Source organism: Haemaphysalis longicornis, unplaced genomic scaffold (genome assembly GCF_048455015.1).
Source record: "Haemaphysalis longicornis isolate Haplotype H1 unplaced genomic scaffold, Haemaphysalis longicornis Haplotype H1 scaffold_11, whole genome shotgun sequence".
Lineage (NCBI taxonomy): Eukaryota > Metazoa > Arthropoda > Arachnida > Ixodida > Ixodidae > Haemaphysalis > Haemaphysalis longicornis.
The window spans coordinates 24,420,200-24,492,288 of NW_027526214.1; the positions used below are offsets into that span (position 1 = coordinate 24,420,200).

A 72,089-nucleotide genomic window follows, 5' to 3' on the forward strand; every position below is an offset into this window, starting at 1 on the left:
CATTGCCATTAGCGCGCTCCCTCACCAAAGAAGGATTGCCCAGCCTGGTGTAGTAACGGCCACAACCTCCCATGAATACGCCAATTAACCCACGGCCCTCGGTCTCCAATGGCTGCAAAGCAACTGACCACGGCGGCGGCCAGACCTGGGACGCAGCTGAGGGTGCTAAGTATCACTTGAACCCGGACAGGCAACCATATGAATCTGTGCCTGGCAATGTTTAACACGAGAAACTCATCTAGTGAAGCGAGTCTAGAGTCGTGGTTCGAGGAATTAAAGGGCAATAAATGGAATGTCCTGGGGCTTAGTCAGGTTAGGAGGACAGGTGAAGCCTTTACAGTGCTAAAAAATGGACCCATTTTATGTTACCGTGGTCTAGTGAACAGAAGAAAACTGGGTGTGGGATTTCTAGCCTAATAAAAGCATATCTGGCAACACAAAAGAATACCTATAGCATTAACAAAAGCGCAGCAGGTCATGTAATTAGGCTCATCAAGAGTTACAAGCTCAAGGTGGTGCAGGGCTATGCGACCACATCCAGCCACGACTACCAGGCAGTGGAAGACTTCTATGAAGATATGGAATCGGCAATGGCTAAAGTAAAAACACAGTATACCATAATTTTCGGGACTTCCATGATAAAGTAGGCAAGAATCAGGCTAGAGACAAGGCAGTCGGAAACAATGGTCTGGGGTGTCAAATAACAAGATAACCTACTGGTTGAGTTTGCAGAACGGAATCACCTACGAGTGATGAATACCTTCTTCTGTAAACGGCAGAGCCGGAAGTGGACGTGGAGGAGCCCGAATGCGACCATAAAAATGAAACAAACTTCATATTGTGTGATAACGATGGCGTCATGAATATTGTGGAAGCGCTCGGAAGGGTAAAGTGTAGTGACAACCGCACGGTAGATCTCGAATGAGCCTAGATCTTGGGAGGGACCGTAAGAAGCTAGTACGAACGAAGCCGAAAAATGAGCTAAGAGTAAAACGTGAAGTAGGAGACTTCCGGATCGCGCTGCAGAACCGATATTCAGCTCTTACCGGGGAAGCCGATGTTACGACAAGGGAAGCCAGCGACAACCTTACACGCATTTTAACGGAGTGGGCAGTAGAAGTCGGAGTCACGATGGCTACACAGGATACTGGTAACCTTTCCCAGGAGACGAAAGATCTTATTAGGAAATGGCAAACCATGACAATCTCCCCACTAGCTGACAAAATAGAACTAGCAGAGTTTCTGAAGTTAATGAATAAGCGTAAGACAGATGAAATACGGTAGTATATTATGGAGAAGGTCGAACACGCTGTAAGGAACGGAGGCGGCCTGAAAGCAGTGAAGAGGCGTCTTGGCGTGGAGAAATTTCAGATGTATTCACCTAAATATAAGCAAGGCAATGTCATCACAAATAAGAATAAAATAGTCACCGTGGCCGAGAAGTTTTACAGGGCTCTGTGCAGTAGCCGGGACATCCAGGATAATGCCGAAGGAGAATGTAGTTCAGTGGAGATAGACATCCCACCAGTAACAACCGAAGAAGTAATGAAGGGTTTGAAAGAAATGAAAGGGGGCAAAGCACCTGGTGATGATATGATAACAGCAGACCTTTTGAAATATGGTGAAGAAATTGTACTTGAAAAACTGGCAAACCTGTCTACGCAATGCCTAATGACCGCAAGTGTACCGAAATATTGGAGGAACGTGAACATCATCCTAATCCATCAGAAAGGTGGCATGAAGGACTTGAAAAAAAACAGGCCGATCAACTTACTGTCAGTCGTCTGCAAGGTACTTACCAAGGGAATCGCTAACATAATTTCTGCAACCTTAGATTTTAGTCAACCTAACGAACAAGCAGGGTACCGAAAAAGTTACTCAACAATGGATCATATTCACGCGATAAATCAGGTGATAGAGAAGTGCGAAGTATACTTAACCACTATACCGGGTGTCCCAGCTATCATGCACCAAGATTTAAAAATCGCAATGGGGTTCAAGAAGATAACCTAGTGTTTATTGTTTGCAGTATTGTGGGGAAGCGGACAGTAATTGTTTGTTAATGATACTTCCATAATTATTTTATTAATTATCTAACTCGAGAAAACTGTCCTAATCAGAGAAGTGTCAATGAGGCACTTGTAGGCATTCACCAGGGGCATCTAACTGTGGTATTTTCGGCGTCGAACAATATGCGTACTCGTTTATTGTGGCTGATAAATAAAACCCGTGAAATATAAAAAATACCACGTGATGGCGCTTCTGCGCGCATTGTACTGCAGCGTCCCCAAATAAGCTGATTGAAAGCAACTGCTTCGCCTGTCACGCGCCCGAAGAGACAGCGCATCACCTTGATAATGGCATGCATTGAAGGAGCACCAACAGCAAGATTCTCAGGGCGCGTGTACAGATAAGGCACAAACTCGGTCACTCTTTTATTTTTCGTTTGTTTATCTCATTCTGGCTAATTAAGAGGCAACCTGTTGGAGGGCATTTCTTTACGACGCGCGCTAATGTGCGTGGACGCACCGTCACGTGGTATTTTTTATATTTCGCGGGTTTTCTTCCTCCGTCAGAATAAATGAGTACGCAGTTAGTTTGTCGCTGAAAATAAAGCAGTTGGATGCCCCTCGGGGGTACCTACAAGTGCCTTATTAACACTTCAGTGATTAGGATAGTACTTCTCGAGTTAGATATTTATTTACAATATAATTAGTTGCCTCATTCATGAAAAAGTGCTGCGCGCTTCTCCACAGTACTGCAAACATTGTGCATTATGTTTTCTTCGAGTTGCGCCATTACGCTTTTTTAAAATCTTGGTGCATGATAGCTGGGACTCCCTGTATATAGCATTCATGAATTATGAGAATGCATTTGACTCGGCCGAAACATAAGCACTCATTCAGGCAATATGGAACCAGGGGGTAAATGAGCTATATGAAAGAATACTTTAGGATATCTACAACGGGTACACAGCTGCCATCATCCTTCATAAGCAGAGCAGTAAAATATCTATAAGAAATGGCGTGAGACCAGATACCCAATTTCTTCAAAGTTATTAACAGCATGTTTACAAGAAGTATCCAGAAAATTAGATTGCTAACAGTGGGGAGCATGGGTTAATGAAGAATACCACAGTGACATCAGAATTGCTGATGACGCGGTCTTGCTAAGTAACTCGAGGGACGAATTGCAAAGCATGCTTTTACCACTGGATAAACACAGTAGAACCGTGCGCCCGAAAAATATTATGCATTAAACAAAAGTAAGGATGATTAACCTCGGAACAGCACAGAGGTTTGAGATAGGTGGTGATGAAGTGGAAGTGGTAAGCGAATATATCTACAAGCCAATATGTGATCCCGGATCCCCACCATGAGGCAGAGATAATGAGAAGGATAAGACTGGGTTAGAGTGCATACGGCAGGCATTCTTATATAATAAAACGCAGCATAGCATTGTCCCTGAAGAAGAAAGTGTATGACAGCTGCATCTTACCGGTACTCACCTGCGGGGCAGAAACTTGGAGGCTCACTACGAGAGTTCAACTTAACCTGAGAATGACTCAGCGGGCAATGAAGCGAAAAATGATAGGTACCTTTAAGTTACAAGGAGTGATTGGAGTGGGCCAGGGAACAAACGCGTGTTAAGGACATATTAGTAGAAATTAAGAAGAAATGGACGTGGGCAGGGCAGATAATGCGAAGGCAAGATGACCGTTGGTAATTAAGGGTAACAGAGTGGATCCCTAGAGAATGCAAGCGTTGCAAGGGGCGGCACAAAGTTAGGTGGGCAGATGAGATTAAGAAGTTTTCGGGGATAAATTGGTCATAGTTGGCACAGGACCGAGGTAATTGGAGAATAATGGGAGAGGCCTTTGCCCTGCAGTGGGCGTAGATATGCTGATGATGATGATGCTCGTCAAGAAATTCTAAAAATGTTGTCATAACACCCGAAGGATGCCAGTAGATAACCCCGATCACTGAGCTGGCGGTACTTATTACAGCGACCTGTAGTCGCAGTTTAGAACTGAATATTCTCGAACTACGCAAACCCTTATACGGTGTCGGAGATATGCTGCCACGCACACTCCCTGTTTGCTGCTACTGACAACAGACGCGCACCTGTACCCTAGAAATTGCCCAACGTCCGAATCCTTCGCAAACCACGTCTCGGAGAAGACGAGTATAATAAATTTAGGGTGTAATGCATTGACATATTAAGTCTGAAAAATGCACAAACACAAAAATATATTGTAACACACTTTTCTTCGGTTCATTACCCATAGAAATAAACGCAAAAAAGTACAATAGCAAAAAAGTAAGAGAAAGTAGAAGAATTTGATGGTACCCATTTGGGTATTCTGAAATTCAGTGGTTGTGCACTGCATGGACAATTGTTTTTTTTTCAAAAATGCAAAACGCTTTTTATTAGGTTCATTATCCATAAAATGAACTACAAATTACAATAGCAAACAAGCAAAGGAAAGTAATAAAATTTGATGGTACCCATTTGGGTACTGTGGGTTTTAATTAACCTTTGGACGCATTAGGGGTTCGGGCGATGAATCTTGAACGTCATTTTTTGCCGCCTGGCTCTTTAGAAATGCCTGTTCACATTGCGCCACATGGGAGGGCTTCGTGAAAGCAACGCCTGCTTTTTGCGAGGAAACAATTTTTGACGCGCGAATTTAGAATGGGGGAAAGCTTTTGCCTCAATAGTTTGGCGCCCATTTAGGTACCTCGGGACTGAGGAGGGTAAGGAACACTTCCACAGAATCCTTTTTGTTGTTGAGGCTCTGCGCATTTAGGTGGAGTAAAGAAGTGTGTTTAATATCGCGAAATGCTGTACTTATGTTTATGCAGTGCGTGAAAGAATCACAGTCGTAGTAAGTGTGCGGTGTGGGGCCACTTATCATTGCGAATATGTTTAGCAGTAGAACCACCGAAATGTGGTCGCTTCAAGTTATCATTTTATGCGGTCTAAGTGATTGATGGTGCTTATGGGGATCACCTTGTCGCGAGGGCTTCTAGAAATGAAAAGTCTGCCCATTTTGTTGCCAAATGAACTGATCTTCCTTCTTTGCTTTAGTCCCCAATCGCCGAAATGAGGCCTTATTCTGGGCTGTTAGGTGATTGTTGGAAAAAAAATTGCTCTTTGCCTGTTTCGGTTTCCGTTTCTTTTCAATCCATGCTTCTTTTGTTACCCGGAATGAAAAGCGTTCAGGGATTGGGGCAGCCTTAACTGCTCCGCTTTCTTTTAGTTTACACAGAAGCGGATGTACTGCTTCATTATACTTCTTGCGAAGCTGTGGAAGGTCGAGTTGTGTGGCCAATACATTTATATTGTCGAGCAGGTTTTTGTCAGTGTGCTGGGCCAACCCATGAATTTCAAAGTTCATCCGTGGTCTATACTGCTCCAAATCATTGACTTGTTTGCTTAGCCGTTCTACTTCCTGTTCTTTGACTTTTTCCTCGAGTCTTTCTATGCGGTTTCGTAAGCCGTGTATGTGAGGATGTTGAAGCTTCATCTGAGCGATCACTTCGTAATACGTTTTGACATTTCCTGCAATAAGCTAATAATGGCATGAACTGTCGCCTCGATAATTTTCAAAGAATCAACCTTCTATTTCATTTTTACGAGCTTCCAAAGTTAGCGATGAATTTCGGAGAGTTCATTCAGGATGCTTATTTCCGGTTCATCGCCTGATCTGATACCCACCGGGTTCAGTGCGTTTTGTGTACAGGCGTCGCATTAGCATGATTTTTTAGCAGCAACGTTTTTTGTAGCCTTTTTTCTTTACCTCTGAATATGTTTCAATTTGATAGTGTGAGTTACCGACAGTACATGTTACGTATGCAGCAGACTACGTGTTGCTCGCAAGCACGACATTTATCTGGCATTATAAAAAACACAATAATGCGCTCAGCAGCAGTGGCATCAAATTTAGCTCGATACAATTCGTTTAAAGTAGGGAACCAACCTGCAAGAGCAAAATTGCGATGTTCAGTTGTCTTCTCTGGAACCTAGCGGTGCCACTGCTACTCGGCGTGTGTCAGGCTGCCGCCGATGGTGCAGGCTTTTATGAGCAATCCTGGGTGTGACATAGGTGCCCACGTGGCTCGGACTGTCAGTCTTCGCCTCCCTGGCTCCCAGATACATTGCAGCGTGACATCCACTCCTCCAACAGCAAAAGGGCGTTGTTCAGTTGTTTTTTATGGAACCTAGTTGTTTCACTGCTTCTAGGCATGTGTCCAAGACTTTTTTGGTTGTGTTTTAATGTAACCTCGGCCAAGTAGTTCCTGCAGAAGATATATAATTGAAACTGCTCAGGTGAGTGTTTCAGTTTCGGCAGTGTCAATTGTATGGGGTGTATCAAGTTGCAGATGGAGTCCTCATTTTTTTAAAGAGTCTAAAAGGCGGTGTTGTCTTTATCGCGGGTAGACAGAGCCTCATGGGAATTAATTGCTACCTGCACTTAGTTTGTTCTACTCTATCTGTGAGCCAATTCAGTGGGGTATTGGGTCGGCTAAACTAGTTTTATTGCGAATATATACTAGTCTCGATTGCGAAAATGTTGGTAAGAACCTTCATAAGGATTCTCTTAGTATTGTCGACATCTATCCCTAATGGTGACTTATATAGAGGCAGCACGGTCTTTCCATTACCCGCGTGGAAAGAGGGGTTAAGCAATGTCCTTGTCGAAGAAAATGGGAGTTTAAGATTACTACATCGATATCAGAGCCTTGAAAATAAGAATTCAATTTAATGTGTTTCAAGTTGTTGCTCCATGTTGCGCTTCGCAGCATGCGCAAAATACTTTTTGGTGCCATATCTCGCGACTACTAGGATGTTCAATAAAAAAGATAAAAATTGCAGGCAAACAGACGTTGACACTACACCTAACAAACGTAAATGTCACCAAAAACACTAGTTATTTTTGTTAAAAAATACAAATTGTAGACGCAACAATTAGGTAAACAATAGCTTGTTGCAGTTTTGACAGCAGTACAGAATGGCAATTGTATATTTACTATCACGTCGTAATTACCGCAGTCGTATCACGTCACTCAGCTTACAATGAATACACCATGTCAAAGCAGAACACTTCCTTATATTGCAATGTTTTTAACATTGTAAACTCAGTGTCATCATCCCCTTAATGCGGGCTTAGGCATTTGAGGATGTGCCATTACTATATGCAAAACACGTTTAGCATAACGTTGTTCTTTTGCGGACAGGTTAAAGTTTCGAAAAATGTTTTACGTCTTGAGCCTGTAAGTGGTATTAGGTGTAGACACATCAAAACTGAGGTTATTTCTTATTACGTTGTCGATGCATTCAGCAGTATTTTTTCTCATGAAGTAGATCAAATGGTAACACGAGTAGTTCAGTAAACAGCGCCTTGCTTTGCCAAGTGTAGCTAAATGGTGTAGTTATTCTAAGAGCTTGTTGTTGAGCTCGTTTTTGCCGCTCCAGGTAAAATGATACGTCCAACTTCATTACTCTAAGCAATACGTGAGTTGAACGTCCACTAACGTGAAGTATAGGAGCCAGAGAAGATTGGTGTCAAAATATTCACGTATCTGAAGGGTAGTAGAGCAACTAGACGCGATCTTCGAGCAAACCTCGCTGACGTAGTGTTCCCAGTGTATGTTTTGTATCAAGTTGGTTAAGAAGTTGTTGGACTTAAGCTGTGCCTGGCTAATAGTGAATCTTGTATTACCAAACTGGGAGTTGTGTGGTGAATGGAAACGTACATACTTAGATTTTTTTGTATTGAGTGCCGCCTTCTTCATGAGATATCAGTCTGGTATTTTTCATCTGTGCGTTTGCGATGCTTTCAAGTTTGCTAGTATGAAAGGCAGATTTTAATGACCGTGTTTTGCTGTACATAAGAGAACTGGCGGAGGTTACCATCTTAGGTAAGTTGTTCACGTAAAGTGCAAAAAATAAAGGCCCAAGCACCAACACCTACTTTACTCCAGTTTGCAAATACTGTACGGATTACGCCAAATTCTTATAGACACATTGTTGACGATGTATAAGAGAGCAAGCAATTCAAGCACTCACTCACGACACACGTATAACCCTAATTCGCTAAGAAATATGTCATGGTTAACCGTACCAAAGACCTTTTGTATGACTAGAAAAAAAAGAGCAGCTATTTTGGTGTCTAGCGGAATGTTTATAGACTGGGTTAGAGTAATAATGGCAGAGCTAGAAAAAAGCTTCATACGAAATTGATGTGGCTGTGGGCACACAATGCTAAACTTCTCTAGGAGCTTGAGAATTCTTTTAGAAAGGAGTGTTTCAAACAGGTAATAATGCTTACAAAATAGTCAGTCTGCAAGTGGAAGCGTAAGATGTATCGCCATTCCTAAATACCAAATAACTCGGGCTACCTTTGAGGCCCTCCGCTCGGGGCACCTTAAGAAATCTTGGTGACGGTATTGGCGACACCATGGACCCCGAGCTCCCATAGATTAGTTGTGATCAACCACGATGATGTGCGGGGTAGCGACCTCAAACGGTGGCGGTCAAATCCCAGTTCAAGCTTCAGCTGATGGGCTCCCTGTCTGTTTACCCGGCAGGGAGCTCCGGGACGTCTTCAGCTGTTATAGTGAGGCTAGAAAGTAAGTACTCCCGTCTCCGTGCATTTATACTATGCAATATGGTATTATCTAACCCCAGCCCAAGCGTGATCGGCCCTCGAAAAGGGGCTGCACCAAAGTTTCTTTTCCACATCTTTCTAACGTGTGTTTTCTGTAACCAAACAACTACTATTGCTTCTTAGTGATAGAATCAGCTGACGCGTAGAGCCCTCTTGCGTCAAAGTCAGTTTTTCTCGTCTACAAATTTCTTGAAGGTGTCATCAGCGAATCATATAAAGCCAAAAACAAAAACTGGGGAAGTCTTTGTTGAAGTCAGTAGCCAGGATAATGCTGATGAACACCTTGAACAAATCCGCATTGCCGATCTCGCCATCCGAGTCACGCCCCTCCGCAGCCTAAACAGCTCCCAGGGCGTGATCTCCTAATATGACGTGTTGAATTAAACGGAAGCTAACCTGCTGGAGGGCCTTTGTGATCAGGGCGTAACTCGTGCCAGGCGTATAACCATAGGTAGAGATTACAAGCAACTTCCAATGAAGCACCTCATCTTAACCTTCCACAAGTCAACCCTCCATGAATATGTCAACGCAGGCTTTATCCGATACCCAGTCCGGCCTTGCATCCCGAACCCGGGCGCTGTTTCGAGTGCCACCGGTTAGGTCGCGGCCAAACTCCTGCTGTGGCAGAATTTCCTGTGAAAAATTTGCCAAGCACAACCCTTCATCAGAGAACTTCACCTGCGCACACTTCCAGGGTCCCCACGCTGCATACTCGCAGAAAGGGTAGTAAAAATAAACAAGAAAAGCAAACCATCAATGTGAAGGTCACAGGAAACATTACCTCCCCACAGCGCGAAAGGGGTTTCCCTCTTTCCCCATGGGGCGGTACACCGACGCACCTCGCCGGAGGAGGGGGGGTGCAGCGTATGGTTTCCGCAGGAAACAAGTTAAGCGAGTTGGACCTGATCCCTCCCCCGACCCCGCTGGCTTGCTTCAGGCACCAACCCCGTCACCACACCGCATGCTGAGGCAGCAACGGCTGGGGTGGCAACCACTTCAATTGGGACCGGTGCTGCTACCGCCCCTAACTTCCCGTCCTCCAGTGCGTTGGAGTGTGCCGAGGGGATGGACACCGGGGGCCCTGCATCGGCTGTCACCGCACCGCCCGTGCCACTTAAGGCGCCTGTGATGTCCTCGGTGCTGGCGGCTCAAACAAAGGGCACCCAAAGGGTGGCCAACTCCGGGGGGCTGGTCTGTTAGGCACCCCCTTGACATCTGACGACGAGATGGACGTCCGGCCGTTCCTGCCTGCAACGCCTCGCCAGGAGCGGCCTCTGATGTCCAATCTTACAGAGAGGCCCAGAAAGCCAAATCTTAGAGTAACAGCCCTGAAAGACACATCAACACACGTATGCGCAGACTTTAGTCGCTCATAAGCCTCCATAATGGGAAGAGACAACATCATTGAATTGGAACTTTAAAGGCCTCCTTAAAATATTTCAAAATGTCTATGAGATATTGCATTTGAACCAGCCAAGTGTGATGTGAATTCTAATCATACGAATTTGTTCAAGAGTTTTATGGTATAAAGAAAGGACAGGGATGGTTGCACACATTCTTATCGTGGTGTGGCTATAATCGCCTGCAAATCGTTAGCATCATTAGCACGACACCTGTCACTTTGAACACTGTCCTAGAGGCTGTAGCAATTCGTGCAATATTATTTAATAAGTGGTAATGGTATACTCTATTTACATTCCACCTGATCTTGCACTTTCAAATTCTGACTTCGAGACGCTCGTTGACCAGCTTCCCGAACCATACATCCTCACAGGCGACCTTAAAGCGCGACACATTTTTTTGCACCTCCTCCACAACGGATGCCCAAGCTCGCCTGGTAGAGAAATTTCTAACCTCCTCGGGAGCATGCCTTTTCTACTAAAAACAGCTTACATACCATGCCCTATAACATAATACGTACTGACACCTTGACGTGGCTATAGGTTGTGCAATTCTCTTTCCATGTCTTTATTGGTGTGTGGGTAAGGGCCCGTATGGTAGTGACCACTTCCCTAAAGATATAACATATATCGGTAAAGGCCCACGTATTCCGTCCTCCCACAACAGGTTTAATGAATAAAAAAACTCGAGTACATTCACTGAAACATCTAAACTACACATCTCCACCGTAAAACAGCTACAAGTGGAGGAAGAAGACCAACTCATCACGGCGCGCATAATCGACGTCACCGAAAAGTCCATTCCCCATACCTTCGTTGCCCCTGGATACCAGAGAAGGCCGTGGTGGAAGGAGAATGAGGCGGGCGCATGAGGCCCAGAAACAGCCGCGGGGATTCCTCTGTCAGTTCCACACGTCACCGAACCTCACCTCCTTTAAACGGGCAAAGGCCTTTATAAAGCGTGTTTGCCGTGAGGCGAAAATGGTCAGTTGGCGCGCAATCCTCACGTCCATAAACTCATACAGAAAAAAACACAAGGTATGTACACAAATACGTAGACCTATTGGCTAACAGCGACATAACCTGCCCCTTGTCAGAACGATATTGATAAAAAACGTATTGCCTTGTTAGCATTTTCTTAAGTAACAACAGACGCATGGGTGGAAAGTTTTGTAAGCAAACGTTCCTACCTGTTCCAGCCAATGGGTCTTTCCCGGTGTGCGCGAGAATACAATCTCAAAGCAGTGGAGGCGGCGGCCAGAATGAAGAGGCGGGTATTACTCACGGCGCACACTGTAGATGACACGGCAAATTTACCCAGCGTTCGTCGCGCAGAAGTGCCTGCTCACGGGCGGCGGCGCCGGCTGTAGAGTTTTGTCGTCTGGCTTAGCGATGGTTGTTTTGCGCCTGTTTGGCGCAGATTCGCGTTAATTGTGCGCCGCTTTCGCACTGCTTGGGTAATTTGCTCGGCAGCACCTCCAGGGTAACCTGCATCCCACACAACTAAGTGGTCGGGCAGCAAAGATACGTTATTTAATGGTTTGCAGCGCGGGAAAACAAACTGTAAAATGGGCGCACTAGAAACGCTCTTTTGGGCACTGCCTCCCACGAATGGGACTCCGTTTTTTAAATGGGTGAATACCAAATTGGTTTTGTTTTAAGAGGTATTTCAAAAGGCGAAACGATGAACTGGTTCTGAAAAATAGGGATTATAAAAGTTCCCTCAACTTGCTTAACTAAGAATTTTACATCGCTATAGATGGGAATCACTGCGCTCACATGCAGAATGGTTTCGGTGTCTGCGCTAGTGTCGCCCGGTGATGTAGCCCCAATTTAGCACATCAGGTTGGCTAGGTAACACTTACTGCAATACAAAATATGAGCACAATATTGGGTAAATACTTATTGATACTTGTACAAATACAATTTCGTACATACGGAAGAAATAAAGTAAATCATTCGACTCAACTACTTGTGTCAAAAAGATAGAAATAAAGATATATACACTTACATCCACGTACACACATACATATACATATGCATATATAACCAAGACGGTAAATTACATTTTTACATTAGATTTTTACCTTCAATCAGAGGTTTGGTTTTTTCTTGAATATGTTTTCAGATAGAAAATCTCATCAGGAAAGGGGAATTTGGTTAAGGCGTTGGGTACTTGACAAGTCAGTTTTTTGTTAACCATAATTGGTTCGCGTTCGCGGTACTCTTAGTTTTACCACTCGAAGACTGTGAGCAATGTTGCGATAAGGAATGAAGTACAAGCGATTATGGTGATTGTATTGAAGAAGCCGCAGAAATACTCTGGCTCGGCTTTTAATATGGAGTGTTTAACAAACAATGGTTGTGTTCCTAAGTTTTGCGGTGCACCATATTATCCCTAAATAGCCCGCAAGGATCTTTCTTGCAGGACCAGTTTTTTGGTAATTGGAAGACGTGGTCATTCCCCAAACAAGATTACAATAAGAAAGTCTTGAAAAAAAACAGGGCAGTATACATAGACACTTTTAATCAAACAGACAGCTTATTTGAAATCCCATAAAATAGGCAAATAATTTTACTTCGTTCCGAAGAAAGTTTGGAAATATGAAGAGGCCACGAAAGATTTTTATTAAACCACACACCTTGAAATTTTAGGTAGGAAACCTGATTGATTGTTATCCTGTCATAATGAATATGTATTCAACTATTTTGCACGGTGTTGATGGGCTTAAAAATATTATATTTCTTTTTACTTATACTTAAACTAAGCCATATTTTGAAGCGCCGGTGCTGAACAGGAAGAGAAGAACAAATTAGTGTCATCAGCGTACATTACCAGATCGGGAGAGTTGTGTATGTCTGCTAGGTCATTGATATATGTAATGAATAATAACGGCCCTAGTACTGATCCCTGTGGGACACCACGCTTAACCGCCAATATATCACAGGATATGGTATTCGTTGGAACATATTGGGACCTATTACTCAGATAACTCAGCAATGGGTTCAAGGCAATACCTCGAACCCCATAGTTACAAAGTTTCTTAAGGGTCTTACTCTGTACGCAATGAAATGGGTCGCGAAAGTCTAAAAATAGGCAACGGTATATTTTTTTCAATATTATCTATTTTTTTGTCTTTAATAACTAACACTGCTTGCTCTGTGGTCTTATTTTTCATGAACCCATATTCTAACTCAACAATCACATTGTATTTGTACAGAAAATCTGGTATCCTAGAATTGATAATACCTTCAAAAATTCTACACAACACAGGCAGAACAGAAATTGGTCGGTAATTTGACAGTTCATTTATATTGCCACCTTTATGTACTGGAAAGACTCGGGCCAATTTGAGATTCCCAGAAAAAACACCAGTTGACAGCATTAGATTGGCAATGTGTGAAAAGACATCGCATATAACGGCACAGACATGCTTTAACGAAATCACTTTTGTATTATTGTACCCCAAAATACGTCATTTTTAAAGAAAGGATGAATGTAGCTACTTCTTGAGGAGTTGTGGGCGGGAGTACTATAGAATTTAGTAAGGGAGGGGTGAGGCTCAGTTTGCTATTTGCAGGAGTTTGCGTGACCGAATTTGGAGAAGTGACAATAATAAAGAAGTCATTCAGGGCATTTGACAGCTCGTGACCAGTTAATTTACCATTTGCTGTGAATATTTTGTCAAGTGGCCTACGTTTGGTTTTATTGATCAAGTTGCTGACCTCTCGCCCAAGTTTATGGCTATCATTTTGAAAGCTCGAGAAATTTCTTACATAGTAGCCAGATTAGGCCTTTTTTAGATCTTTCTTGAGTTTATTTTGATATTTTTTATACTCAACAAGTAGAGTTAGACTTCTGCTGTTGAGAACATCGTGATACATGTTATTTTTCTTCCTTATTCTTGAGTAAAGTGATTGGCTCATCCAACGCTGCTTAAACTTGCAGGAATAAATTTTCTTTGTATTTGTGGGAAGACTTAAGAACATAACTATGAAAGCAGAATATGCTGCATTGACTTCCGTCATCTTGTATATAGACTCCCAATTTGTATCTTCAATTTGTTTGTAAAAGCCGTTGAGCGCAAGATCATTGAAATGTCTGATCATATGGGTAACACTGTGTGTTATGTCATTTTTTTAGATGTATGAAGCAAAATATCGGCAAATGGTCACTAATATCGGAAGATACTAAGCCAGACTCAGTGTGTGGAAGCTGTACAATGGATATACAAACGTCTACTAATGTGGCCGTGTTTCAAGTTATTCTAGTAGGTAAAGTGATATAATTCTTACATGCATACGAGGAAAGGCGACAGCAATTCCCTTGCATGAGCGGCGTCCAATAATTGGTAAATGTTTAGGTCACCCATTAAAATGATGCTTAGCTTAGTGGAGTCGAGGAAAGAGAAGAGGCTTTCCAAGAAATCGAAGAATTGTGATTTGTTACCATGAGGGGCTCTGTGCATACCAACAACAATTGTATGCTTGAGAAATATAGCTAAACATTCAAGAATGGGATTTGTCATTGTAACATCGTCAATCACAGAATGTGAGTGACATTTTTAACATATACAGAAAGCCCACCCCCTCTATCATGGGGCCAGGAATAAACCATTGTAAACATAGTTATCGAAGGAGCACACATTGCTATCAGTGCCAAATTATGTTTCTGAGAAAAGCCTAACGTCGAACTCAACCAACAGTGACCCAAGTAATAAATCATCTTCGTATCCCTTGTTTTTCATGCTACGTATATTAAATGGCAGGCTGAAAACAATTTTTTGTTGACACTGCTAAAAGCTAGAATGAAAGTGATCAGTTTTGTATCTAATACAGGCAGGTGGGAAATGCATGGTGCCCATTCAGGGGTTACGAGTATGATGCATAGGTCACATTTCTATTTCGTCATCTTGGTCAGATCAGGCAAGTCCTGTTTCCTCACAGCGTCTATATGTTCGTCTTTCCGCGCAAAAACCTTTCCTCCGCTCTTCCAGACACATTTATGTGCCACTACCTTTTTGCGGGCATTAGCGGCACCAAGCAGCTGTTTGTTGGCCTCAGTAAGATGCTCGTTGACGTATACTGTGTTGGCCTGAGATAAGCCGAGGTGCTTAGTTGTGATCTTCTGCTTCCTAGCCTTAGCAAGAAGCGCGTGGCGCTTATCTCTCTGGACGAAGCGAACCACGATATATGTCTCGCCTGGCTTCCGCGTGGGAATTCAGTGACACGTGTCGATGTCATGGCTAGAAACGGGCTATTTGAAAACGTCGCCGATTTTTTTGTCAACGTCAACAGGATTCTCGTCTGAGCTGATGCCCTTTATTTCCAAGTTATTTACTCTTGTGTACTGCTCCAGTTCGTCAACGCTCCGCGTTAAGCGATTTTTTTCGTTGTGAAGGGCTTCATTAGCTTCGAGCAGATCAGCTATTTTCTGTTGAAGTGCCTTCAGGTCGGCACGGATAGCTTTTGTTTGGTTACATGTACCACTACAAAACTTAAGACTGTATTTCTTTCTCCACAGCTCGGTTCTCATTTCTCGTTTGAAGTCTTCAAGAGCCTTCATAATCTCCTTAGCATTGCCAGCCATGCTCGAAGGTTACATGCACAGTCACAGTCAAAGTTAAAGGTTGGCAGCAGAAAGTAGCAATTTATTAGGGGATACTGTTTCAACAATGCCAACGTCTTACTTGCACAAAACAAGTAGGTTAGCGATCTTGGAGATTGCTTTTGCACCTTTACCAAACTGAGCAGCCACCCATGATGCCGTCCCTCACAAAGGTTACTCATGGTAGCCTCCTACACTGATTGGTAGGCGTTGCGGCGATGCTAAAAGTAGCGTTGGAAGCCACGCCGTTGAATCAACAATCTCGGATCCAGCCGGATGAGTGAGTGGCTGCTCTTCCAAAGGGCGCTGTCACTGCACTACACCCGAGAAGAACACGGGAGTGATCCAACCTACTGGCGCACGCTGCACCACTCTTACGAAGTGAACTAGCTGCGATGCCCAGTTGTCATTGCCAGGCATTGCGCTGCTCGTTCAAGGCACACAAACCACACCTTCACTTCAGGGTTGCAAACCTAATTGTCAAAGGAGCCAGGAGCAAGGGTAGTTGTTTTTCCAGCAGATTTCAATAGTTTCGGGGGCTCCTGAGGAATAATGTTGTTTTGTCCAGGGTCCAGGATGCTTCATGAGTTTCTGGCTGGCCTTTTCAGTCGCTGTACTACTTGAATTCTTTTGAAAAATGTGTTTTTGGTCGGAGCCCATGTGCCTGGCTTGGCTCATGTCACATGAGCCAAGCTTCAACTTCTTGACATGAATCCTGTGACATCTCATTTTCAATTGTTGTGGGTGTCTTTGCAAGTTCTGCTTACAAACCACCTTCACAGCGTTGATTGGAGCCAGTTTTTTTTTTCGTAACGTCGTTAGAATTTTCCCACAATTCCTAAGGTCTCCTTGGGGCCTCTTGAAAGGGGCGAGTAAAATATTCGTTTTTCTTTGTGCCCTGTAAAACAACTTAATTTTTCCGCAAGCATTAAAACTGATATAGGTAATATTCGTTTCCCTTTGAAGTAGCATTTTATGATACAAATATTCGTTTGTCTTAGAGTGTTTAAAATTTCTTGTCTCATCCAGAGACTGTTTGGGTTACAAAGTTGCGAAGATAATACATTTTGGATTCTGCAATTGATAAGCTCATTTGGTGTGCCAATCAGGTTCGAGAACTCTTTATTTCAACCTCATGATACGCGTGATAAGCACCAAATAAGAAGAGCTTGTAACAAAATATAATATAATTTGCATTGGTTCTGTGTTTCGGCAGGAGACATTTTACCGTAGGAGGTGGGTTAACCTGTACGATGTTGAAGTGGTATCCGAAACCGGTGTTTCGTAGACACCTGCTTTGATACCTTTGATACCTGTGTGTTAGTGTATGGTAGATTGATGCTGCTGACCACATGATTATACATGTATGTGTGGTGATCAGGTTGCAAAAGTTGTATAAGTGAAAGTGTCTGTAATGCATGATATAGCTGAAAGCTATATCAATATTTACATCTCCGATGATTATGGCACGAGTTTTGTTGTTCTTAGTTAAAGAAGACATGACTATTTCGTTCATTGATATAATCGAAAAGGCTCAAGTTCGGAGATCGGTACTCAATGCCCCCTACGATCCCTCTTTCATGTATGAAATGTAATCTTTTATGTGCCCGTGATCAACAAGAAAGTGATGATGAGATCATATATTGTAGTTAATCTCTAAACCGAAAATACCACACCAACACCATGAAACCGCGAGAACCCTGGCTGCTGTATTTTTATGTAAACAAGAATGGGTATATTTGTGAGTCATGCTTCAGTCGCTTTGATTTCAGGGTCTCGTCTTGTTTGACGAAAAATGAAAGTAGGGAGTTAAGGTTTTTTTGGTGCAAACGTACTGTGAATAACAGATATGGTTTTTTTTAGAGGAATCATTGGCTATAGTTAGTGTGGCTTAGGCCATGTAGGGCACGTAGACTACTGCCGATTTTTTCGCTTTACTCATCAGTATCTTTCGATTGGAGGCGCAGGATCTCTTTCAGTGTTTACAGCGCTTGGTTGCGATTGCCTTTCCCAGTACAATTTTATTTTCCCACATAGATTTTTATTGAAAAAGATGGCAAAGTCCCATTGAAATCCAAGAATCGATGCGTTCAGACGTGTTTTCTGTGCTGGGAACCTAAATCCATCTCGAGTACTTCGGAAGTCTATCTCTTGTAGGCTATAGAGGCAATGCCATCGGTTGTAAAAAAATGCTGTTTCACGCCAAAGTCCAAGCGTTCTTGCCGTCACAATATTCCCTCCTCCCCGAACGTGAATTAGTGTGTTCACAAAACGATAACAGTCTTTTAATTCTCTGAACAAACTTTATAGCAAGTTCAGATGTGGACCAGTGTGAACACTTCCGCCTTTTGTTAAGAAAACAACTGGGTAAGCTCACTTCTTTGTGATGCAAAACACTATGACCAACCGAGCTGTGTTTGCCGCATTTCTCGTTTACAACACCAGGTGTCAGCATAACCATTGGCAAGATCTTGCTCGGAATAATATTTCATCTTTTGTTTCAAAGGAATTTTATTTCAGGCTGTGTTGATTCTTTCCCAGGTGTTTTTTTTCATTTACAATTCAAGATTTTAAGGAAAAGGTTTCATTTTATGGTGATTTCTGGCAGACACGCTGAGAGCAATGTGACTGTTGAAACAACTATTACTCTACAGATGTGTGCACCATTTGGACTGTGTAATTACAGGAAACGTCGAAAAACTTGTCGACATATCTGGGTGACACAGAAGTTATCTTGGCCATAAAAAACGTGGCCTTAATATTGTTACGTGGCGGTAGGACGGATGACATGAACCATGGACGATGCTGAAGTGATCTATTTACAGAAAGAGATGCAAGCTATTTACAATTAGGCCATCACAGCATGAGCAATAACCCCACGCCAACCGTCTTCGTCGGTGTAAGATGCCCGTCGCGCTAAGCTGCACAGTCCACTTTCTTGTCTTCTCGGTATTTATCCCCCCGCCATCCAAAACGACCGTGCCAGTCGAGGTCACAGTCAATGAACCCGTGTGGTGAAGATGAAATGAATATAAACAGTGAAGTCCTTGCCGCCACTGCAGACGCTGATCGGTTCATGAAGATGGGCCCCAGAACAGCGATGCCGCCGACGCCACGAAGAAACCTCAAGGTCTTGGAATCAAGCCGAAGAACTGGGCAGGGGAATGTCTTCGGCTTCTGGTCTGGTCGCGGCTAGTCAGGTCGGCTGGTCTCGTCGGATCACGGGCAGGGGACACCGGGCTGGGGAATGGGCAGGCCAATGGTTCACCGGGGCTGGGGCGGACTGACGCGATCCTTGATCCTTGAGGTGGTCGCTTCAGAAACCGAGACGGGCGTAGCTGGAGGTCTACGAAGGGGATCATAACCGCAACCTCCACCAAAACATGTTACGTGGCGGTAGGACGGATGACATGAACCATGGACGATGCTGAAGTGATCTATTTACAGAAAGAGATGCAAGCTATTTACAGCAGGATGGAAAGTTGGGCGAGTTGGTGTTGCGACATGGTGACTAAACAGCGCAGAAGACGAAACACAGAGAAGAGCAAAAACAGGACGAGCGCTGACTATCAACTGGGGTTTATTGGAAAAGAAACATATTTATATACAAGGTCACAAGTAAAAAGCGCGTGCACTCCGTTGGTATCACCTCAGACAATCAGAAAAAGAGTGAACAAGCAGAATCAAAAACCTTTATCGGCAATCAAGAAAAGCTACTTCTTTCTCTTGCAAACATACTGAGGCATGACTAATGCAGGCGTCACCGAGCTTTGTTATGTGTGAAGCCTCTATTATTTCACGTTTACGCTGATTAGAATGATTAAAAAGAATGACAGTTTTATCAAGTATGGGCTCGCATGAAGGCGTGGAGCATGACCGACAGTGTTCTGACATGTGGGACGTCGGCGTTCCCTTCAACGAATTGAAGTGTTCTCTTAAACGTACATTAATACAACGCCCCGTCTGGCCGACGTATACCCGTCCACATGATAACGGTATTTGGTAAACAACACAAATACAACAAGTGACATACTTATTATTGTGTTTAACCGAGCAATCTTTGTAGTTATTGGCGCCGGAACCTTGCTTCTTTCGGTTAACTAAAGCACACACTCTACCGAGTTTATTTGGGGCAGATATGGCAACCTGCACCCCATATCTAGACGCTATCTTCTTCAACCTATGGGTGGTCCGGTGAATATACGGAACAACAGCATACTTTTTTCGTTGATCTGGTTCCCTCTGAGTGGCGGGCTTTTCACACCCTTTTACTACTTTGACCAGTTTATTACACGCTGAGGCCAAGGCACAGTTTGGAAAACCCGCCTCCGTAAGTTTTTTTACCTGTTCCTTAAAACTGGCGCCCATTGAGTGCACACAAGATTTAAACAGGGCAGAACGTAGGCTAGAGAACGCTATAGAGTTTTTCACAAGTTTACTATGGCCTGACTTATAGTTTAACAAGGGCTTAACTGATCTGGGGGCGAATTTCCAGCAAACATGTTCTTCGCCGAATTTTAGAGAGAGGTCAAGAAATTGAATGCAATTTTCTTTCATTACTTCAAATGTGTACTTAAATCCCATACCATTTTCTTTAAATACTTTCAGTATATCCGCAATACTGCGGAGAATGGAACACTTATCAACAAACACAATATATTCGTCGACATACCTGTACACTTTTTTAACCATGCCCGACAAATCTCTCTCTAAGGCACGATCAACCTTACACAGAAAAATGTCACTTAATAATGGAGCCACCTTCGAGCCAATGCACACACCCGACTTCTGTAGAAAAATACCATCATTGAAACCAACAAACGTAGAATTCAAATAAAAAGAGAGCAGTTCCAGAAAGGATTCCACACTTATTCCACTACAGTTTCTGAAGGCCAATTCGTCATTATCGACCTTAATACATTCTTCCACTGCAACCAAAAGGGGGTTCTGAGGCAACGAGTAGTACATGTCTTCAACGTCGATGCTAAAGGCTCCGATATTAGCAAGATGTTCATTTTCTAAATACTCTATTATCGTTTCTGAGTTCTTGACGAGAAAAGGCTGGGCAAGATTCAGAGACATAAGACATTTTTGCAAGTACGCGGACACGTGAATCTGCCAAGTGGCCCTCTCAGACACGACGGCGCGGAAAGGAATGTCGGTTTTATGGGTTTTGGCGGTAAAGAAGACCTCTAGATTTAATTTCGGGGCTTTTTTAACATATTGGGCTACACTCTCGAGGTTCAGATCCTCAAGTAGGGACAAGGCTTGCTGTTTCTTTTCCGCCAGGTTAACGCTCATCTTCTTAAAGTTCTTATCCACGGCAGACATGGCCTTCTCTTGATACTTTCCTTCAGGTAAAACAAAGAAAAAGCCTTCCTTATCAGATACAAGGGCGCGAAGATCGTGAGAAACCAAGTACTCTGCTAACGGTTTTACAGGGTTGCGCTTCCGAGGTTCTCCCGACGAGCGGGCAAAGGCTTCCACACACTCATTTACACACCTGCTTCGTTCATCCTCATCGGCGTGTCTGCTGATTCCTCTGGCCAAGACGACTTTGTCGACGGGCTGAAGCCGAGGTTCAAAGCAGAACTTGGGGCCCAACTCCAGCTCTCGGCGATGGCGGTCGGGCAGTTCAACTTCACCGAGAGTGAGTAGGCGGCCTTGCGTGGGATGCGCTTTTTCCTTTTTCGGTAGGGAGGGACGCACCGCTTGCCACAGGAACTCGGTTGTCTGGTCGATCGTTGTGCACCAACCCCTATATTCACGGTCACGGGATCGCCCGCCGCAGTGAGTCCTAAGGCAATCCCGAAAGAATCGGGCTTGCCTACGCCACTCCTCCGAGAACATTCTGCAGTAACGCCTGGAGCGAGCAGGAGTGGGTTGCAGCCATCCGCACACTCGCTGGACGTCTTCTGGACAGGACCCGATCCTTAAATGCCAAGAGGCGATGCGCGCTTTTACATTGCACGCGGCAATGAGCGAAGCTAGGTTCGCAGGATTAGAGAACGATCGACCAGACAACCGAGTTCCTGTGGCAAGCGGTGCGTCCCTCCCTACCGAAAAAGGAAAAAGCGCATCCCACGCAAGGCCGCCTACTCACTCTCGGTGAAGTTGAACTGCCCAACCGCCATCGCCGAGAGCTGGAGTTGGGCCCCAAGTTCTGCTTTGAACCTCGGCTTCAGCCCGTCGACAAAGTCGTCTTGGCCAGAGGAATCAGCAGACACGCCGATGAGGATGAACGAAGCAGGTGTGTAAATGAGTGTGTGGAAGCCTTTGCCCGCTCGTCGGGAGAACCTCGGAAGCGCAACCCTGTAAAACCGTTAGCAGAGTACTTGGATTCTCACGATCTTCGCGCCCTTGTATCTGATAAGGAAGGCTTTTTCTTTGTTTTACCTGAAGGAAAGTATCAAGAGAAGGCCATGTCTGCCGTGGATAAGAACTTTAAGAAGATGAGCGTTAACCTGGCGGAAAAGAAACAGCAAGCCTTGTCCCTACTTGAGGATCTGAACCTCGAGAGTGTAGCCCAATATGTTAAAAAAGCCCCGAAATTAAATATAGAGGTCTTCTTTACCGCCAAAACCCATAAAACCGACATTCCTTTCCGCGCCGTCGTGTCTGAGAGGGCCACTTGGCAGATTCACGTGTCCGCGTTCTTGCAAAAATGTCTTATGTCTCTGAATCTTGCCCAGCCTTTTCTCGTCAAGAACTCAGAAACGATAATAGAGTATTTAGAAAATGAACATCTTGCTAATATCGGAGCCTTTAGCATCGACGTTGAAGACATGTACTACTCGTTGCCTCAGAACCCCCTTTTGGTTGCAGTGGAAGAATGTATTAAGGTCGATAATGACGAATTGGCCTTCAGAAACTGTAGTGGAATAAGTGTGGAATCCTTTCTGGAACTGCTCTCTTTTTATTTGAATTCTACGTTTGTTGGTTTCAATGATGGTATTTTTCTACAGAAGTCGGGTGTGTGCATTGGCTCGAAGGTGGCTCCATTATTAAGTGACATTTTTCTGTGTAAGGTTGATCGTGCCTTAGAGAGAGATTTGTCGGGCATGGTTAAAAAAGTGTACAGGTATGTCGACGATTATATTGTGTTTGTTGATAAGTGTTCCATTCTCCGCAGTATTGCGGATATACTGAAAGTATTTAAAGAAAATGGTATGGGACTTAAGTACACATTTGAAGTAATGAAAGAAAATTGCATTCAATTTCTTGACCTCTCTCTAAAATTCGGCGAAGAACATGTTTGCTGGAAATTCGCCCCCAGATCAGTTAAGCCCTTGTTAAACTATAAGTCAGGCCATAGTAAACTTGTGAAAAACTCTATAGCGTTCTCTAGCCTACGTTCTGCCCTGTTTAAATCTTGTGTGCACTCAATGGGCGCCAGTTTTAAGGAACAGGTAAAAAAACTTACGGAGGCGGGTTTTCCAAACTGTGCCTTGGCCTCAGCGTGTAATAAACTGGTCAAAGTAGTAAAAGGGTGTGAAAAGCCCGCCACTCAGAGGGAACCAGATCAACGAAAAAAGTATGCTGTTGTTCCGTATATTCACCGGACCACCCATAGGTTGAAGAAGATAGCGTCTAGATATGGGGTGCAGGTTGCCATATCTGCCCCAAATAAACTCGGTAGAGTGTGTGCTTTAGTTAACCGAAAGAAGCAAGGTTCCGGCGCCAATAACTACAAAGATTGCTCGGTTAAACACAATAATAAGTATGTCACTTGTTGTATTTGTGTTGTTTACCAAATACCGTTATCATGTGGACGGGTATACGTCGGCCAGACGGGGCGTTGTATTAATGTACGTTTAAGAGAACACTTCAATTCGTTGAAGGGAACGCCGACGTCCCACATGTCAGAACACTGTCGGTCATGCTCCACGCCTTCATGCGAGCCCATACTTTATAAAACTGTCATTCTTTTTAATCATTCTAATCAGCGTAAACGTGAAATAATAGAGGCTTCACACATAACAAAGCTCGGTGACGCCTGCATTAGTCATGCCTCAGTATGTTTGCAAGAGAAAGAAGTAGCTTTTCTTGATTGCCGATAAAGGTTTTTGATTCTGCTTGTTCACTCTTTTTCTGATTGTCTGAGGTGATACCAACGGAGTGCACGCGCTTTTTACTTGTGACCTTGTATATAAATATGTTTCTTTTCCAATAAACCCCAGTTGATAGTCAGCGCTCGTCCTGTTTTTGCTCTTCTCTGTGTTTCGTCTTCTGCGCTGTTTAGTCACCATGAAGCTATTTACAATTCGGCCATCACAGCATGAGCGATAACCCCACGCCAACCGCCTTCGTCTTCGTCGGTGTAAGATGCCCATCGCGCTAGGCTGCACAGTCCACTTTCTTGTCTTCTCGTTACAATATTTGTATTTGTTAGAGGTTAATATGAAGGCCACAGTTCTCGATATGGTAATGGTGGAGCTTCGTTTTGGTCAGGGTGTGGCCTGTTTTTTATCCCAGATCTTGTCTTCTTGCACTGTGTATCCAAAAAAATATATATAAAAATAAGTTTGTCATAATCATTATATAATATTATACAATGTACAAAAACCGCAGTTAACTACGAGGAAAAAAAGTGGGTAATGACCGAGCATTCGAAAACCGTGCCATGCCCGGATTTCGGGCGTCGGTGCCGGTGGAGGCACAGGCATGCTTTCGAAGCCTTGGGAAGGGTATGGTAAATCTGCAGCCGTTGACGTGGAGGGCACCGCCAGGTAGATGAAGGGGCCATGCCCTGCTGAAAACGTTGAGGGAATGCGGCCTTAAAAAATTCCCCCGCATTTCCCCGAGGGGGAGAATGTGAAAGTGCGAATGCACGGTTGTCGGCCCGCTTGCGGCGCTTGCGCTCGGCCCCCGCAGCCCACCGCCTCGCCGCCTTCTCTTCCATCTCTTCCATCGGGTTTGTAGTATCACGTGTACACCACGCAGTTATCAAGCCGCTATAACGCCGCTGAGTCGCCAACGCACGCCGCTGACGACGTAGTTTGAATGCGTTAAAAATATAAGACGCGTCACTAACACTGATATCACCGTCGCGTCCGTGGCTTGGTCGGTAGAGCGTCGCGCTGCGGCCGCAAAGTCCTCGGATCGAAACCTGGCGCCGGATGCTGTTTTTTTGTAAATATAGAGGAGCACTGCGGACGCCGACGCCGCCGCCGCCGCCGCCGCCGCCGCCGACGCCGGCGGTGCATGGTTTGGGGTCGCTTATAAAGTGCATTCGCACTTAAAAGCTAGAAGGTTACAATCGTCATCACCACCAACAGCGTAATTATGTCAACTGCAGGGCGAATGCTTGTCCTGTTGACCTGCACCAGTCCTGCAGTGCCGGAGTCCGTTCTTTAACTATTAAAGGTGTTTATTTTGTCCCTTCATGAAGTTAATGGCTTCAAGCTTCTTTCATTATCGTCCATCGGCATGTATTCAGTAACCCTTATTATCAGCAATTGTCACTTACTTTTTCTCACTGCATGGCCAGCCGAAGTCCCATTCTTTCTAACTTGAACGCGGATATCTTCTACTCGATTTTGCGCCCTGATCCATTATGCTGGTTTCCTGTCCTTAAGTGTCGCTGCTGCCATTGTTTTCATCGTGGCTCGTTGTGCCGACCTAAGTTTGACCACTAGGCCGCATTGGTTAAATGCTTTTAATTTTAGTGATAAATATAGTAAATTGTCCATAATTTGTGAGGGCTTGCCAAGTGTGCCACAATAATTTTCTATTCGGCGCATGATTTCTTTCTTGCGGTTGAGATCAGCAGACACCAGCGGTTCAATCTAGTTATACTCTTCTACGTCTTGCAGTATTAAATCCCCTATGCTTAAAAGCGTCATTTCAGCATTCCCATTTTTAACCCAACTGCAAAGCTTTCTGATGGGAGATAGGCAATACTTTTTTTGAAAATATTCAGCCTAATTACTGAGCAGGACTGTGTTATATTCTTACCCTAAATAACTCACGCATTCCCCATTTGCACAAAAATCTTGGGTTATCCAAGTCAGGCTTCCTGATTACCCCATTTAGACATGGTGTGAAAATTTCCGATGCGTGTTCTTTCTAGGCCGAGGTGTGTTTTATATCGCGACATTTTTGGTTTGCATCGAGAGTTCTATGCATTCCGTCAGTCCATACAGTTCTCATATATGCCGTACAGGTGTCTGATATAAACTCATGGTTCTTTTCACTTCCAACACTGCTACGAGGTGTAATAAATCAAGCGCCTATTTGTGAAGTGTAAAGGTTACGTAAACCGGTATTCTATACTACACAGATTTTCTAGTAACAATTATTCCTACAATAAACTACATGTGGCCAGACACTTCTACAGGCATGTATTCCTAGCGGTGTATTATGAAACGCCCACTCACAACATGACGCTGTCGCTGAACCTGGCCCAATTTCGGCATTGTCAACTGCTCTTCCAATTGACTTTCGATCTTTTTAACGAAGAACATAGATGTCTGAGTAATTAAAGTTTTTATGTTCCCATACAGGCAAATTTTGCTATTCGCGATAGTTATTTCTAATGTTGCCGAATTGGCGCCCATAGTGACTGAAAAAAAAGTTCAAAAACAGTGAGTGAGCGAGGGTAAGAAACAAGCATCTATAGTACCAATTCACAAATCAGGGTGACGAAGCGTGGTCTTTAATAGGCGGCCACATTCGTTGACGAGTGTCTGTTGTGGATTTATTGAGCATGTTCTGCACACAGCAATATTTAAACGTATGAATGACCATTCCAGTTGAACCCGCACGATTAACGATTCCGCAAAGGCATCTGAATGGTTACGCAGTTTCATTGAGATAGAAAGTGGACAAGAAGTAGTCTGGGTATCTTTTTGGACTAATTGGGTTATTCACGAGCATACAACCTATTCCAGGTGACCGGGAGATGAGGCATTAAAGTGGATAGGTCCGAACAAATGGGAGAGAAAGAGAAGAAAATCAAAGAGATAAGGAGCGTGAAAGGCTGGTCGGCAGGCATTTGGCTGAGGTTGTGCGGTTGGATAAGGTTTGTCTCCTAGAGGAGGGCCAAGACTATTCCGAATGCTTTCCGCCGGATTGAGTGTGGTGGAGGCGGGAAACGCAGCTCCATCAGCGTGTGGCTGCGCAGCCCGCGACGCTGTAGTGCAGGCTGCCCAGCAACTCCCTGAAACGAAGGCACTAGTTATTCTAACAGTTGTTGAATTTATCTTGTTTTGTTAAAAAAGCCTTTGATTTGGTCTAGCAGTATTTATACCTACAAAAACAGTTTATTTATAAATGCGAAATTAAAATCATCTACTGTGTTTCTAGGTACTTAAAGTCCTAACGACCGGTTGTTCTTATGAACGGTAAAGAGTCGTGCTTTGTAGAGGTGACGTCGTTGCTTTGTCAGGTGTCCGTATAGGAGCCATTGAATTTTCCGGTATTTAAACGACATCAACGAAGGTGTTCTTTTTCCTGTGAGAACGACAATTCATTCGTTTTTAATATATAGAGATATCACCGGAGAAAATTATGCCCTTCAAATTCACGGTGATTTACAGAAAATTCAGGCATGGTTCAAAATGTCGGAGACGAAGGGGAAACTGACCATAACTGTTTGCATGGTGTTTGCTTGAAAAAAAAAATACGTTACCGTTATACTACCAATGACACTACCCTTTCACTAGTTACACGGTTCAAGTACTTAGGATTTTACTGCAGACAATTTTTGTTTGGTAATCGGCCGGAGAGCTATGCTAGCGATATGTAATCGAGCTTTAGGATACCTGCGTCCAAATACGTGTGATTTTTCCATTGATGGTTCAAGGGCTGATCTATAAATCAAATGGGCACTCTGCATTTACACATATAAATATATTGTAACGAAGAGCATGAGCGGACGCCTCAGAGCAAGTCGAACTAACGCAGCGCTATCCGCCTATGCGGATATGTGGTGCATCAGTGTAAGAAGGTGAAAAACCAGAAGAATGCTCGGCGTCTGGTCTCGAGGAACCCTGCTCTAGTCTCTTGCGTGTGCACGTCTCGACCGTGAAGAAACCCCTCACTAAGCGGTTACCACGGCGTCGGCTGTCTCTTTAACACGTGGTGGGGAGCCGGGGTATCGATACAGTCCTAGAACTCCGGAGCGGCAAACTCCCCGCAGTCATGAACACCGAAGTCTGCTAGAGCGCTACGCCCTCGCCGCCGACTGTGATGTCCTCCGGTGGCATACGTGAGCGAGATCCACCGGGCTTCAATGGCGCCGATGAAAATGACGCGGAAGATTCCTGAAAACACCAATTAAAGGCGGCGTAGAGAATGTCAGGGCACTTTACAAGTTCAGAGAAGTCACAGAAGAGCGCACGTGCCAATAACGCAACCAATGATTTAGCCAGGTAGGAAGTAACTAGGTGTGTCCTGCGTGGAAGCAACTATTGAATCGGTAGCCAGTAAGGGTCAACAAGTTTATGTCTATACAATAAAAGCATGTCACAGCATGACGGAGGCATGCAAAGAAGTGAGTAATGATTGACAGTCCAAGAAGCGGAGGGGTGGGGGAACCGCGCAACATCGAAGAAGGTGGTGAGTGACCGCGCGGACGGTGCGTTCGCGATAACAAATTTAAACCCATAAAGGGGGCTGCCAACCGCGGGAGTGGAGGCGTACTGGGAATGCAGCTACTATTCCACGAAAAAAAAGGGAAGACAGACAAGGGTGGGCATGGGGGGGGGGAACGTGTGGTGGCTGACAGTGTTCGGTAGGGCGAATGAAACAAAAAAAAGAAACGATGAAAATGGCTTAGGTAACCACCAAAGACGATAATTTCCCCAAACTCTCATTATTGCCTGAAAATACGGATTTGAACTTGTAAATGAGATACGATTCGCGGATTAGTCGATCATGGTGAGAGCGATACCCAGATTCTAATATCGTGGCTCTGAGGTGGTCAAAAGAGTGCCCAGGAAGCTTAATGTGTTTTGACAACGGGAGAGATGGCAGAGTTTTGGGATGTGACTTGTGATTATTAAACCTAGATCTGAACGACGTTTGTGTTTGCCCGATGTATTGTAGGTGGCACACCGTACACTCGAGCATACCCTTGCGTCACTCATCCTTGCGTCACTCATATCATAGGCTTGCTTTTTTCCCTTGCGCTGCTTTTATTAGTTATTTTTACTTTTTGCTTGCAATGTTAATGTGTATCAGAATATTGTATCTCTACCCCACTCCTGCTTGGGCCTCAAAAAGGCCTGCAGTAAGTTGTAAATAAAAAAAAATACAACTATCACAGTTCTGGTTTCTTTTGATATTTAGACGAAAGTCAGAGGCTGAACTGACCACGGTATTCGTTGTGGACATGTGCCTGCATATTTGACATCGAGGCTTCCTGCAAGGACTGCATCCGCCGGTCGTTTGAGTCCTTATTTTGGATGAGGTCAGGACATCCCTAATGTTTTTGTTTCTCCTGTACACAACCCGTGGGGGTTCGGGAAAAATATGTTTTAGGCGCTCACTTTGGGTAAGAATGTTATAGTGCTTTTTTAGTATAGATGAGACTTTGGGAACAGATGCGGAATGTGTTAAGACCAAGTTCGTTTGCGGTTTGTCGTGGGAGGTCTTGGTGCCTCTGAGAATGTCTGAGCGATTCACGTTTCGTGCTCTGTCTATAGAGTGGTCAATTATTTCAACGGGATATTTTTGTTTCAAAGGTGCACTGCGTAGCTCCTTACAATTATCATTGAAGTCCTCTTCCTTTGAGCAAATTCGACGGAAACGATGAGCTTGGCTATAGGGAATTCCGGTTTTGCAATGTTTGAGGTGAATGCTTTGAAAATGTAGGTACTGTTGCTTGTCGGTCGGTTTTCGGTACAGTTTAGTGAACAGTTTGCCCTCTGAGACGGTGACGTTTACGTCAAGAAAATTAACTGTAGACGGGGAGTATTGGTAAGAAAAAGAAATGGAGGAATGCGCAGAGTTGAACGCGTGTATGAAGGTTATCGGGTTCGTCTGCCCGTGGGTCCAAATCAGGAATACATCATCAATGAAACCCTTTTAATAGAGTGGCTTTAGGCTCTGGCTATTCAGAAATTCACCCTCTAGGACGGCCATAAAAATATTGGCATTGTTTGGCCCTACGCGTGTTCCCATAGATGTGCCACTTATTTGGACGTAGTGTTTTCCATCGAACTCAAAATTGTTAAGCTCTAGAATTAGCCGAAGAAGAGTGCTTAGTATAGACCCATCAACAAGCTTGTCAAAGGTTGCTTCTCTGTAAGCGTGAGTTACTGCTCAAATCCCATCGTCGTGCGGAATATTTGTGTAGAGTGACGCAACATCTATTGTATCCAGGAGGGAATTGCTGGGAATATCCAAATCTAAAACGTCCTAAAATATGCACGCACATGTCCACAACGGATACCGCGGTCAGTTCAGCCTCTGACTTTCGTCTAACAATCAAAGGAAACCTGAACTGTGATAGTTCCAATGTGGTATATTTGCTCGAGTGTACGGTGTGCCACCTATAATACATCGGGCAAACACAAAAGTCGTTCAGATGTTGGTTTAATAATCACAAGTCACATTCCAAAACTCTGCCATCTCTCCCGTTGTCAAAACACGTTAAGCTTCCTGGGCACTCTTTTGACCACCTCAGAGCCACGATATTAGAATCTGGGTTTCGCTCTCACCATGATCGACCAATCTGCGAATCGTATCTGATTTACGAGTTCAAATCCGCATCTTCAGGCATTAATGAGAGTTTGGGGAAATTATAGTCTCTGGTGGGTACCTAATCCATTTTCACCGTTTCTTTTTTTGTTTGTTTGTTTCATTCGCCCTACCGAACACTGTCAGCCACCACACGTTCCCCCCCCCATCCCCACCTTGTCTGTCTCCCCTTTTTTTTCGTGGTATAGTAGCTGCATTCCCAGTACGCCTCCGCTCTCGCGGTTGGCAGCCCCCTTTGTGGGGTTAAATTTGTTATCGCGAACGCGCAGTCCTCGCGGTCACTCACCATCTTCTTCGATGTTGCGCGGTTCCCCACCCCCTCCGCTTCTTGGACTGTCAATCATTACTCACTTCTTTGCATGCCTCCATCATGCTGTACACATGCTTTTATTGTATACACAGAAACTCGTTGACCCTTACTGGCTACCGATTCAATAGTTCCTTCCACGCAGGACACACCTAGTTACTTCCTACCTGGGTAAATATTTGGTTGCGTTGCTGGCACGTGCGCTCTTCTGTGGCTTCTGTAAACTTGTAAAGTGCCCTGACATTCCCTACGCCACATGTAATTGGTGTTTTAAGGAATGGATGCGTCACCGGCGGCTTCTGTTCTGTATTTATTTGTTGTTCGTGTACTTTGCATTTCGTGCGTCAAGAAGTTCCCTGTACCGTCCATTTATTCGTGTATTTCGTATGAAAAGTGTATTTGAACAGCTCCCTACCCTGTTTTTTTAATGGATGAAGTTGAATATTGCTGGGCTTTTTAGAAAAGAGTTTGTCATCATGTATAGTGCCACATGTATAATGCCCTCCCTTCCCTGTACCGTCGCCCCAATCCCGCCAATGTTGTTAAAAAAAAGGGTACACTGCAGCACATCCTCGGCACCTATAAAGGCGTGCGTGCTACAACGTTGTATGTTACTCAAGATGAAGACTGGTCCCGCAGTCGAAACGTCAGTAAACCACTGTTTTTGTTTTTAATCTTGCGTCTACCATTTTCTCAAGTACATATATATATATATATATATATATATATATATATATATATATATACAGAAAGATAGGGCAGCAGTCTACAACGCCAAAGGGGGCATAGGGGTCTGGTTAGGCTCTTTTCTTTTTCACTGCGGTTAATGAAGTAAACATTTTTTTATTATTATAATTTTTTTAATATACAGAAGAAAGAAAGAAAGAAAAACACGCGCCCAGAGTGGGGACCGAACCCACGCCTTTCGATTACATGTCGAATGCCTTACCAATTCGGCTATCTGGGCGACTGTGTTCTCCTTCACTTTCTGGGCTATTTATTTTTACTAGAAGTGTATCTGACGCTTGAGGGTGGTAGCCAGCGCCACTCTGACTACACGGGGAGAAGGGGACCTTTTTTTCAAATCCCGGGGCGTGACTCGAGCGTCTACAGCCTGTCATGAGCGGGTAACTGGCGGGAAGCCCTCTTATGCTACCTAGGCATCAAGGCTGCCAGAACCGAGACATTCGCTAGGCTTTCGCAAAATAATATAGTAAGGAAATGAGGGGCTCGTTGAGGAAAATACAGAACGATAGGGCAGCAGTCTACAACGCCAAAGGGGGCGTAGGGGTGTGGTTAGACTCTTTTCTTTTTCACTACGGTTAATGAAGTAAACATTTTTTTATTATTATTATTTTTTTTAATATACAGAAGAAAGAAAGAAAGAAAAACACGCGCCCAGAGTGGGGACCGAACCCACGCCTTTCGATTACATGTCGAATGCCTTACCAATTCGGCTATCTGGGCGACTGTGTTCTCCTTCACTTTCTGGGCTATTTATATTTACTAGAAGTGTATCTGACGCTTGAGGGTGGTAGCCAGCGCCACTCTGACTACACGGGGAGAAGGGGACCTTCTTTTCAACCCCCGGGGCGTGACTCGAGCGTCTACAGCCTGTCATGAGCGGGTAACTGGCGGGAAGCCCTTTTATGCTACCTAGGCATCAAGGCTGCCAGAACCGAGACCCTGGCTAGGCTTTCGCAGAATAATATAGTAAGGAAATGAGGAGCTCGTTGAGGAAAATACAGAAAGATAGGGCAGCAGTCTACAACGCCAAAGGGGGCATAGGGGTGTGGTTAGGCTCTTTTCTTTTTCACTACGGTAATGAAGTAAACATTTTTTTTTATTATTTTTTTTTATATATACAGAAGAAAGAAAGAAAGAAAAACACGCGCACAGAGTGGGGACCGAACCCACGCCTTTCGATTACATGTCGAATGCCCTACCAATTCGGCTATCTGGGCGCCTGTGTTCTCCTTCACTTTCTGGGCTATTTATATTTACTAGAAGTGTATCTGACGCTTGAGGGTGGTAGCCAGTGCCTCTCTGACTACACGGGGAGAAGGGGACCTTCTTTTCAAACCCGGGGCGTGACTCGAGCGTCTACAGCCTGTCAGAGTGGCGCTGGCTACCACCCTCAAGCGTCAGATACACTTCTAGTAAATATAAATAGCCCAGAAAGTGAAGGAGAACACAGTCGCCCAGATAGCCGAATTGGTAAGGCATTCGACATGTAATCGAAAGGCGTGGGTTCGGTCCCCACTCTGGGCGCGTGTTTTTCTTTCTTTCTTTCTTCTGTATATTAAAAAAATAATAATAATAAAAAAATGTTTACTTCATTAACCGTAGTGAAAAAGAAAAGAGCCTAACCACACCCCTATGCCCCCTTTGGCGTTGTAGACTGCTGCCCTATCTTTCTGTATTTTCCTCAACGAGCCCCTCATTTCCTTACTATATTATTCTGCGAAAGCCTAGCGAGGGTCTCGGTTTCTGGCAGCCTTGATGCCTAGGTAGCATAAGAGGGCTTCCCGCCAGTTACCCGCCCTGACAGGCTGTAGACGCTCGAGTCACGCCCCGGGGGTTGAAAAGAAGGTCCCCTTCTCCCCGTGTAGTCAGAGTGGCGCTGGCTACCACCCTCAAGCGTCAGATACACTTCTAGTTAATATAAATAGCCCAGAAAGTGAAGGAGAACACAGTCGCCCAGATAGCCGAATTGGTAAGGCATTCGACATGTAATCGAAAGGCGTGGGTTCGGTCCCCACTCTGGGCGCGTGTTTTTCTTTCTTTCTTTCTTCTGTATATTAAAAAAATAATAATAATAAAAAAATGTTTACTTCATTAACCGTAGTGAAAAAGAAAAGAGCCTAACCACACCCCTATGCCCCCTTTGGCGTTGTAGACTGCTGCCCTATCTTTCTGTATTTTCCTCAACGAGCCCCTCATTTCCTTACTATATTATTCTGCGAAAGCCTAGCGAGGGTCTCAGTTCTGGCAGGCTTGATGCCTAGGTAGCATAAGAGGGCTTCCCGCCAGTTACCCGCTCATGACAGGCTGTAGACGCTCGAGTCACGCCCCGGGGGTTGAAAAGAAGGTCCCCTTCTCCCCGTGTAGTCAGAGTGGCGCTGGCTACCACCCTCAAGCGTAAGATACACTTCTAGTAAATATAAATAGCCCAGAAAGTGAAGGAGAACACAGTCGCCCAGATAGCCGAATTGGTAAGGCATTCGACATGTAATCGAAAGGCGTGGGTTCGGTCCCCACTCTGGGCGCGTGTTTTTCTTTCTTTCTTTCTTCTGTATATTAAAAAAATAATAATAATAAAAAAATGTTTACTTCATTAACCGTAGTGAAAAAGAAAAGAGCCTAACCACACCCCTATGCCCCCTTTGGCGTTGTAGACTGCTGCCCTATCTTTCTGTATTTTCCTCAACGAGCCCCTCATTTCCTTACTATATTATTCTGCGAAAGCCTAGCGAGGGTCTCGGTTCTGGCAGCCTTGATGCCTAGGTAGCATAAGAGGGCTTCCCGCCAGTTACCCGCTCATGACAGGCTGTAGACGCTCGAGTCACGCCCCGGGGGTTGAAAAGAAGGTCCCCTTCTCCCCGTGTAGTCAGAGTGGCGCTGGCTACCACCCTCAAGCGTCAGATACACTTCTAGTAAATATAAATAGCCCAGAAAGTGAAGGAAAACACAGTCGCCCAGATAGCCGAATTGGTAAGGCATTCGACATGTAATCGAAAGGCGTGGGTTCGGTCCCCACTCTGGGCGCGTGTTTTTCTTTCTTTCTTCTGTATATTAAAAATAATAATAATAAAAAAAATGTTTACTTCATTAACCGTAGTGAAAAAGAAAAGAGCCTAACCACACCCCTATGCCCCCTTTGGCGTTGTAGACTGCTGCCCTATCTTTCTGTATTTTCCTCAACGAGCCCCTCATTTCCTTACTATATTATTCTGCGAAAGCCTAGCGAGGGTCTCGGTTCTGGCAGCCTTGATGCCTAGGTAGCATAAGAGGGCTTCCTGCCAGTTACCCGCTCATGACAGGCTGTAGACGCTCGAGTCGCGCCCCGGGGGTTGAAAAGAAGGTCCCCTTCTCCCCGTGTAGTCAGAGTGGCGCTGGCTACCACCCTCAAGCGTCAGATACACTTCTAGTAAATATAAATAGCCCAGAAATTGAAGGAGAACACAGTCGCCCAGATAGCCGAATTGGTAAGGCATTCGACATGTAATCGAAAGGCGTGGGTTCGGTCCCCACTCTGGGCGCGTGTTTTTCTTTCTTTCTTTCTTCTGTATATTTAAAAAAATAATAATAATAAAAAAATGTTCACTTCATTAACCGTAGTGAAAAAGAAAAGAGCCTAACCACACCCCTATGCCCCCTTTGGCGTTGTAGACTGCTGCCCTATCTTTCTGTATTTTCCTCAACGAGCCCCTCATTTCCTTACTATATTATTCTGCGAAAGCCTAGCGAGGGTCTCGGTTCTGGCAGCCTTGATGCCTAAGTAGCATAAGAGGGCTTCCCGCCAGTTACCCGCTCATGACAGGCTGTAGACGCTCGAGTCACGCCCCGGGGGTTGAAAAGAAGGTCCCCTTCTCCCCGTGTAGTCAGAGTGGCGCTGGCTACCACCCTCAAGCGTCAGATACACTTCTAGTAAATATAAATAGCCCAGAAAGTGAAGGAGAACACAGTCGCCCAGATAGCCGAATTGGTAAGGCATTCGACATGTAATCGAAAGGCGTGGGTTCGGTCCCCACTCTGGGCGCGTGTTTTTCTTTCTTTCTTTCTTCTGTATATTAAAAAAAATAATAATAATAAAAAAATGTTTACTTCATTAACAGTAGTGAAAAAGAAAAGAGCCTAACCACACCCCTATGCCCCCTTTGGCGTTGTAGACTGCTGCCCTATCTTTCTGTATTTTCCTCAACGAGCCCCTCATTTCCTTACTATATTATTCTGCGAAAGCCTAGCGAGGGTCTCGGTTCTGGCAGCCTTGATGCCTAGGTAGCATAAGAGGGCTTCCCGCCAGTTACCCGCTCATGACAGGTGTAGACGCTCGAGTCACGCCCCGGGGGTTGAAAAGAAGGTCCCCTTCTCCCCGTGTAGTCAGAGTGGCGCTGGCTACCACCCTCAAGCGTCAGATACACTTCTAGTAAATATAAATAGCCCAGAAAGTGAAGGAGAACACAGTCGCCCAGATAGCCGAATTGGTAAGGCATTCGACAAGTAATCGAAAGGCGTGGGTTCGGTCCCCACTCTGGGCGCGTGTTTTTCTTTCTTTCTTTCTTCTGTATATTAAAAAAAATAATAATAATAAAAAAATGTTTACTTCATTAACCGTAGTGAAAAAGAAAAGAGCCTAACCACACCCCTATGCCCCCTTTGGCGTTGTAGACTGCTGCCCTATCTTTCTGTATTTTCCTCAACGAGCCCCTCATTTCCTTACTATATTATTCTGCGAAAGCCTAGCGAGGGTCTCGGTTCTGGAAGCCTTGATGCCTAGGTAGCATAAGAGGGCTTCCCGCCAGTTACCCGCTCATGACAGGCTGTAGACGCTCGAGTCACGCCCCGGGGGTTGAAAAGAAGGTCCCCTTCTCCCCGTGTAGTCAGAGTGGCGCTGGCTACCACCCTCAAGCGTCAGATACACTTCTAGTAAATATAAATAGCCCAGAAAGTGAAGGAGAACACAGTCGCCCAGATAGCTGAATTGGTAAGGCATTCGTCATGTAATCGAAAGGCGTGGGTTCGGTCCCCACTCTGGGCGCGTGTTTTTCTTTCTTTCTTTCTTCTGTATATTAAAAAAAATAATAATAATAAAAAAATGTTTACTTCATTAACCGTAGTGAAAAAGAAAAGAGCCTAACCACACCCCTATGCCCCCTTTGGCGTTGTAGACTGCTGCCCTATCTTTCTGTATTTTCCTCAACGAGCCCCTCATTTCCTTACTATATTATTCTGCGAAAGCCTAGCGAGGGTCTCGGTTCTGGCAGCCTTGATGCCTAGGTAGCATAAGAGGGCTTCCCGCCAGTTACCCGCTCATGACAGGCTGTAGACGCTCGAGTCACGCCCCGGGGGTTGAAAAGAAGGTTCCCTTCTCCCCGTGTAGTCAGAGTGGCGCTGGCTACCACCCTCAAGCGTCAGATACACTTCTAGTAAATATAAATAGCCCAGAACGTGAAGGAGAACACAGTCGCCCAGATAGCCGAATTGGTAAGGCATTCGACATGTAATCGAAAGGCGTGGGTTCGGTCCCCACTCTGGGCGCGTGTTTTTCTTTCTTTCTTTCTTCTGTATATTAAAAAAAATAATAATAACAAAAAAATGTTTACTTCATTAACCGTAGTGAAAAAGAAAAGAGCCTAACCATACCCCTATGCCCCCTTTGGCGTTGTAGACTGCTGCCCTATCTTTCTGTATTTTCCTCAACGAGCCCCTCATTTCCTTACTATATTATTCTGCGAAAGCCTAGCGAGGGTCTCGGTTCTGGCAGCCTTGATGCCTAGGTAGCATAAGAGGGCTTCCCGCCAGTTACCCGCTCATGACAGGCTGTAGACGCTCGAGTCACGCCCCGGGGGTTGAAAAGAAGGTCCCCTTCTCCCCGTGTAGTCAGAGTGGCGCTGGCTACCACCCTCAAGCGTCAGATACACTTCTAGTAAATATAAATAGCCCAGAAAGTGAAGAGAGAACACAGTCGCCCAGATAGCCGAATTGGTAAGGCATTCGACATGTAATCGAAAGGCGTGGGTTCGGTCCCCACTCTGGGCGCGTGTTTTTCTTTCTTTCTTCTGTATATTAAAAAAATAATAATAATAAAAAAATGTTTACTTCATTAACCGTAGTGAAAAAGAAAAGAGCCTAACCACACCCCTATGCCCCCTTTGGCGTTGTAGACTGCTGCCCTATCTTTCTGTATTTTCCTCAACGAGCCCCTCATTTCCTTACTATATTATTCTGCGAAAGCCTAGCGAGGGTCTCGGTTCTGGCAGCCTTGATGCCTAGGTAGCATAAGAGGGCTTCCCGCCAGTTACCCGCTCATGACAGGCTGTAGACGCTCGAGTCACGCCCCGGGGGTTGAAAAGAAGGTCCTTTTTTCCTTTCCTTCCTAAAAGAAGCCCCTCATTTCCTTACTATATATATATATATATATATATATATATATATATATATATATATATATATATATATATATATATATATATATATATATATATTGTAAGATGGGTTTATTTGCGAAGGCAAGTCAGCAGGACGCTCAGCGAAGGCAGTCCGAAGCAAGCGGGGCTGACGGCTGGCTCTCACGCGCTCTCCTCGCGGTCCAGGCTGATGATGATACCTGTCCGGCTCACTGGTTCTTCATCTTCCTTGAAGCTGTATTATCATGGCCAATCTCCTTGAAAGGGTAGGAGATACTTGTATCTCTTCCGCACTACAATCATCCCCCCGCGGCGAAGGGAGCCACCCTGGCGACTTAGGGGCACGCTACGACAACAGGATCGTAATAACGCTTGAGGCGTTGCACGTGGACTGTCTCGCGGCCTCGGCGACGAAGGTCTGAGGACGGGGTTAGCGGCTCCACGACGTAATTAACAGGTGACGCGCGTTCGACAACGCGGTATGGGCCGTGGTACTTGCATAGCAGCTTGCTGGAGAGACCGGGAGTAGTAGTCGGTATCCAAAGCCATACCAGCGAGCCGGGAGAAAAAGTCGCTTCTGGGCGGTCACCATCACGACGATGTTTTTGGTGCGACTGGTCTTCAGAAGTTAAATAGTGGGCAATCTGGCGGCATTCTTCGGCGTAGCTGCAGAGTCGAGAAATGGTCGTGTGCTCAGAAACATCAGGTCGATAGGGGAGAATGGTGTCGAGAGTGCAGGATGGTTCACGACCGTAAAGAAGGAAAAAAGAGGAGAATCCCGTGGTAGACTGCATCGCGGTGTTATAGGCATACGTCACAAAGGGAAGAATCGTGTCCCAGTTGGAGTGGTCGGAAGAGATGTACTTCGCGAGCATATCGCCAAGAGTGCGGTTAAACCTCTCCGTCATCCCATTCGTCTGCGGGTGGTAGGCAGTAGTGGTGCGGTGAGTCACGTTGCATTTTTCCAGGAGAGCTGCTATCACTTCCGACAAGAAGACACGCCCTCTATCACTTAGAAGTTCACGTGGTGCTCCGTGACGGAGGATGAAACGCTGTAGAAGGAAAGTAGCAACTTCGCTCGCCGTGGCAGCCGGTAGGGCAGCGGTCTCAGCGTAGCGCGTAAGGTGGTCGATAGCAACCACGACCCAACGGTTTCCGGCAGAAGTAGCTGGCAGCGGCCCGTATAAGTCAATACCGACCCGATCGAAAGGTCGCGCTGGACAGGGTAAAGGCTGCAAAGGACCGGTTTGTTGCTGAGGCGGAGACTTCCGACGCTGGCAGTCTTCGCATGCCCGAATAAACTTCATCACGAAGGTGTACATGCCTCTCCAAAAATAGCGCTGTCGCAGTCGTTCGTACGTCTTCAGCACGCCTGCATGGGCACAATGCACATCCGCATGGAAGCTTTCACAAATGGCAGTCCGCAGGTGACGAGGGATCACGAGCAACCATTTGCGTCCTTCTGGGCGATAATTGCGGCGATAGAGCAGTCCATCACGGATGGCGAAGTGCGCAGCCTGACGTCGCAGCGCTCGGGGAGCGGTACACAGCGTAGGATTAGAAAGGAGGTCGCAGAGTGAGGATATCCAGGGATCCTTCCGCTGTTGCCCCGCCATGTCCTCAAATGGTTGGAATGTCGGGGTAGAGTCAATGGCCATGAGCTCTGCCGTATCCGCGCCCAGAGGTGAACGAGAGAGTGCGTCCGCATCATTGTGTTTTCGACCAGACCGATATATCACGAGGATGTCATATTCCTGGAGGCGGAGAGCCCAGCGGGCAAGGCGACCAGAGGGATCCTTTAGTGATGACAGCCAGCAAAGGGCGTGATGGTCTGTCACGACATCGAAGGCACGGCCGTAAAGGTAGGGGCGGAATTTGGCAATAGCCCACACGATGGCCAAACACTCTTTCTCCGTGACGGAGTAATTGGATTCGGCTTTTGTAAGCGTACGGCTCGCATAGGCAACAACGTACTCGTCAAATCCTGGCTTCCTTTGGGCAAGTACAGCTCCCAACCCGACGCCACTGGCGTCAGTATGGATCTCAGTGGGCGCACGAGGATCGAAGTGGCGCAGTATAGGGGGTGAGGTGAGCAACCGACGTAACGTCAAAAAGGCTGCCTCGCATGCAGGAGACCAGGTGGACAAGTCATGGCTTCTGCCGAGGAGCTTGGTCAGAGGTGCAATAACCGATGCAAAATTTGGAACGAATCGCCGGAAATAAGAACAAAGGCCAATGAAACTGCGGAGGGCTTTTAGAGTGGTCGGTTTCGGGAAGTCGGCCACAGCTTGTAGCTTAGCAGGGTCAGGGAGAACACCGTCCTTTGAGACCACATGACCTAGAATATTCAGTTTCGGGCCGCGAAATGGCACTTCTTTAAGTTTAGCTGTAGACCAGCATCTGTTAGGCAATGCAAAACTTGCTCTAGACGAGTAAGATGGGTGTCGAAATCGGGGGAAAATATAACGATATCATCCAAGTAACATAAACAAGTTTTCCACTTGAGGCCACGCAAAATGTCGCCCATTATGCGCTCAAAAGTGGCGGGCGCATTACACAACCCGAACGGCATTACGTTAAATTCGTATAATCCGTCGGGGGTCACAAAGGCGGTTTTTTCACGGTCATCGTCTGCCATCGGCACCTGCCAATAACCGGAGCGTAGGTCCAGCGATGAAAAGAACTCAGCTCCTTGCAGATAGTCTAAGGCATCGTCGATCCGGGGCAGAGGGTAAACGTCTTTCCGAGTGATCTTGTTAAGTCGGCGGTAATCCACACAGAAACGGATAGATCCATCCTTCTTCGTAACAAGCACGACTGGAGAAGCCCAAGGGCTATTAGATGGTCGAATTACGCCTCGCTGGAGCATCTCATCAACGTGGCTATCGATGACGGAACGTTCTTTGGCCGAAACGCGATACGGTCGCTGGCGCAAAGGACGATGAGAGCCAGTGTCGATTCGATGAGAGACGGTTGATGTGCGACCCAAAGAAGTCTTCTGACAGTCAAAGGTAGATTGAAAACGCTGAAGAAGGGTCAGAAGCTGGTCGCGCTGAACAGGATCGAGACTGTCGTCTACGGCGGTAACGAAGGCAGCAGTGTCAAAAGGTAGAGGTCGGCTCATTGAATTGATCGACCGAGGGGCTAACACATCCGGGCAGTCGACGAGGTGGCTGCCAATAGCTTCCACACGCCCAAGGGACTCACCACGAAGCACAGTTAATGGGGAAGGAGATGCATTGCAGACAGCCATAGTGCCTGCCCCATTCTCGATAGTAAGGACGGCATAGGGGAGAGAGGTACCTTTGCGGTGGGAAAAAAGATTAGAGGGCGTGAACACGACTGTTGCCTCGGAAAGTGTGTCACAGGTCACTGGTATCAGAACAGCAGAAGCTGGCGGAATCGTGCAATCGTTGGCGGCGCATAGCTTAGAAGAAAGTGGAATACTGTCCTTTTCGGAGTCAAACAGAGGAAGTAAAGCAAGCTCGGCACGGGCACAGTCAATAATGGCGCTATGACGTGACAACAAGTCCCACCCTAAGATGATGCGATGGGAACAAGAGGGCAGGATGAGGAACTCGATGATGTAGAGCTCATTTTGTACTAAAATCCGGGCGGTGCAAACTGCGATGGGCTCGACGTGGTGCGCTGTGGCAGTACGGAGATGAAAACCGGAAATTGGCGTCCTCACTTTTCTTAATTGGCGGCAAATCTCTTCGTCCATAACTGATACAGCAGCTCCTGTGTCAACCAAGGCGCAAGTGGGGATTCCTTCCAAGTCTACTTCAATCGTGTTCGCAGGGGACAGATAAGGGCTTCGGTATTTCGACGGCGCCGCAGTTCTTGCCTCCGGAACTGCGGCGATTAGTTTTCCTCCGGGGCAGTCGGACGACGCCGCATCGGCGAGATGGAACGGCGTCGAGGAGAGACGGACCGACGGGCACCAGAAGAGAGTTCGTCACGAGAAGGCGGAGAATAGGGCGGCTCAGCATGGGCGTCGTTGTAAGGGCGGTAAGGAACATACGCGTTATCAGCGTAGGCTGGCCGCCGGTAAGCGTCTCCTGGCGGCGGAATCCCACGGCGGCAATAACGTGCGACGTGGCCAGGAATTCGACAAGAGAAACATATTGGCCGGTTATCAGGCGTTCGCCAGGGGTTGGTGTGGAGCGGCGACGGGCGAACCTGAGTAAGATGTGGCGGCGGCTGTGGGCGGCGTCGAGGCACATAAGCGTGAGCCGGGGTCCGTGCCGCAACTTCAGCGTAGCAAAGTGGCGGTGCAACAGGCAAGGGCTCGGGAGCAGCTGAAATGGCGTCAGCGACTTGCTCCCGGAATATTTGATGGAGTGGCGACGACTGGGCAGGATCTTGTGTCGGCGACGACTGCTGCGGTAAACAAGGCAAGAGAGAGATCTGCCGGGCGACCTCCTCACGAATCAGCTCTTTGATGCGCCGCAGCAGGGACGGGTTTCCGTCGACTTCCAGCGCACAGAGTGGGTCGTCACGCTGCGACAGTCGGCGACGAGTCAAGGTGCGCTGCCTGCGCAACTCTTCATAACTTTGGCACAGGCTGACGACTTCGCTTACGTTTTGGGGATTTTTCGCAAGCAGCATCTGGAACGCGTCCTCGTCGATGCCTTTAAGGATGTGCTTGACGGTGTCTTGCTCAGGCATCGATGGATTCGCGCGTCGGCAGAGATCTACCACATCCTCAATGTAACAGGTAAAGGTCTCACCGGCCTGTTGAGCCCGCTCTCTTAAGCGCTGCTCCGCGAGAAGCTTGCGCACAGCTGGGCGGCCGAATACACGAGTAATGTTCGTCGTAAATGCGGTCCACGTTGACCTATCAGCTGGGTGGTTCAGAAACCATTGTTCAGCCACGCCCCTCAAGGAGAAACCCGCGTTACTGAGCTTCGTGACCTCGTCCCACCGATTGTAAGCGCTTACTCGCTCAAAAGAAGAAAGCCAGTCCTCGACGTTCTGGTCGTCGGCGCCACTGAACTGCGGGGGGTCACGCTGGCGGATCGCGCCGGAACAGATGACAGCCGGCGGGGAAGGTGGCGCGGTGTGTTGGGCATCACCAGGCATGGTTGACTCAGTGGGAGATGGTAGGGTACGACTGCGGAGCTCCAGTCTCGAGGGTAGACGGGATGAGCTGAGGCGGAGAACCCGCACACTCCACCAAACTGTAAGATGGGTTTATTTGCGAAGGCAAGGCAGCAGGACGCTCAGCGAAGGCAGTCCGAAGCAAGCGGGGCTGACGGCTGGCTCTCACGCGCTCTCCTCGCGGTCCAGGCTGATGATGATACCTGTCCGGCTCACTGGTTCTTCATCTTCCTTGAAGCTGTATTATCATGGCCAATCTCCTTGAAAGGGTAGGAGATACTTGTATCTCTTCCGCACTACAATATATATATATATATATATATATATATATATATATATATATATATATATATTGTTATGAGATGGATTTATTTACAGTGAGGTCGGACGGTGTAGGACGAGCGCAGATGGTAGAGCGGTCCGTGAATGATGGTGCCAAGCCAGAGTGCAACCTCGTTCTCCTCTTCTTCCAATCAGCTTGCTCAGATGGTTGACCGTTGAAATGTCATAAACGCATCCGCGAATATACGGCACTGATGGTGTGCGTAACATTTCCCCCGTCGCAGACGAAGCCCCCAGGGCGAGTCAGCTTGTGGAGCGTTCTTCACAGCGTTTGAGCCGGGCAACATGGACTACTTGCGTTCTTTTGCTCTGTCCGCCAGTCGAAGTCAATCGCGAGACGACGTATGTGACATCGCTGAGGCGTTGTAGCACAACAAACGGACCCACGTAATGAGGCAGGAACTTCTCACACAAGCCGCGCTTACGCAGTGGTGTCCAAAGCCACACTAAATCACCCGGTGTGTATGTTACATCACGCCGACGACTGTCGTAACGCTGCTTAGAGCGCTTCTGGGAGGCCAGGATTCGCAGGCGGGCAAGCCGACGTGCTTCTTCGGCAAGGCAGAGCGTCCTAGCTAAGGAAGGATCGTCATGGTTGAAGAAAGGGAAAATCGTGTCGAGACAGCTACCGGGCTGCCGGGCATAAAGGACGAAGAAGGGGCTGTAGCCGGTTGTTTCGTGCTTCCCAGTATTGTACGCGTATGTGATAAATGGTAGCAGATCGTCCCAGTTCTTGTGGTCCGAGCTGACATACATAGACAACATGCTCGCTAACGTGCGGTTGGTACGTTCCGTCAGTCCATTTGTTTGAGGGTGGTACGGCGTAGCATGGCGAAATTGGACGGAACAAAGGCGAAGCAACTCTTCAACGACATTTGCAGTAAACTGACGTCCACGGTCACTGATTATGACTTGGGGTGGTCCATGGCGTAACAAAATGTAGCGAAGCAAAAAGACGGCGATCTCTGTAGCAGTGGCAGACTGTAGAGCAGCCGTCTCAGCATAGCGGGAGAGGTAATCCACACATACAATGATCCAGCGATTTCCATGCGATGAGCGGGGGAAAGGCCCTAACAAGTCAATCCCAACTTGTTGGAAAGGACGACTGGGCGGGTCAACAGGGTGCAGTCGCCCTGCTGGAGCAGTTGTTGAATTTTTGTACCGCTGGCATTGGGTACAAGTGGCGACATAGCGCTCAATAGTCTTGCGCATGTTCGGCCAGTAAAACCGTTGTTGAGCGCGGTGCAGAGTGCGCGCGAGCCCCATGTGGCCCGATGTGACGTCGTCATGCACAAAACTTAGAACAGTGCTACGGAGGCTTTTTGGCACAACAAGTAGGAGACGAGGTCCGACAGCCGAATAGTTCTTTTTGTAAAGTATTTCGTTTCGCACGCAGAAACGGCTAGTAGGCTTCGATTCATCAGCTAAAGCGAAAAGCGAGTCCAAAGTTTTGTCGTTGCACTGCTCCCTTTTGAAAACGGCCGGCTCAGGGAAAGATGTCGAAATAGAGGCGAGATACTGGTCAAAGTTGTCTTCGTCAGAGGCCACTGATTCCAGTGGCAGCCGGGAGAGGCAGTCAGCGTCGGCATGCTTGCGGCCACTTTTGTATGATACGGTGAAATCATACTCCTGCAGACGGAGAGCCCAGCGTGCCAGCCGCCCACAAGGATCACGAAGGTTGACGAGCCAGCAGAGTGAGTGGTGGTCTGTGACGATGGTAAAAGGATACCCATAGAGATAGGAGCGAAATCGCTGTGTGGCAAAAATTACTGCCAGACACTCCTGCTCCGTGACAGTATAATTCCGCTCCGACTTGCTGAGAGTGCGGCTGGCGTAAGCAATAACATGCTCACCATCACTGTGGCGCTGAACAAGCACGGCCCCAACTCCAACCCCACTGGCATCGGTGTGAACTTCTGTAGGTGCCTGGGCATCAAAATGGCGGAGAATCGGTCCGGACGTCAGAAGATGTTTCAAGTGACGAAAAGCGGCGGCACAGTCGGTACTCCATTTGAATGGAACGTTTTTCCGCAGAAGACATGTCAGAGGATGGGCTATGTCAGCAAAGCCAGGGATAAAACGACGAAAATAGGAGCAAAGTCCCAAGAAGCTGCGAAGTTCCTTCGCAGAGGTGGGTTCTTTAAAGCAGGTAACGGCTCGTATCTTGTGTGGATCGGGTCTGACGCCATGTTTGTCGACAACGAGGCCTAAGACAAGAGTTTGCCGCTCTCCGAATCGACATTTTTTTTAGTTCAAGATGAGACCAGCCTTTTCTAAACAGTCCAAAACAGTGGCCAAGCGCGTGTTGTGTTCCCGAAATGTGCGACCAAAAATGACGATATCGTCGAGGTAGCACATGCACACTTCCCACTTGAGGCCCCGAAGTACCGTATCCATGAAACGCTCAAACGTAGCAGGGGCGTTACAGAGTCCAAAGGGCATAACATTAAATTCAAATAGTCCATCGGGTGTGATAAACGCTGTTTTTTCTTTATGGTCGGGGTTCACGGGAATTTGCCAGTAGCCTGATCGCAAGTCAACTGAAGAGAAGTACGAAGCCGAATGAAGACAATCTATTGCATCATCTATGCGGGGAAGAGGGTAGACGTCTTTTTTAGTAATTTCATTGAGGCGCCGATAGTCAACACAGAAGCGCCATGACCCGTCTTTCTTTCTGACCAATATCACCGGAGCTGCCCAGGGACTTGAAGACTCTTGAATCACGCCATTCTGCAACATGTCTCGTACTTGTTCATTGATAATCTTGCGCTCGGATGGTGAAACGCGGTACGGCTTTTGTCGAATGGGCCGGGCTTCCCCAGTATGTATTGAATGGTGGGTCCGTGTGGGCGGTATTGACGAGCATCGATGTGTTCGCCCGAAGTCAAATACGCGTGAGTATTGTGCAAGCACGGCAACCAACGCATGGCGTTTTTCTGGTTCAAGGGATTCGTCGATCATACTTTGCAATTTGGCAGGGTCCACCGGGGAAGGATCATTGGACGGATTTATGGCTTCGGACAAAACTCCTACTGAAGTTGAAAAATATTCGATCGCTTCGGCAAGTTTCAGCCCGCGTGGAAGTAGAGTGGGTTCGGGCGAAGAGTTGATAGTCCACACAGAGGTTTGTCCCCTGTTTACCGTAACAACCGATCGAGGCACCAATACATTTTTCTTTGCACAGTTTAGGGGAATCGGCTCCAGCAAAGCTTCAAATTTATCCAGATCAGTTCCCGTGCAAAGGACTGACACGAATGCGGCTGACCGCGCCGGCATGATGGTGTCGCTCAATACGCAGAGTGTGCGGGTGGTATCGGGTGAAGAATCTTCTACAAAGGCAGATAGGGCGGTCCCGTCCACATATATCTCCCCATTACGACAGTCAACTGTGGCACCACACTGCTTCAAGAAGTCTAGACCTAAAATCACATCGTGAGTTGACCGCGGCAATACTGCAAACTCCGCCCTGAATGTGTGGCCGCCAAACGAAACAGTCACTGAGCAGATTCCAAGTGGGCATAGGGACTCACCACCGACACCTTGAAATGTTACCATTTTGTCCCAGTGAAACATTACTTTGCGGCCAAGACGGGATTTAAACGCAGAACTCATTACCGACACTGTTGCGCCCGTATCAATCAAAGCCATCGTTCGGGTGCCATCGACTAATACTTCCACTGTGTTTTTTAGCATTGATACAGGCGAAGGTAGTTCCCAGTTAGGCTGTCCGGTAAGAGGCATTTCACGTGACAGTTGTGCCGCGGCCTCACCTCCATTGGCCGCGCTGGCTAGTTTTCCGGCGGCGGTGACCGACGCCGGGGTGATGGTGAACGCCGCTGTCGTGAAGCGGGTGGGGTCAAGCTGCGGTCAGAAGCCGGTGAATCGCGGCGCGGTGGTGCCTCGGAGAACAAAGCTGTTGGCAGGCGAGTGTCGTAGCGGGCATTTCGGGCGTTCGGGCGGTTCCACACGGGAGTTTGCTGGTACCGTGGAGCTTGGCGGCGACGGCGGCAGTAGCGAGAAATGTGGCCCTCAAAACCACAGTTGTAGCATACGGGAAGGTCACGCTCACGGGGAGGGAAGGATCTCTCGTAGACGCCATCAAAACGGCGATCATAAGCCGGGCGCTGAGGACGCTGGTCGTAAGTTGGACGTTGAGGGCGCCGAGAGAACTGCTGGACATCGTGGCTGTAGCGTGACGAATCCCAATTGTCGAGGCGCTGCGGGCTTTCATTGCGAGGCGTATAGCTCGGATCACGGAACTGAGCACTCGAAGGCGAGAGGCTATTGGCCTGTACATCTTGCAGCACATAACTTTCGTGAACGTGCAAGCCGTCAGTATAGCGCCGAGGCTCTTGGTGTCGCAGCAACTCCTCGCGGACGATGCGCCGGATAGTTTCAGCGTAGTCCGGTGGTGGGGTCACATCAACGCTTGCCACAGTAGTTACATTAGCCAAGCGACCGAACTTTGGCGTAATACGACGCTTCTTCAACGCCTCGAAGGTTCGACAGTGCTGAACAACGTCTGACGCGGATTCCAACTTTTCACGTCCTATCAAAAAGTTGTAGACGTCTTTAGCGATCCCCTTTAACAAGTGACCCACTTTATCGTCCTCAGACATTTGCGGGTCGACGAGTCTGCAGAGCTTTAGCACCTCTTCAATGTAGGTGGTGCATGTCTCACCTGGGACTTGGGCGCGATGCAGCAACGTCTGTTCAGCCTGCTTCTTCTTTCCGACGGAGTCGCCAAAGCGGGCTGAAATTTCTTCGACGAAACGGTCCCAGGTTGTGAGCTTGCTTTCGTTGTTCTCAAACCAGGTCAGGGCAGTCTCATCTAGCGAGAACACGACGTTCGCGAGTTGTGCAGCGGTATCCCAGCGGTTGTACCGGCTCACTCGCCGATAGTGCGTCAGCCATTCCTCAACGTCCTCATCGGCGTTCCCAGTAAACATTCGGGGCTCTCGCGGGGGATGCCAGCCAGGCGTGGGGGCCGGTGCAGTGTTCCCACCTTGAGGCATCGTAGGAGACAGCGGTGGCAGACCCGCGACACGTCGGCTGCGGCGGAAATCCTGGAGGCCCGACGTGGCGTACCCAGCACCTCCACCAAACTGTTATGAGATGGATTTATTTACAGTGAGGTCGGACGGTGTAGGACGAGCGCAGATGGTAGAGCGGTCCGTGAATGATGGTGCCAAGCCGGAGTGCAACCTCGTTCTCCTCTTCTTCCAATCAGCTTGCTCAGATGGTTGACCGTTGAAATGTCATAAACGCATCCGCGAATATACGGCACTGATGGTGTGCGTAACAATATATATATATATATATACATATATATATATATATAGTAAGGAAATTAGGGGCTCGTTGAGGAAATACAGAAACATAGGTCGGCAGTCTACAACGCCAAAGGAGGCATAGGGGTGGGTTCGGTCTAATCGAAAGGCGTGGGTTCGGTCCCCACTCTGGGCGCGTGGTTTTCTTTCTTTCTTTCTTCCTTATATTAAAAAAAAATCTTGACCTCATTAACCGTAGTAAAAAATAGAGCCTAACTACACCCCTATGCCTCCTTTGGCGTTGTAGACTGCCGACCTATGTTTCTATATGCACCAAAAATAAAAATATGTATCATGACTACCTCAGAACAAATGAACAGATGAAAAAAGTTTTTCAAGAAAACAATAATGGTTTGTGGCAATGCACATTTTTCATTGGGCCCCTACTATGCCGCCGTACAGCTTTTCTTACTCTTTACCCATGTTAGAAAATTGTAGCACCTGCATTTTATTCTCGTCTTTGGAATGAGATGGTGTATTACCCCCACCAGTACTTTATGCAAAAACGTCAATGACTACGTTATTTCTATTGCTTTCATTTGAGATATGTGGCTAGGGTTATTGTACTTTTCGGATATAGTTTGCGGCTGTACATCGCGCAACTGCTCTTAACTACATTGTCCGGTGTAACTTTTTTTGCATGTCAAAGGGAGCTCTATTCATAGTCCCGGTGCTTATCGCGTTCTCGGCTCGCTATTTTGTGAAATATTGGTAACACGCTGCGCAACCGCAGTATCACTATAAAATCGCCTGAATTTTATAGAGTGTTATATTTGCAGCCAAGTCAATAATAGGTACAACTAGTGAACCCTCGAAGAAACTATTACTCAGGTGAACTTTTACTCACATGCTTCATTTTATATGTATTAACGCGCCAGCAGGATTAGGCTCATTTTCGATGTTGCCGTCACTGCTAGAAGTTCGCTATCTTCTCTGCTCCTCAACGTTTCGCGGAGTAGGTCCTCGATGCTAGCAAGAAACTTCCAGTGAGGCAGACAGACCTAGGGCTCAACAGAATCGGAAATGCCGAGCAGCAGCGATTTGATTCTGGAAATGAGGAGATTTATATTACTGTCGGGTAGAAAGAAAAAAGAGGATATTTGCGCAGGTGCGGCAAGCGCCAAATAAAGTTTCTTTTACACGCCGGGTGAAGTCGCATGCTGAACAGGCACGGTCGCCGGCCCCACCAGCACCAAACGCCAGTAATAAAGTGCCCATCCGATTAACTAAAGTCATGGCGATGCAGCGTTTGGTTTGGAGCCGGCAAGCTGGCGGACATGCAGCTGATTTCCCTGTTGTTCACGCAGGTTTTCGCAAGTTTTGTATTTTCCTTCTTGCTCGCTGCGATTGTCGGCAGCGCGGATCTACAATCTGACCAAAACCAAGCTTCAGCGGGTATCACATCGCACGCCTTGTCGGACCACGCCATGAATTTCGGGCCCGCTATCTTCGATGGTGAGCTCGGCGAGCTCGGCGCGGGGCGGAACGTCAGTGATTGCCATCGACCAATCACTTACGGACATCGACGCCCATGTGACCAAAGTGAACCCTATATAGACGAGCGACGCTTCTGCCTCGAGGGATTTGGATCCGGCACGCTGGCGGACATACAGCTGATTTCCCTGTTGTTCTCGCAGGTTGGTTTGCATTATCCCATTCGGGCATCTCGGCTATTGTGTGCGTTGCCGGCTGCTCCCACTTTGGCATTTGCTGATGCTCATTGTCGTAAAAGAGCGCGAGCGCCTCGAAGTATGTCTTTTCTGTTTGCTAAAAGGGCGTTTTATTTGTTCTTACTTTTGTTGCTTTCCGGCGATGTTGAACGTAACCCGGGCCCTGTTGAAATGAATATCTTACAAAGTCAGCAAAAAGGGCAGACTGAAATCTTAAACAAGCTAGCTTTATTGAATCCCGGATCGCAAAGCATGAAGGAATGATAGCGGATATAAAGGACAGCCTCGGAGGAACTAAGAAGCAAGTAGAAGACTTAGGCAAAATAGTTACAGAGCAAAAGGATGGCATTTCGATTCTGCAGAAGGAGTTCAAGAATTTGCAGGGTAAGAACGTTGACCTGGAAAACAGAAGTCGGAGACAAAACCTTTTGTTTTATTGAGTAGATGACAATAAAGAAGAAACCTGGGACGAATCCGAGGTATTGATTATAAAAATCATTGGCGACTAGCTTGGAATCGAAGTGGAATCGTTACAAAGGGCACATCGCATAGGTGTATACCGAGAACAAAAAAAACCAACCTATTATCGAAAAGTTCGCTTCGTACAAAGAAAGGCAAGACATTTTGTCCAACGCAAAAAAACTGAAGGGGTCAGATCTCAGCATTGATCAGGATTTTGCGCCAGCTACTCGGGAAGTGCGAAAGCGACTGTGGGAATACGGTAAAGCCCACAAAAGTGAGAGCACAAAAGTAAGACTGAACTTTGACAGGCTTTCCCTTGATAAAAAAACTTACGTATGGGAGGACGAGAAGAAGGAAGTCGTTCCATTGCGAAAAAAAATGACGCCCGCCTCAAACAAAACACGCCCGATACAGCATTGTCGCTGTTTTAATGAATTGTAGAAGCGTAACGAATAAGACGGACGAATTGGCGGGGCTTATCGAGTCTGTTAAAGCTGACGTAGTTATCGGAACGGAATCGTGGATCGTGGCTGCACTGTGATATCAGCGACTGTGAGGTGTTTGCAAGCTACTTTGTCGCGTACCGCAAACATAGACCAAGTCATGGGGGCGGTGTATTTTTACTTGTGCGAAGTTTTTTGAAATCTGCTGCCCTAGACATTCAGTGTGATATTGAATCTGTTTGGTGCACGAATACCCTAGATGATAATTCTTCATTCGCTGTAGGTGCATTTTCTCGACCCTCAAACTCGGACTACAGTACACTTCAGTCGTTAAATGAGATTATCTGGGAAGTTTCAACCCGAACATTTCTTCTTGCTGGTGATTTCTATCTGCCAGACTTATAATTGCGTGATGGAATGTGCGTACGAGGCACTGGGTGCCGCGTAAACAAAGAAATAAAAAATATAGTAGGCAAGTACGGCCTTACCCAGTTTGTTACTTGCCCAACTAGAAAAAATAACGTTCTTGACCTTGTGTTTTCAAATTCACCCAGTTTGGGGAATAATGTCAATGTTATTCCAGGAATCAGTGACCATAAGGCTGTTGTTGCAGAAATCAAAAAAGAAAGTAAAAACACCTCAAATAGTGCGGAAAGAAAGGTTTTTCTGTTCAGTAAGGGTGACTACACAAGAATAGTCGAAAAGCTAGAAGATCTTTTGCCGGTGTTTGAATGCCTAGCGGAAAACTATATTGTGAATGATTTATGGCTTAACTTTAGCGACAAGTTGTTAGCCCTCGTAGATAAGTATATGCATACGAAACAAGCGGAAAGCTTCGTAAACGCAAGACGCCATGAATGACGTCCAGTATTTTGAGATTAATCCGGAAAAGACGACGGGTTTTCGGTAAATTAAAAAAATCTCGAAGGAATGACCACGTGAAAGAATTAAAAGCATTAACGGAGCAGTATAAATCATGTGTGGAAAGCGCAAAAGCGAAATATTTCGAAGGGCTCAGCAATAAAATGAAAAGTAATTTAAAGTGTTTCTGGCATTAAATCAAAGAGTGTGGATCTGATCATGTTGGAGTGGCTGAACTAAAATTTTATAATATGGTTGTAGTTGATGAGGAAGCTAAAGCAACTTATTTAAACAAATATTTCCAATCCGTGTTCTTGCCCCAGCTTGACGTTCCTTCAAAACCGCACCCAACCACGATTCCGCCGATGCCCCCGGTAGAACTGAGTGTCCGTGGCATATGTTCTCTTCTAGAAAACGAAGATGAATCCAAAGCAGTTGGCCCTGATGGCATCTCTCCTCGTATTCTAAAGCGATGTGCACCGCCAATTTCCCTATACTTTTATATAATTTATTTAAATTCCCTTTCAACGGGAACTCAACCCGAAGATTGGAAAATTTCCCATGTTGGTCCGGTTCATAAAGGTGGCTCAAAAAAAGATGTAAAAAATTACCGGCCCTTTTCATTGACGTCAGTGTCATGTAAAATTTTCGAACACATTTTATTCAAGCACGTATTGACCCATCTCACTGCTAATAATGTAGTGATAAATGAGCAGCACGGTTTTCGTAAAGATTTTTTTTGTACGACGCAGCTTGTAGAGTTCTTTCACGAGCTGGCTTCCAACGTTAATGAAGGTGGGCAAACAGATTGTGTGTTTTAAGATTTTCGAAAGGCCTTTGATGCCGTGTCGCGCTTTCTTCTCCTCGCTAAATTACACACTCTACATTTCGACCAAAATGTTCTCATCTGGATATCCAATTACTTGCTGAACAGGCGTCAATGCGTGCTTTTAAATGGGAAGTGTTGATCCAATGTTAACGTTACATCAGGCGGGCCCCAAGGCACTGTCCTTGGGCCAAGTTTATTTCATATTTTTGTAAATGATATTTCTGTGGGTATTTCGTCGCGCATACGTTTATTTGACGACGATTGTGTTTTGTATCGACAAGGTTCGGAACGAAGGTGATGGTGCTTCTTCGCAGAACGATTTGGATTGTATTATACGGTGGTGCCAGAAGTGAGAAATCACGTTGAATCCTAAAAAAGTGCGTTGACATGCGTGTTTCCAAAAAAAAAGAAACCAATAGTAACGGCGTACACCATAGATACGCCGTACTGTTACCACCGAACCAACATGCCAATATCTTGGCGTTGTTTTGTCGCATGACTGCTCATGGAATGCCAATGTTGATCACGTTGTTGGTAAAGCGGCAAGGGTTCTAAACTTTATTCAGAGGAACCTAAGATGGGCACCCCAAACAATAAAAAATACAGCCTACCTCACATGTATTAGACCGATTTTGGAATACGCATGTCCTGTGTGGGACCCGATGCAGGCAAACTTGATTGATAAGCTCGAAAAAATACAGAACAAACTTGCGCGGTTTGTTTTAGGGCGGTACAAGCGGAGAGACAGCTGCCCTGCTATTAAGGCTGAATTGGGTTGGGAATTGATTTTTTTGCGCAGGAAAAAACTGCGTTTGAAGTTTTTCTTTTCTGTCTTTCATTGGAAGACTGGAATTGACCGTCATAACTATTTCAGTGAACCCAGTTACATATCTAGTCGACATGACCACCGACACAAAGTGAAAGAGTATCGTGCAAGAACAACCATGTTTTACAATTCCTTTTTTGTGATGAGCATTAGAGATTGGAACCGGCTGCAAGACAAGCAAGTGTGCTCTATGAACGAAGAATTGTTTTATTCCAGTCTGTAACCCCCCTGCTGTAACGCCTCTGTTGGCAAAGCGGGGCACTCACCGAATAAAGAATAAAGCCTAAAACGGTGGACAATATAAAACGAAGCGCTCAAAAACACGAAAATCCAACAATGTAAGTAAGAACGAACTAACAGGTGTGCCATCAAGGAACACAACATGTTAAGCCGTTCAATTTCTGACGGCTGAGGAAAAATACCTATTTTTTGCTATGGTGCCGCCGATGTGAGCCCTGTCTGTCGGAGAGAAAAAAATTTAAAAACCCTAAGAATCGCCCACCTAGTGATAAACGAAAAAAAAACGCGTAAAAATCCTTGGCATGTCCATACAAAAGCGGCAAAGATGATCTCACAATCGGAATAACAAAGGAAATCATACACTTTAGCCTACATTGTAAAACGCCTGTATGAGGAAATTGTAAGAACAATACACAAAAATGATAAACTAGTGCTGGCACTTACCTTCAGCCATATATGGTACAGCAGGCAGAACCCGAAACTACTTACCCCCACCGAAGAAGCCCAAAAAAACAAAATCATCAGGGTAGCAATTACCATCCCGATTTTCCAAATCACTGCTATGGTGTTTAAATTGTGTCTTATATTACCTTCGAAGGAATTCGAGAGACCACCCTCCTAGCACAAGAAGAGCCCCTGGGAACAACAAAATAGGGACCCGTCATCGTATAAAATATAAACACAGCTCCACAAAAAAAGGCAAAACACCACGATAGATTGGTCAGAGATCAAGAAAAGTCATCTTCCTACTGAAGGTATAGATCTAAACCTAAGTGACGAGAGGCCACAAGGCGGGATCAAATTATTTTGAGCAAAGTTGAAAACCACGAAAACAACAGCATACGGCGACACCTGGACTTTCGAAAGTAAGAAGGCAACCATTTTCTTACTGGAGTACCGTAAGAATCGGTGAACTTGTATCGCCACGAATGCTGCAGACGACACCTGCCGGACGTCTGCAGCCAATCGCCCTCCCATTGAGGTGCTTCCAACAGATTGGAATGGACCTTCTGTGCCCGTGTCCTACGTCACGATCACCGAACAAATGTTTTTTCGTGGCCATCGACTACCGTAAGCGCCACGCAAAGACTGCCACTCTTCCAAGGGGGAGTCTATAAAAAGTCTCGAAGTTCTTTATAAATCAATCTGTGCTGCGGCATGGAGCCCACGAAGCCGCAATGACGGACCGCGTAATGGCGTTTATTGCCGAGTTTAACCCAAGGCATATCTAACGCTACACGGATTTTGCGCTAAGGTAACACGGATCACCGCAGAACGACGGCACCCCAGCCACAAACGAATGGACTAACGTAAAGTCTGAACAAAACAATCGCGAATATGCTGTGTGTGTGCATCAACGTTGAATATAACGCTTCAGACGAAAACGTTCCGTGTGTCAAGTTTGCGTACAACACGGCTACCAAGAAAGCTACGCCTATGCTACCGTTCGAGCCTGTGGATGCAAGACGGCCGACTACAATGCCGACATCCATGGATACCTTCAGCGTTCGGAGGAGGCCCGCCACGTCGCTAGAGTTTGTGCAATGGACTAGAAGATGGTGGACGCTGGATGCTACAACCTCGAACGCCGAGACGCCCAGTGTCACCAGGTAATCTTGTGTGCGTTACGACTCACATCCCAGTATGCGGAGTCAGTGAGAAACTTCTGCGACGGTATTTCGGACTCTACCGGATTCTACGACGTCTGGACAGCATGGGGATCCCCGATGGTGATCCCAGAACTGCCCGATGACCCACTCGGCCTAATGTAGACCACGTGGTTTGCCTAAATCCTGACTACGCATGATTGCCGAAGTTTTTTTCTATGTTCAGACTAGTTTTGTTTACAATTGGTTCGATGCACTCTTTAAAGTGGGTTATGCCACCAACCATGCATTGGGTTTGCTTTTTTTATTATTTTTGCCGCCAGGCTGCGTGGCGCTGTGTTATCTGTGTGCCAAGTGAAGCGCGTGTTCCATTGTTTTTTGTATTGCCCGTTTTGTCACCTTTGAAAGGGAGAGGGTGTACCTAACTTCACCGGACTACAATTATCCTAATTGATCTAGGGTGTTTTGGATGTTTTTTGATGGTTCCAGACGCACTCGTGCTGAAACAAAGATGCCCCTAGAGCAGACGCCGCCGCCGTATCCGATTTGCTTAATACTCGCCTCTGATCGTCATTTTCCTCACTGTTGCTTCGGCACGTGTGTATTCTTTTAGTTTTTTTGGGAGCACGATTTCGCTCCCATAAACCTGCTTTTCCTTCAAAATGGCAGCGTCGTCTTTGGCTACGTGACACTATTATGCCCTACACGCGGTAATGATTTTTCTGGTGATATCCCAGGTGTATGTATTGAATAGACTCTAAAACATCATTACGCATGCTCAATCGGTCCTTAGTTTCCTGGCTTAGATTACCTTATTGCTTCATAAAAACTATTCACTGTGTAATGATAACAGTTCGCATTACGTTAGCACACGTACACGGGTACGGTATGATGCGATATAGCTGATCGAGGTCCATTCAAACTGGCATATCATGCTGCCTGTTGACCAGGACTGTCACACTCTCCTCCACAGCAAATACGTAAAGCTCTCCTCATTCTACGAATGGAAACCCCATCCTTCCCCGTGCAATACCGGGATCTCATCGCTACGCAGTACAAAACTTCGCTCTGGATACCAATGACCGCATCTATAAAATTCTGCATGGTCGATCATGTTTGCAATAAATTTCCCACATTAACCTAAATATGGCTAAACACTACTCTCTTCAGCGAAACCTGGTTATATCCAAGGTACGCTCATGGGTGATGAATTTATCCAAGAACTTATCCAACCTAAATAAGGGATGACAGGCTGCCCAGACGAGCTTGTTACCTGAAGGTCAGCGTGGCCTCATTTTTTGGCCAGAAAATTTTGGTTTAACCCCCGGGTCTACAACCCCTTTATCGCCTTTTCAAATTTTAATTTTTGAAAATTGAAATAAAACTTGACAAAGATATTTCTCTTCACCCCTTCCTCCCTCCCTGACTCAGTCTCTCTCTCTTTCTTTCTTTTTTATAAATCGGAAGGTTCAGTCAGGCCACCACGATCAACATCTTTCCACTTTGACATCATTTCTTTTTCACTCGAACTGACAAACCCTCCTAATTCGCAATTTCTCGGCCCATATCCCGAGTAACGAAGGGGTAGATGTTCTCTTAGGTTCGGTGTCGCTGTAATAAAAACCAGTAAGGCTAGGCTAGCCATCGTCACCGAATTTTATTTCTGGGCAAGCACACAGTGTATACCACAACTCAGTTAAGAAACAATCCCGCTAGTAACACTAGCGCTAGTAAGACACGCTAGTAACACTAGCGCGTCTTATATCTTAAGAACAAAACGTAGATGTTTTCTTCTGGTATTTTTTTCCTTCTAGAGTAATTTAAAAATGTAGGCAAACACTAAAAAAACGGGCTTACAGCTTGAAAGGCACCAATAAAAAAAAGCATCGTTGCTGCTACCCCCCACAAATTTCTTCATCATGCATTTCTGTTACTCTCATTCCTCGCTGTGATTCGACAGATACAATCTTCATGTGTAGTTTATGCGTTGCTAGGTACGAGCGAGAGGTAAGCTGATAGCCCGTGCCTTCGTTTTACTGCCTGCTGTATCCTATCGCAGTTTTTCTTCATAAAAACTACTGTCCAAAGTTTGCAATCCTTAGAGGTATTTCTTACATCTCTTAGGGCTGGGCAGGGACATGTGCGTCCCACAGAATTTTCCAATTTATGAAACTGTGGAATGATAGCTTGTTGATGACAAGCGTAAGAAAATACTAATCACACCATTTCTTTTTTCTTTGCCCAAAGTCGTTCCGGTACCAATTACGAATGTGATAGTGTCCATGCATAAAAGGCTTTATAAAGGTAAAGTGAAGATGTGCTAATCACACTGTTTGCTATTTACGCAGTTACAGCATTCTTTTGTCTTAAAATCCAAGCTTATGCGTAAAACACATCCAGTACTACGTCCAATGCTTGTGGCGGCTGTGATTTCAATTGAAGAGACAGACGAACCCGAGCTTGCACTAAACTCCACCAACCCAAACACACAAATACTATAATAAAATATTTCTGACAGTAAAAATACAAAAGAACGTTATAGGTAAGTACGATTTTATTGAAGGAAATAAAATGCCTATTTGCTTACAATCGTCAATGACACAACATAGTTTTTTGGACAACGCAGCACGCAGTTTTTAAAGTCTACTGCGGTTAGACTTGAATTTGAGCCTCTTTCCTAGCTATTACTTAGTATTCTGTACGTTTTTGAAGTCTTCTCAGGCACTGATTAAAAATCATGTACCTAGCTGCGGCACTCCGTGCAGCAAGGTCGGCACTAGTTATTTTCCACAGAGGTGGAAGTTGGTTGTATGCTTCAATTACGCTGTGCACAAAATAAGCAATTTTATTGTGTGCAGAACTGCGGAAAGGAGTTTTGTTTTCACAAATATTCCTCGTCGGGTGATTTAGCGGTTCATTTATCGAGCCCCGAAGTTATTTGATTTGTGGAACAAAAAACCTGCCATGCGCGCTCACTTGTCTTTCTTCGTAATATATATCCTATTCATAGTATACTTTATATCGGTAACCATATTTATTCTCTTCCCCACGTAAAGGGCGCGTCAAGACTTGCAGGTGCACAAGCGGCGCCTTTTTAAAATTGAATTTGTATGAAGTGCTTACAACAGAATTATAGTAACCGTCTTATTTAAAGCAAAAAGTAAAATCCCACGCTAGATTTTTTAGGTATGATTACTTCTTATTGTAGACTAACAAGTATTTTGTTCCCACCGAGACATCTTGAAAATATTTACCAATCAGCTCCTTGACCCTGCTCGTAGTAAACGCTGAAAAGAGTTCCCATAAAAGTAGCTTTTGGAGATATTTTAGTCGTTTAAAGACATCTTCAAGACGACTTCGGTTTCATGAGAACCCCACCGCGAGGCTCAAGAATGGCGGGGAGCGTGACAAGCAGTTTCCACGGCAACCATAGCCTAAGAAGGATAGTATCCGGAGCGGTTTATAAATACCTGGTGTGTCAATTGACGTCACCGCTTGGATGTTGACAGCTGAAGAAAAAAAAGATGATGTAGCTCTATGTTTATTCCTCCTGCTGCGAATGCACTGACGCAATAGTTTGTTTTTTAAAGGTCGGCAAGGTTGTTTAAAAGTCACAGCACTGCATAGGAAATTTTGTGCAGATGAACGTTCCCCTGCACGAGGCAGAATAATGGCTTGTTTGCAGACAAGCTGCTGCAGGTACGGCATGACCAGTGACGTAGAATGTCTGGAGCCGTTCATATATAGGCAAGGTATTTACAGACGTTTTTTTAGTAATATGAGGGCTAAGGATAGACAAAAAAATGTCGCTTGTGTCGTAATGCTTTAGCAAATGGTATGCGGCTTACGTAAGCAGGCTGTTGAATAATCAACGCTTTCGGACTTAAAAGTTCCACATCTGATTCGTCAATCACGTGCAGAAGAACCTGTGCACGAGAAAGACGAATGACTTGTTTGACGACATGGTGCTAACTGGCCCACCAAGCCCAAATGAGATGCATGGGATGGTTATGTCTTGAACGCATTCGTTTTATCGCTCCTACGTGGCATGAAACTGAGCTTTAGGTTCATCAATTTTCGATACGGTAAAGAATGGTTTGTGGGACGCCACGAGTTGGAGGGAACTTTTGCGTGTTCGGCTGTGTGGATGAGGATGGGTTGGCCGCTCGAACAGGAAGAGTTGACCATCGAAGCTTTGGTAACACGTGGGGTTTTATGATAGCTACGCCGTAGACAGCCCTTTCGTACCCTTGTGTGCGGTTGCACATGCAGGGTACATGTAGGTAGGCCATCATCGTTTGCATATACAGGGATTCGGCATTACCCAGTTTATTTGGAGCTCTGTGAGTACAGCACGTTCATGGTAAGACAAGTCCACCAAAAAAGCTGGAAGCCTGAAACAATCTGTGAAACAGTCGGCAACAGAGGAAAGCATGCCAACCAAGATACTGAAGCACCCTTGGTGTCCAAGATGATGATAAAAGCGAGCGGGTGTGACCCTTCATTCGGGCGGGAATGAGAGGCGGTTGTGCTTTTGAAAATTGTTCGGAAGGTTGGCTGCTATATTATTCAGTTGAGGACGCGCAAATATCTAGTCTATTGCCGCGTGGAGGTTTTGTAAGAGCAAACTGTGTTATGAAATTAGGACCATTAAGTTTTTTGAATACGACAAATAAAGCTAACAGTTGTTTGCAAAGGTTTGTGTAAGTGTTGTGGTATACTCTTCGCGAAGTTGAGCGCCTGGTATGGTAGGGCTTCTTCTAGTTCACTGGCCGCCCTATTGGAAGGTTTTAGGAAGGTGGTTAGTGCTCGGTTGCGGTAGTAATTGGTTGCGAGATGTTGAATTGGGTTTTACTAAGTTTTAGATGAGCTAAATGCTAACTGGTATGTCCACTGAGCTAGTCAATTTTGATGTCAGTGATCGAAAAGGCGACTTTTAGCGTCGAGTAACATACGATTTTGCTCTTTTGAAATTCCCTTTTGGTTCAAATCATCTAACCCCTAGACGTAGGCCTAGCTGGCCGCACGATGTTTTCCAACTACTGTTGCGAATAATTTAGGTTTTAATGGTTCGATATGAATCAGGCAGGGGTTCGCCGGGGCGTCGGGTAATGTAATTGGCTGTGTGAGGATCGTTGAAGTAGATAAGCTATTGTTATTTTTTAGATAGCGTAGATCAAGATTGGCAATCGCTTGTTATGTGAGAACAGTGTATAATTTTTTTCGCATACTCATCTAATCCACAAAGCAATATTAGTACATTCACTTTCGTAGGAGCCTACCTGCAAGATGCCGGTTAGGACACTGCGTAAAGGTTACTTATGCGCCAAAGGAGACAGCAATAACCTTAGCGACACGAACGAGGAAAAGTATGCCGTAGTGCATATGATTTATTGAAGCAATCGGAAGAGGCGCAGCTACCCTGTAAGACACTCCATTACATTGCGCCAGTCGCAAATGTGAAGCCGCCCTCAGATCACGCGTGCCGCAGAAAAGGTCATTTCTGAAGCTGTGTATATCACATGCGTTTTCACAGCTAGCTTTTACGAGAATTTTCAGTCAACCTTGTAGGGCCTCTGGTAACTTCGAAGCATAAGATGTTTGGTAGAAGCATGTGTATCCACTGCTAAAAAAACTTAAGTGTTGTAATGAGAAAGTACTACGTACACACAACCTGTAGCGAACAACACGCAGTTAACTCTTGCATTAAGGTCTCTTCCGCTACACAAATAACCCAACCCATACGATGCCGACATGCACCATTGATTGTATCTCTTTTAAGCGGACCCCATCGCCGCAAAGGAATGCATTACACCACCACGTAGCTACAGCAAACTTGGACTGCGAGAAGTCAGGCGGCGGAAAACAGCAGTCTGAACATCGTTACCAGTTACCGATTACCCGTAAAACACAAAAAGCCGAAACAACCCTTTAAAACGCGCCATTTTGTGTATTTTATTTCGTTATCTGGCTGTACCAATACTCCATTTTCACCAGTGGATGAGTCATAAATCTAGAACACGTTCCACCAACCGTGACTTTTGGCTATCATAAGATGAATAAATATATCCTACACATCAATACATTCGTTGAGACTACCGGAGGAAAAAAAATGACACACCAAAATGAACAATCACGTCCATAATGAGCTAACCGAGTCCACCCTATGCCCCTAAATTTTGCTTTTTACCGTTCTATCGGGTTAAGGGCCCAGCTCTATTGCATTTACTGTGATATAAAGTCCACAAAGATAAGTGAATGTTCCGAATATTTTGTCATGAACGTGATACGTCGCGCACGCGGCCAGTTTTCAAAAAGCCTACTGTACAAGACCACGCATGTGTTTCTTATTCATGAAGTCATTTTCTTATCCCTACTAGAGACATGTATAATTGTGGTTTTCATACTGCGTCTGGCCGACCTGGTTTCCTTTAAATTCCTCAGTGGGGCTGTGAAGTGAAGTTTCTACGGCATACATCATTATTATAAGATCGCGCTATTTGTGGGCTGGCTCTTTGAGTGAAAGTACATTTGAATGAGCCGACGTGGCTCCCTCACGATAGTTTTATTTACCTTTTTTTCAAACATTGGGTAAGCTAGTAGCGTTTCTTTTTGTGCTCATTGTAACCAACCTGAATTTCGGTCTTTATTATTACTCCTGAACAAACTTTCAGGGCTTAACTGACGAAGCCTGCCGTCTGATATCCGTCTTCTTCCACTGAAAACGGCAATGTCGCAGGAATTTGTAGGTGGTTCGCATTATGTTCATATATATGTACGATTGTCTTTCTTCACAACATGTTTAATACAGGAAATAACTATATTCAGGAATATTGCGTCTCTTTTCCAAAGCAGCACTGCATAGAAAACGTCAGAGCGTTTTTTCAGGAGCGCAGTTTTCAAGGATTCATTGCATATATATTAATGAACAGCACATTGTATATACTGCGGACTCCAGGGGTATCGCATATTACTTTAATTACAGCTTAATTAGGCAAAGAATCAAATGCATTTTTGTAATATATAAATTCAATGTTGAATGGTCTATAAGCTCTAAGAATTTCTCTAATATCACCGAACAGTAAACTCGAAGTGTATAATTAGAAAAATTTTAGATAACAGGCCTGTTCTCTTTGCTGGTGAAAGTTCAGGTTTGCACCTATGAGGTGAAGATTAACTTCCGCAAATATCTTGCTTGTTACAAAGAATAGGCAAAGTTTTAACTATTTGACATCTCAATGTCCTCTACCAAAGTAACTTTAATTTCCCAGAGTTGGTTTTTACGTGGTTAGTTCCAGTTGATTCACCAGTGAATGCCGCTTCCAAAGCGCTAGTACCGACAAACCTGTATCACATAAATGAATGTTACATGTAAAAGGAGATCTATTTCAACCAGTTATATGTCAATCTCGGCGCCTATTTTACAGGACGCAGGGTCTCAAGAACAACGTCGCATTACCCGCCTGCTTCTTGTGTTCCCTGGCAGGCTACGTCCCTAACATTTTAAGTGATTCTATCTTACTAAGTATTTCAGATGCCTAGGATCACAAAACCAGTTGAATAAACATTAAAAACTTCTGAATAATTTGATGGTAAAAGCCTTAGACAACTGCGGTTGAGCTATAAAAGAACTTGGTCTTAGCTGTCGTGGTGTGCGATCAGTCTTCTACCGAAGCTCCATCCGTAGCGTTTCCTTCTTATAACGGTAATATCTAACAACATTTCGAACTACCCTAACTTCATCCGTCATGGTGAATGTTTTTGGCTTTCCTTTGCCACTGAAACCTTAGGATTTGTCACACATATTGATGTCAAAATAAGGTAAGAGCAGAAGCTGCAACATATAATGAGGTTGTCCACAACTCCCTGGAACATATCAAAACTTCCGCTATTGCCATTTGACTTTTATGTGTTATCTTCTAAGGTGCTGTGTAAACATAAAGGTCTAAGTTTATATAGCGTTCACATTGAAGACATGTTTGGTGGCCGATGGGGTCTAACCTATCTCAGTATAAGTTACGTACTGCGTGTTTTGCATTAAGCACAGGTGAGATTCTCGACAACTAATGATGTGGTCCAAAATAAATAAACTCAAAATAAATCCCAATAAAACCAAGGCCATCATATTCCGTGCTAAAAACAAACAAGTTTCCTCGTCTTACCACCTTAGTTATGAACATCAGCCTGTGGAAATTGTCAGTCACTAAAAAATTCTAGGGGTATATTTTTCTTCAAACTTGAATTGGGACACTCACATTGATTCTCTTAGTAAAAAGTTATCTGCAGTGACAGGGGTACTGTCGCGCTGCTGTAGTATTCTTCCGCAGCAAGCAAAGCTTCAAATTTACTATGCTTTATTTTACTCACACATAAATTACTGCAACCTGTTTTGGGCTACCACAACTAAAAGAAATATGAATAGGATTGTCACTATACAAAAAGAATTATACGACAAATATTAAATCTTATACGCACCGACACGACAAAAGAGGCATTTCTAGTGAATAATGTTCTTCGCGCCGATAAAATGTATGAGTTTTGGTTATTACAGATCTTTAATTGCTCCTCACCTCAAATCGTTAATTACCTGTCCTCTCGCATCATTACAACATTACTCATCGACTGTTAAAACACGTTGCACCGATATATGGGCTATACCACATTTTCGTACAAATTACAAGTTTCAGTCATTACCTCATAATGTTCCCATGACACTGAATATACACCAACATACTTCTGGGTACAGTAGAAAACAGCTTCGAACATACATCCTGCAATGGTAACTGAACCTAGCTTGTTTTTACTTCTGTATTCCTGGCCTATTGTAACTGAACCTAACTGGTTTTTACTTCTGTATTTCTGTCCTATTGTATGTTTACTGTGTGTTTGGAATCGATTATGCACTGTGTTCTGAATCATGTTTTTTCCTACATATTTCCAGCGTATTATTTTTAATTTTTATTTACAGTGTGCTTGAATCTCCTATTGATAATGTAAACTATTCATTCTGTTCGTGGCCTGTTTCTCTAATCTGTGTTTCCTTCATCTAATTTTGATTATCTTTGATTAAATTTGTAGAACTGATTTGTTAAATTGAAATTGTGTTTTATTTTTGTTTTTCTGTTACTTATGATTAAATCTGCGTTACGTGGTCCGTCCTCCATGCCTTGTAACGGCTTCCTGCGCCTTTGTCAAGCTGCTCGAGCAGCTTTTAGCCAGGAAGTTGTCCAGATGCTTCTGGGAAATAAACTGAATAAACCTGAACCTGAATTTGGCAAATCCTGAACACGTGAGTTCACAGCACGTCTATTTACTAATAGGTAGTAAATGTATAGTGTTTTGTGTTAAGCTTTAATTGAAACTTCACGATTAAATTATTCCTATAAAAGTGACTTGTTTAGAAAAGAAAGGTTTTAAAAAAGTTACGCGAACATTACGCGACGCAGGAACAATAGCTATCCTGGTTGGGTGGTGCTACGAATAGGCGCCACTTTAAAGAAAGCAATTTTTTGGTTTCGTCTTGTAATAAAACGCGAGCGGCCGGTATTGCAGAAAAATATGTTGCCATGGCGATTCCCCCCCGTAGCTATTACGTCCCAAAAGATGCGTACCGTACGTGCCACATCAAATGCTAGGGCAACCCCACCTCAGCATAATAGTCGCACGAGCTCATATTCTAGTGATGATGTCGGGTGAAAAGTCGCCGGTCTACTAGCGGAAATTTCATGGTCAAAATGACGAACAAAGTAAGGCAAACAAAAGGACGCAAACATGAAGTGCCACAAAAAAGCATTTGATGAGCTTTGATGTGCATTTGCCTGCAAAGTTCGGGAAGAGATTTAGATGTCCGAAAAGATTTTTTAATCGGGTATAAGATCATCAGCCATGGAGTGGCATTTTCAGAACAAATATTGTAGAAAATCACAACCCAAATGTCATATGTAGAAATTATGAACAGACAGCACATTTTCCATGCGGAATCTTATATCGCGCTGCTAAACACTGAGAGCTGTTTACGTACAGCAGAATGTGCTTTTCAGAAGGCACTATAACAAGTATACTAAAATGCCAACTCAACAGCGTAATAATATTTGCAAAAAAATAACAGCAGAAGCATCCAGACTTACATCAGCAAGCTAGGGAAACAATATCAGACATGCCTCAGTCGCCATGTAATGAAACGAACTTCAACACTCCAGCCCTTAGTGAAGTGTAACATGCTTACGCATGGTCCCAATATTAAATTTAGGATGTTATGTGACTTTTACGGTTAATAAAATGCCTCAATAGAATATTTTATTGCTTCATTTTTATCTAGCACGGCGATACTCACTCTTGAAAACGCAATTTTTGGGCTGGCCTGTGTCAACGAGAAATGCTTACAGCCACTGGCAATATACCGGTGCCTAATGGTTGAAATAATATCAGCATTGTGACACATTTATTTGTTTTATTTCGCGCGTCTGGAGATATGCGGAAAACGTTGATTCCCGTCCTCGCATTTCGCACAATTATTTATTTCTAGTGCTTTCCCAGTGATGAGAAGATACAGGAGTGTGTCAAGTTTGAACAAGGCATGTGCCTCCTGTGTCGTGCTAACTATCACGTATGTAGCCGTACGCCTGGTCTACAAAAAGGCGTTAGCTACGCAAAAAAGAAAACGCAATTCGCCGAAATGGAAGGCGGGAGGTGTTATAGCCAACGGGCACTGTAACTTACCGACTGCAGGACATAGCAATATTTCGCTGGGCAAAGGAAAGGTTTTCATTTCGAATAAAACGTACAACCAAACCATTGATTTCAGAGAGGGGCAGAATGGCTGTCAGAAAAGAGGTAACACAGCATACATAACAGCAAAATTTGGGGAGCGTTGTATTTCAATTATCAAATTATAGGTGTGGGAAAATGTCTCACTGTCTATATTCCTGCAGAAGAACTCTACTCAATATTATAACGCCGTCGATTATTAGAATATGTCAATACGCACCTGAAACCTGAGTACAATAGTGGGACTCTCTAGGAATACAATAGTGGGACTCTCTAGTATATAGGCGATATTGGGGTAATCAATACAAGAAACGTTCAGCCTTTCTGAACCATTGGAAGACAGAATTTACTGTAATATTTCGCAAGTGTTTTGACATTATTTGAACATGCCAGCTTACCCGCAAAACCCAAATGCAAAAATGCGCGAAAAACAAAAGGAATTTTAATTTTAAAAATAAAATTGGCCTACACACTTTCGCAGGCCAATTGTCTTACAGGGTAGAAATTATTTAACTGTAAAAACATAATAAAGGGAACCTTCAATATTTTACTCACGGCGTCTCAAACGCAAAAATTAGCCTGCGCGTGGAACAAAACAAGGGTTCCTGTGGCCTTATCGGAACCTTTGGCTCTCGCGTAATGAAACCAGCGTCTGTCGGCTCGCTCGATTTCGAAACGGTAGAAGCGATTTGTAAATATCATGCGACAAGCAAACAGACCATCAAGAAAAATGTTCTCATTTAACCATCATCGTCATTAGACGTAGGTGCACATGATTTTTGTAGTTTGTCGCCTAAATACCTTCACTATGATTGTTTTTGTTTTGAAGTCAAGAAATGAAGCACATATTTTTATTGTACTTTAGGTCACACTACGAAAGAAATGGTGTTTATTTACAGCCAAGATGTAATAATATTAAGCGAGAGGTATTTCCAGTGCCATATATAAATCACCAGTGTAAATGCTGGAAATATTGCTGAGATCTAAAGATCTACACAGCTAATATGACGTCATTTGTTCTAAAATATACAAGTATATCGGATGGTGCTATCTATATATAAAATTGATGTGCCGGCCGCTTATTAAAATTATGTCAAGTACGAAGCACAATACAGTCTACTTTAGAAAGAACCGTTTATTGAAGCGAAATCGGTCCCTGACCAATCTCAAAAGAATATACAAGCGTCGCCGAAGCTGTGAACATGCTGAACGTCCACACATTATTGTCGACGCCTCAATACCTAAGGTCTTTTCCCTCCAAGCTTATAAACTTTGGTAAAGTGTCTTGAAACCTCTTTTTCAATGAGAAACAATTTATAATTACACAGAATTCTTCACACCAACAGCGGAGCTACAAAGTTTGCTATCAATTCTAAACAACCGCATGGAATTTAAAAAAGTCAGCTCTTGCTTGGCGAAGAACACAAGATAAGTTGAGCCACCAACGCGCTGGCGCTTGCAACAAAACATAGACAAGACTACAAATGATGCCTGATTTTTCGAATTACCGGATTTCCAGAGTGCATAAACCGGAATCTAAAATGAGTATAAATGCTTTCCATACAATGGAAGTCCACAATGTAGTGTATTGTAGTCAAAGCCCGGGTATGTGCTCGAGGTGCATGTGGGATCGCCATGTGCTGTTCTCACCGTCGGGTGCCACCTATAAACGACGAGCTCTAAATGTTGATGCCTTTTGTAGGGTTCAAATACTGTCTGATAAGCCTATGTCTGATAAGGTAAGGGTGAAACACACACATATTCCTCTATCTGACTTATGGCGCATCAGCGCAGGTGGTTTTAACGTACGGTATAAATGACGTGCTGACCCGTTTATGAATAAAGAGGTTTTATCACAAATATTTGCGGGATCAAAAACCCAGACTTTTTCTTTTGGTATATACTTTCTTCGCGAAGAGGATGGCTTTTTGTATTGAGAATACTCTGATGTGTCACCAGCAAGACCTCGGGACTGCGATGGTGCATTTTCCCAGGAAGTAGATCATGACGGAGCACTTACGGCCGCGTCGTGTTTGAGCGGCTATGCTGTGCACGGACATGACGCAAAAAAATGCACGGTCTTCGTCGGAACATTGAGGCCGTGCATCAGCATGTGCGTGCAATAGCAGTCGGCATACAAACGCTTCCTTCTGGGTTTGTAAAGAGGTAGGCTTCGTTCTCGGAGATGTTGATTACGTAAGGAACACCACCCAAACGGTGGGTCAAAAGCTTTCATAGTACGTTATGTACGTATGGCCGGGAAAAAAAGACATCAATATAGTTACGAGGCTTTCTTGTTCAAAGGTTGAGTAGTTTTTGCAATTGACTGCGGCTTGCATATGCCTTTACTTATTCGCAGGCACTAAGCAATAGCACTTGCCCGACACCAAGGCCTACGTCCTTTCGTTTGTGTAAAGATTTGTCCTCTATAGTTATGAAAATACGATGCAACCTAAATTGCCAGGTACGTGCATTACGGATCCACGCTCTAGCCGTGAAGTCTCTACAGGAAGCAAATAGAAGTGTGCAAATTATGTTCCAAGGTCGGTCACAGGCGCTACGTGTTCCCCACACCGAATGCACGTGTTTGCCTTACATGTGGCGTTTGTAATTCAAGAGAGGGCAACAAGTGTGTGCCCAAATGCAAGCTTTGCGGTGAAGAATACCCCACCGGGGACCACCTCTGCAGAGCCAAATACAAGGCTCCATACGTCGTGCGGGGACAGCGATGGGAACGCCGTAACGCCGAAGAACTGCAACAGCAAGACTCAAATCAGGCTCGTTTGCACGCCTTGGACACTCCCCCTCACTTGGTGCTTCCCTTAGCGCACCAAGCAGCGCGACGCGAACCGCATCGCGCCATGCCTCACGCCACGCTTCCCTTTGTGCATCGCGCGGTGATTCTCGCGCTGTGACTCAAGTGACATAGTCAGCTGGGTGGACTCAGGAAAGGGAAAGTTAAACACCACAGCGTCAGCTCCAACAACGTCACTAGTGGCCGAAGCAATACAAACAGCTGGCAGGCGTGGATTATCAGCCCCTATTACATGTAAATCAAATTCCGCGCAACGAACGTGACGCTCGTAAATACCACGCGTCGGTTTGCCCAAGGCTTACCAAGGTCAAGAAATAACTGCAAGTACAGCAAGCGGAGGCAACCACTGTCCCAGGTCAGTCACCTGAGACATCTACACCCACCGCTACCCCCGAGTAGAACATCGCCACGCCATTACACCAAGGCACACCATCAATGAACGCAGCCCAGGACGCGCCCCAAAAAGAGAAGACCAGTGATCCAACCCACAAGAAACGAGCAGGCACGTAATCACAAAACCACATTTAACTGACCGAACTTGAAATTCAGTTTGAAGCAAAAATTGAAACACTCACCACACATCACACATACGCCAGCACAGCTGCCGTCATCGATCAAAGGCTGGCGCAGCTGGAGGAATTCATCACGAAGTCCTTGAGCAACATACAAATGCAGTTCGAATCCATTAGGCAGACCCCCAACCCAATAGGCTGCAGCACCACCTTGGCGGCGCACATCGCAAACCACTCATACCTCCAAGAACAGGTTCAAGCCCCAACTTCGCTACAAGTATGTACCAGCCCCAAGCCAGAATAGGATCGTTGCCAAGCCTTAAGGTCTGGCAGTTTAACTGTCACAGTTACTACAAGAAGAGAGCAATGCTGCGACAACACATCACCACAGTAACCAAGAAACCCGACATCATCCTCCCGCAAGAATCGGCCATGGCGACCTCTACCTTCCCTGGGTACCTCACTCACGTGAGTCCGGCAGAGGGGCGCGGCATCTGCACTTTCGTCCGCAAAGGGCTCACGTTCTTGGAGCACCAACTGAAACACGGCCACAGCAGGGTTGAATACACCTTCACGGAAATCCTTACATGCAAGCGACGGAAACGCAGCCTGTTCATCGCCAACATCTACAGTAACACCAAGCACCGCAAAGAGAAATTCAAGACTCTTCTATGCACTACCATCACACAAGCCAAAGACAAAACATTGCTGATTGGAGGGGATTTGAACACCGCCCATCGAGCGTGGCGCTACGTGGAGGACACAGCCAAGGGAAGGGACATCTTACAGATGCTCTGGACCACAACTGTACGCTGATAACGGACCCCACTTATCCCACCCGCATGGGCAACTCTGTAGCACAAGACACCACACCAGACCTTACATTTGTCAAGAACGACCACACAGGAAAAGTAACATGGTACAACACCAGCGTCGACCTGGGCAGCGATCCCTACACCCTCGGAATTACGGTACCCAACCTATTCCGGGTCAAGACCACTGCACACAAGTGGACGGACGGGGACGGTTTCTGTATCATCATCATCAGCAGCAGCAGCCTATCTACGCCCACTGCAGGGCAAAGGCCTCTCCCATTATTCTCCAATTACCTCGGTCCTGTGCCAACTGTGACCAATTTATCCCCGCAAACTTCTTGATCTCATCTGCCCATCTAACTTTCAGCCGCCCCCTGCAACGCTTGCCTTCTCTAGGGACCCACTCTGTTACCCTTAATGACCAGCGGTTATCTTGCCTTCGCATTACATGCCCTGCCCACGTCCATTTCTTCTTCTTAATTTCTACTAATATGTCTTTACCACCAGTTTGCTCCCTGACCCACTCCGCTCTCTTCTTGTCCCTTAATGTTACACCTATCATTTTCCGCTCCATTGCCCGCTGAGTCGTTCTCAATTTAAGTGCAACCCTCTTAGTGAGCCTCCAAGTTTATGCCCCGTAGGTGAGTACCGGTAAGATGCAGCTGTCATACACTTTCTTCTTCAGTGACAATGGTAGGCTGCTATTCATTATCTGAGAATGTCTACCATATGCAACCCACCCCATTCTGATCCTTCTAATTATCTCTGCCTCATGGTTGGGATCTGGGGTCACAACTTGGCCTAAGTAGATATATTCGCTTACCACTTCTACTGCCACGCCACCTATCTCAAACTGCTGTGCTGTCCCGAGGTTATTGATCATTACTTTAGTTTTCTGCATATTATTTTCAGGCCCACGGTTCTACTCTGTTCGCCCAGTGCGGAAAGCATGCTTTGCAATTCGTCCCCCGAGTTACTTAGCAAGGCAACGTCATCAGCAAATCTGAGGTTACTGAGGTATTCTCCATTAACCCTTACTCCCACCTGTTCCCAATCCAGTGTTCGGAATACTTCTTGTAAGCATGCTGTGAATAACACTGGAGATATTGTGTCTCCTTGTCTGACACCCTTTCTTATAGGTATTTTACTGCTCTCCCTATGGAGGATGATGGTAGCTGTAGACCCATTGTAGATATCCTGTAGTATTGTTACATAATGCTCATCTACCCCCAGGTTCCATAATGCCTAAATGACTGCTAGGGTTTCGACCGAGTCAAATGCTTTCTCATAATCTATGAAGCCTATATATAGGGGTTCAGTATACTCAGCGCACTTCTCTATCACCTTATTGATCGTGTGAATAATAATCCATTGTTGAATAAACTTTACGGAAACCTGCTTATTTTTGGGTTGACTGAAATCGAAGGTTGCAGAGATTCGGTTAGCGATTACTTTGGTAAATACTTTGTAGACGACTGACAGTAAGCTGATCGGCCTGTAATTTTTCAAGTCCTTCATGTCGCCTTTCTTATGGATTAGGATGATGTTCGCGTTCTTCCAAGATTCCGGTACCATTGCGGTCATTAAGCATTGCGTATAGAGGTTTGCCAGTTTTTTAAGTACAATTTCTCCGCCATCCTTC

The 72,089-nt window shown here is 45.4% G+C and overlaps 1 protein-coding gene and 1 non-coding gene across 2 annotated transcripts; one reads left to right on the forward strand and one right to left on the reverse strand.

Annotated features, from left to right (window-relative positions):
• The first annotated feature begins 35,884 nt into the window (after window positions 1-35,884).
• Trnat-agu (transfer RNA threonine (anticodon AGU)) lies at window positions 35,885-35,956 on the forward strand. Its single transcript has one exon. It is a non-coding gene; the product is annotated as a tRNA-Thr (tRNA).
• Window positions 35,957-47,058: 11,102 nt separating this feature from the next.
• LOC144160607 (uncharacterized) lies at window positions 47,059-48,573 on the reverse strand. The gene has a single exon (XM_077691847.1). It carries the CDS (start codon window positions 48,283-48,285, stop codon window positions 47,059-47,061), a length of 1,227 nt encoding a protein of 408 aa, XP_077547973.1. The 5' UTR covers window positions 48,286-48,573.
• Between the last annotated feature and the right edge of the window lie 23,516 nt (window positions 48,574-72,089).

What these genes read in the sequence shown, in the direction of transcription:
- LOC144160607 (XM_077691847.1), bottom strand. Translation starts at nt 48,285, where the DNA reads ATGCCTCAAGGTGGGAACACTGCACCGGCCCCCACGCCTGGCTGGCAT.